Source organism: Paroedura picta, chromosome 10 (genome assembly GCF_049243985.1).
Source record: "Paroedura picta isolate Pp20150507F chromosome 10, Ppicta_v3.0, whole genome shotgun sequence".
In the NCBI taxonomy this organism is placed as follows: domain Eukaryota; kingdom Metazoa; phylum Chordata; class Lepidosauria; order Squamata; family Gekkonidae; genus Paroedura; species Paroedura picta.
Genome location: NC_135378.1, coordinates 21913626 through 21985714, shown reverse-complemented (window position 1 = coordinate 21985714; position 72089 = coordinate 21913626).

Here is a 72089-nt window from a genome sequence, read left to right as displayed (position 1 = left end):
GTTTCTCAGTGGAACAGGCTTCCTCAGAAGGTCATGTGTTCTCCAGCTTTGGATTTTTAAACAGAGGCTGGATAAACATCTGATGGAGAGGCTGATCTGTGAAAGTTGGGGGGGGGGCAGATTACAGTGGATGAGTGATAGGATTGTGAGTGTCCTGCATAGTGCAGGGGGTTGGACTAGATGACCCAGGATGATTCTACTATTCTGGTAAAACAAACTCTTCTTCATCTTATTAAACTTCATAACCAATCTGGGCTTCATGAATTGGTGGGGGGGGGGATGTTCTGAAGTGAGTTCTCTATGTCTTTACATCATGGGAAATTTCTTACAATCTTTTTTCCCCCTGAACTGTGGAAAAGAAACTTTTTGTTCATTGAATGAACTACACGGCAGTATTTCTTTTCCTCCTGTACAGCACATTCTATTATATTCCTGCCTTTTGTACATTTTTTTTTCCTGGAGAGACTGTGCAGCCGCTTAGTAAATGGACTGTAAATATATATATTTATTTCCCTTCTCTTGGACTAGTTGTTTTAATGTTTTGCTTGTCAAAATTCTGTAAAAAGGGAAAGAAGGGGGGAAGAACCCTGAGGGGAAACTATGAAGAGCATCCAAAGGACATGGATGGATAGGAAAAGAAAATTGCATTTCAGAGCAAACACACAGAGTGAGAAAATTGGGAACAAAAAAAAGCTGTCGGATGGCAGCTAGGAGAAAAAATGTGAAATAGCTAAGGAGGGATGTTTCAACAAACAGCATTGCACAGGTAGAGAATAAGAGACAGGGCAGTGAAGCAGGGCTCCCCCTCCAAAATCTCAACATTCATGAGGCCAGGTCTCCAAACCCTATGACCCCCCTTTCCACAAACAAATGCAGGAGACTCACTAGCCATGCCTTGTGGTCTGCATGCATTTAACCACTCAGCTATTTTGCAGTCCCATAAAGACAACAAAGCCAGAAGGTTTATTGACCTCCGTTGTGGGCCATGCTCAGTTTGTGGGTCACAAGCTGGGCAGAACTGCAGTTCGTGCCCTTAAACAAACCAGCTGGTGCCCCCTCCCGCCTGCCCCACCCTGAAATAATGCTGGTTGCACTGGTGCTCTCAAAATAAAGTGAATCACTGCCCGAAAGAGTCTCAAAGTGGCTTACAATCGCCTCCCTTCCTCTCCGCACAACAGAAATCCTGTGAGGCAGGTGTGGCTGTGAGAGCTCTGACAGGACTGTTTCATCGGAACAGCACTAACAGGACAGTGACGAGCCCAAAGTCACCCAACTGGCTGCATGTGGAGGAACAGGGAATCAAACCGGGCTCGTCAGATTAGAAGCCACTGCTCTTAACCACCCCACCACGCTGGCTGAACCAGTTCTTTGGTCTGTGTCAGTCTTCTGCTCATAAGGCATCTTGGTTCACCGTCTCAGAAGTGCTCTGAATGCCATCAGCCTCCTCTGAACCTTCACCTCAGCAACGGTCGTCTCAAACATTCAATTGCTGCGAATCACGGTGGGAGGGAATTGTAGTTCTGCTGGTGGAAGCCACAATCCCTCATGGCCCCTGTCCTAAAACTGGCCTGGAACAAGTTGAGAGGTCTTTGATCCTTTCCCCACCTCCTGACCTGCTATTTCTGCCCACCTGGAACACTGGAGCAGGCAATTAAACAGAGTTGAATGGCCCTTTGGTGTTCGGAGCTTTCAGCAGAAGGACCCTGACGTGACTTCTGCCTATTTCCACACTGGGTACCTAATTGTTTTGGACACAAATTCAAATTGGTTTTTGTATGTATACATTTTCTTTCTTAAAAAAAAAAATCTCCTTGCAGCAAGATTATTAATATTCACTGGAGACTTGCACAAATACTTTGCATACTGCCAGCAGGGGTTTCAGAACCCGAGGAATGTTTCATTTTGCTCAGCATCGCCTGAAGGTTGAAAACCACCGCTCGAGGCAAAAGGCATGATGGATGTTTGCCCATTATCTTCTCCCGTGTTGCTCTGCGCAAAAGGCAGACTGCAACCATCGTCCGCTATTAAAAGAATATAAAGAGGATAAGACCCTGAAACTATATCTGGAGTTTAATGCTTGTGAATGAGCATGCCAATCTCAAATTGGATGTCAAGCAAAGGGGACACGGAGATGGTGGAGTTTCTGAGGGCCGTTTTCTCCATTTGGAAGTACGGTGAGATTCCTGAGACGGGCATGGAATTTAATTAGATGATGTGGTTATAAAAATTGAGGCACATAATAATCTTAGAAGAATAGAATCATAGAGTTGGAAGGGGCCATACAGGCCATCTAGTCCAACCCCCTGCTCAACGCAGGATTAGCCCTAAGCATCCTAAAGCATCCAAGAAAAGTGTGTATCCAACCTTTGCTTGAAGACTTCCAGTGAGGGGGAGCTCACCACCTCCTTAGGCAGCCTATTCCACTGCTGAACTACTCTGACTGTGAAAAACTTTTTCCTGATATCTAGCCTATATCGTTGTACTTGAAGTTTAAACCCATTACTGCGTGTCCTCTCCTCTGCAGCCAGCAGAAACAGCATCCTGCCCTCCTCCAAGTGACAACCTTTCAAATACTTAAAGAGGGCTATCATGTCCCCTCTCAACCTCCTTTTCTCCAGGCTGAACATTCCCAAGTCCCTCAACCTATCTTCATAGGGCTTGGTCCCTTGGCCCCAGATCATCTTCGTCGCTCTCCTCTGTACCCTTTCAATTTTATCTACGTCCTTCTTGAAGTGAGGCCTCCAGAACTGCACACAGTACTCCAGGTGTGGTCTGACCAGTGCCGTATACAATGGGACTATGACATCTTGAGATTTTGATGTGATGGCTCTGTTGATACAGCCCAAAATGGCATTTGCCTTTTTTACCGCTGCATCACACTGCCTGCTCATGTTTAGTTTACAATCCACAAGTACCCCAAGGTCTCGTTCACACACAGTGCTACCTAGAAGCGTATCCCCCATCCAGTAGGCATGCTTTTCAGTTTTCTGACCCAGATGCAGAACTTTACACTTATCTTTATTAAATTGCATCTTGTTCTCATTTGCCCATTTTTCCATTGTGTTCAGATCTCGTTGTACTCTGTCTCTATCTTCCGGAGTATTTGCCAGTCCTCCCAATTTGGTGTCATCTGCAAACTTGATGAGTAGTCCCTCCACCCCCTCATCTAGATCATTAATAAATATGTTAAAAAGTACCGGGCCAAGCACCGAGCCCTGAGGTACCCCGCTACTCACCTCTCTCCAGTCTGATGAAACACCATTGACAACAACTCTTTGAGTGCGGTTCTCTAACCAATTCCCTATCCACCTAACTATCTGAAAATCCAGATTGCAGTCCTTCAACTTATCCATCTTATATATGTTATATTGTCCTGACCTGGATGGCTCAGTCTAGCTTGATTTGATCAGATCTTGGATGCTAAGCAAGATCATCCATGGTTAGTACTTGGATGGGAACCTACCAAGGAAGTGCAGGGTTGATAGGAGAGACAGGGAATGCCAAACCACTTCTGTTCAAATCTCGCCTTGAAAGCCCTAGTGCAGGGGTAGTCAACCTGTGGTCCTCCAGATGTCCATGGACTACAATTCCCATGAGCCCCTGACAATGTTTGATGGGAATTGTAGTCCATGAACATCTGGAGGACCACAGGTTGACTACCCCTGCCCTAGTGGGTCATCAAAAATCAACTGGGACTTGGCACTTCCTCTATTATCATATTATCCTAGAATTGGAAGGAGACTTGTAGCCCACCTAGTAGAACTCTTTGCTTAACCTAGGCAGCCCAGTGTTAAAACATTCCTGTTGAAAGGTGCTCCCGGACTCAAACTTTGTTCTCTCGCTTCATACCAACAGGGCTCCACCCACTTGAATTGAACTTCTTTGCACAGTGAGTGATTAAACTGTGGATTTCACTGCCAGAGGATGTAGCAATTGCCCCTGGCATAGACAGCTTTAAAAGCGGTTTAGCCAGGGATGAGAGGGAGGATTCAGAGAGGAGAGGTCTCTTGATGGCTACCAGCCATGGTGACATCATCATCATCATCATCATCATCATCATCATCATCATCATCATCAAGGTAACCTCCACATTCAGAGGCAGGTAACACCTGAATCCCAGTGCCAGGAGAAAAGGCCTCTGGGCTTTTTTGTTGACCTTCCAGAGAAACTGTCCAGCCGCTATGTGAGGCAGGATGCTTAGCTACCTGGCCCACCCCAAAATATGTGTTTATGTTCTTATACAGCATACTGAAGCAGTCTAAGCCTTTGTGATGTTCAGCATTCATTTCCTTCTTGGTGAGAGATTTTTACTTACATGCAGATTGAGCCATGCAATTGCTGATCCTCTAAGCCTTCCTACCCTTTGGACCTTCCAGACCTCCTTGGCTTGCAAGGGCAGAAGTAACTCATTTCTTTTTCTCCCACACATACATTTTTAAAAAAATACAAGCAGCTCTGGGAAGTGCTGATGTTAGAAGTGTTGAATAATGGCTGTGACCTGAGATCTAAATGTCTGCAATGTGTTTTGGGCTTCAGCTCTATGTGGTGTATCAGAGAGAGAGAGAGAGAGAGAGAGAGAGAGAGAGAGAGAGAGAGAGGGAGAGAGGGAGAGAGGGAGAGAGGGAGAGAGATCTGCTGCTTCTGCTCTGGTAACAGGCAAATTATAGGAGGAGGGAAGAATAGGGAAGGGAAGCAAAAAGGACTGATGACAAAGGGGGTCATAGTTGTGGGAAGGTGCCCCCCCCAGGAACTTCTGTCATTCTCTCTAATGTGATGCCAAGTTCAAGAACAGACTCATCTTTGAATAGGCTTTGCGTGAGGGCTCTGTTGTTGAGATGAGAGAGTTTTTATGCAGTCATTAAAATGATTTTCAACCCTCTCTGTGCCCCCTTAGGGTCCCAAACATGGAAAATATGAAAAATATTTTTAAAATCTCTCTCTCTCTCTCTCTCTCTCTCTCTCTTTCTCTCTCTCTCTCTCTCTCACACACACCATACCCCAATTGAAACCAAACTAGGGTGACCAGCTCTGGGCTATGAAATAACCCCCCATTTTGGGACAGGGTTTTAGAAAGGGAGAGATGTCAGCATGTTACAATATCATTGTATCTACTTTCAAAGTAGATTTTTTTCCAGAGGAGCTAATCTCTGTAGTTCAGAGAGCAGTTGTAAAACCCAGAAGACCTCCAGAACCTAACTGTAGGTTGGGAACCCTAAACAAGACACATACAGACACAAAATGATAGAAGGGTTAGTGAGAGTCAGTGAAGGAACACTAATTAAAACAAAAAAAAGTCTTCATCTATTGACAGTGATTGAAGGGAAGAGATGGATCTTTCTAGGGATGGAGTTCCATCATCTTGGGGCCATGATGGAGAAGGTATTTTCTCACTTTACACTCTTTCGGGCCTCAGATGGTGGGAGCACATGAAGGAAGTCCCCAGAAGATGATCACAATATTTAGTCCATAACATTCACATTCTGTGCTTTCCCAATTTGAATTTCTTTTTCTGTGTCACTAATTGGAATTCAAAGCCCTTCACCGAGGATTAAATGGCAATAGACTACAGGGACAACTTTTTATCTCCACCCTGTTGTCCCTGCATGTTCACAAACACCGTCGCCATCCCAGGCATAGTGGCAGAAGTTTTGTTTTTTTTCCCCCTCTAGGATGGTATATCAGCTAAGGGGGCTCTCCGCAGGTTCTAAGCCCTGGCATTTACCTAACCCAAAGGAAGCATCCTTAAGGAGAATGTTTACAAGAATGGACTCCAAAAAGATGCAGAGTATAAAAGAAGATGCAGGTGGTGCTCGATAGAGAGCTGCATTGTCAGGGGGGGAAAAAAAGAGGAAAATACCCAGTGAGTTCCCACATTGTTTAAGCAGTCACTCAAACCCATCTTAACATTCTTTGAAAGGTCGACACATATTTCAAATAAACCTTGGAGAAATCATGAAAAAGTCTCTCAACAGCACCATGCAAAATTCAAAAGACATCTTTTATTGTCTGACCACCTGACATTGCTTGGGATATAATCAGAATTTAACAACATTTTAAAAAGTGCCTTCAAGAAAGACAAAACAGAATGCGCACAGTGGGATTTGCGCTGGAAAACCAGGAATGTTTGAAAACCAACCGTTCTGATTTCTAAATCAAGAACTGGGTCTGAATACGAAAGGGAAAGGGGAATGCAAATCCATTGGAGCGTCTGACAGAGAAGGGCATTGAATTCGGAGACAAACAAATAAATAAAAACTGGCATCCGAATCATCAAGGAAGAAGAACACCCAAGGTAAAACAGAAGTAAGAGAAATACTACCATTCTGAGGACTCCACTGGGGCGAGAAATGTGGTTTTCACTTTGAATAAATACAATGAAATCAAAACATTGGCTGAGTGTAGGAACAACTAGTCTATTACATCCTAAGGGCCTTTATTAACTCAAATGTGTCTCCTAAAGGTATATGAGGAATGGCCAACATATATATATATAACTTGTCTTCCAGGTTTCTCTTTCCTTTGCTCTGTCAATAAACATACATTTTTGTTGTTTGTTCTGATGTTAATTTAATTAGCAGTTATGGATTTAAGAGTCTTATTTACATATACAAAAATATTGCAAGAATATTATTTTTTAAAAAAATTGTCTCAGAGCTAATTGAAAACTGACATACATCTAATTATTTTTATTAACATGCATTATTTCCTCAAGTGGATTATCTTTAGGGGCTTTAAATTTTATCTCCCCAGTTAGTTTGACGGTTTCTATTTATTCATCAAAGAGCGTAAAAGTCTTTTTTATTAGCAGCATTTTACAAATTTTCTCCTAATGGATTTCTGGAAGAAAGGTCACTTTGCACTTTCAAGATGACCTTTAATTTCATACCATAAAGATTTCATTCTTGCTTGTTACATTTAGTTTATCTTCTGAAGGTGGGGGGGAGAGAGAGAGAGAGGGAAGAGCTAAAAAATGTCAGCCTTCTGCTGGCAAATCCAACTCCTAACTAAACCTCCAGGGATTAGAGGAAATGAAATGATAAATGATATCCTCAAACTACAAATTACTACTCAAACCCCCAAAGGTAGGATTTTTTATTTTAATAGGAAGGCTTTAAAACCTTTTCCCCTTCTCCCTCGAAGTCAGACTGATTAAAATTTAGAGGGTGTTAGAAGTTGGACACTGTGGTCTCCTCCCAGTTGTAAGTACAATAATGTACCTGCTGGGATTATCATGAGTAATAATGCACCCAAGTGGGAGAGTGGCTAGGGAACAGGACTCTGAACAGAGATGCCCAAGGTCAGCTATAAACCAAGGACAGCCAGCACAGATCCCTTTCCCATGGGCTGATACTACAGTTTGGCTGTGGAGCATTTGCTTGGCATGAACTGATGGTAGGGTTGCCAACTGCAGCCTAGAAAATTCCTGGGGATTTAGGGGTAAAGTTTGTGGATGGGGGAATTTGGACAGGTGTTTTACCTGCAATCTGTATATAGATTATAAAGTCCACCCTCTAAGAAGAAACAAATCTCTGCTCACTGGAGATCTCCAGACTCAACCGGAAGGCTCCCAGAAACAAGGGTGGGGTTCAATAAATCTTGTAAATTTCTGAAGAAATCATTTTGACTGTTAGATTATAGCCTTGTATTTCAACTGGATAATCATCATCATCATCATCATCTATATCATCCTCCCAAAATGGCTCAGGGTAGTGGTGTATATAATATGATTAAGAATTAACAATGGATTTAAACAAATATAAATAAATAAACATCAAACATCAAACATCGTGCAAAACACGATGACAACATAATTAACAATTCACAGCATTTAAGTAATAGCAGCCTTCAGATTACTCACTACCATTAAGTCTCGGTTAAGAAGCAACCAATTTAATCCATGTAAAGTCTACTCTTCCTCTTCTCAGTCTCTTTTCTGTTAGCCAAGAGTCTTTGAGCTTTGTCCGAATGCACTGGGCACATGCAATTATTATACAACTGAGGAAGTCCAAAAACAAAACCAGTGATTGCCTAGGATACAAGCCTTGGTTGCGTTTAATTATGACGATTCAAGATATTGAAGAGAAGAAACTTTTCTTGTTCAGCTTAAGGTTGACCTCCAATTGAAACATAATGCAATATTATGACAGTTGAGCAAATTCTTCAGAAACTTACAAGCACATATGCACATATCCTTGCATGGGTATTGCAACCGGGGGTGGGTGAGGGGGAGGCTTGCAAACTTAGCTGAAGATCCCTGTTTAGTCTTCACACCACTGGTTTCAAGTAGGTGACGTCAGAATTTAAGAGAGCTGCTATCAGTCAACATAGGCAATACTGACTTTATGGGGATTTGGTTTCATTTATAGCTCACTTTTCTCAACAAAGTTTGAATCCCATGGCACCTTTAAAACCAACATATTCAAGGTGTGGTGTTGTAACAAGGGGACAGGAAGGTTTGGGAAGACACTGCCTACTTCTGAGCTCCAGAGTCTGGAATTCTGCAGTTTCACAGAACCACTCTCCACCCCTTCCTTCTTATCTTCAAACTTCTCCTGTGTGGATGTATCTAAAAGTCCCAGCTGACTACAAGTGGAGAAGGAATGTGGAATCAGACTGGGCCCTTCAGATTGGTGACTGCCGCTCTTAACTACAACACCACAGCCGCACAGTTCACAGGATTCTCGGGGCTCTCTCAGACTCATGACCAGCTCTGCCCCAGCCCCAGTCAAAGCCACAAAACCAATTTCCAGGTAATGTTACATTGTTAGTAATGCATCTGACTCAGCAGAGGAGTAACAAATGCAAAAGTTCCATTGGAAAAAACAAACCCTATTTCAATAGAGCCATTGCAAGCCTTTCCATAAGAGGGATTAGAGCTCCCTTGTGTAGGCTCCTAATGAATCTTTTCAGTGCCTTTTATTATATAACTTCTAAGTTAATCACCAGCATGGTTTGAATATTCCATTGATTCAAAAGCCAATTGGCAGAGCAGTGGCCCCCAAAGCCCTGTAGGATACTAAGGATTACAGGTTCTTCTAGGTAAGATGGCCAGCTCCTGGCTGGGAAATTTCTGGGTTTGTTGGGGGGGGGGGACTGTGGGAGGCTGGGTTGGGGCAGGGAAGGGAAGGGGCCTCAGTGGTGTATAATGCTATAGGTTCTTCCCTCCAGAGTCTGGGGATCAGTTGTAATACTGGAGATCTCCTAGCCTAGCCTGGAGGCTTGGAAATCTCCTTCTAAACCCCACACTCCATGTCCTGTGGTGGGCTCTTAGGTTAGACTTATAACCCTTTATGAACCAACAGTCTTCATACTTCATGGGGTTGGACCTACCTTGAGCCCAGTGGTTTTAATAAAGGACATCCAAAGCTGTAAGTATGTAACAGAAGGGCATGTGACATTATAGTCACATGACAGAAAGAGCATGAACCAGAGTTTTAATCTCCCTGATGGGGATTGGGCTGTTGCCTGAGTTTAAATATGCAAAGAGGGGTAAAGCATTAGGTGACTGAAATAATAACATAGTTTTATTAAGAAGAGGAACAAACTTTGCATGGGAGAAAAAAGAAAAAGATAAGAGTTTTAACTGTCTGACTGTTCTGCATTCAGTCTGTCTGTTCTCTAGGCAAGCAGGGAAGAAGCATGCTCAAAGGAGAAGGAATCCTTTAGTTGAGCCAATCAGGACGCTTCAGGAGATCACTGGGGGAAAAATTTCCTCCAAAGCTACCTGCTTTCATATGCTTTGAATAATGCAGTACAGATCTTTCCTATTCCAACAGAGACTGTTTACGCACTGGAGGTTTCGTACTGGGCTGCAGGCTGGAGTTTAGTCATGGCAGGTTGCCTCACCTCTTCCTGCACCCACATGGGGGAGCATTTGGCCTGGTGTGCCTCATCCACCCCGATTTGTGCTCCTGCATGGGAGCTGGGGCACTGCAGTTCCCAGTGCATAAATGGTCAAGAGTGCACACTGCATGAGTACATGGAGCAGTGCAGGTACAACTGTTAGGTTCTCCCCACCCCACTGCTGAAGCTTGGAATCTCCTGGTTTGAAATCAACATTTGGCCTGCTCATAAAGTATATATGATGATGGGATGATATGTCTGTAATAATTCTCTTACTGAGCTGACTGTAAACCCGAATGGAGAGTCTCTCTTCTCCTTAACAGGATGGTTTCTAAGGCAGTTGAAACAGTAGGGATGGACAGATGAACAGAGCCCTGCCCCCAAATCCTGGAAATACTATTAGGCAACTGAAGAAAATGAGCTGTTTTTGTACCCCATTTTTTACTACCCAAAGGAGTCTCAAAACAGCTTACAATTACCCCCCCTTCCTCTTCCTAGAACAGACACCTTGTGGGGTAGCTAAGGCTACGAGAGCTCTGAGAAAACTGTGACTTGCCCAAGGTCCCTTATCTGACTGCATGTGAAGGAGTGGGGATTGTGACAACATTCTTTCTTCCTTTAGTAGCATTTAATAATTTCCTGTTCATCTAAACACATTAGCGTTTGTGTAAATCCATTAATTTTGTGCAAGAAAAAAGGTCCCCTCCCTTTTTCTTAATCTAACTCATGGCATATGGAATGGGAACAAACAACAGTCTAGAAGGACTGGCTATAGAAGAAGAAGAAGAAGAAGAAGAAGAAGAAGAAGAAGAAGAAGAAGAAGAAGAAGAAGAAGAAGAAGAAGAAGAAGAAGAAGAGTTTTTCTCTTCCTGAAGGAGTCTCAAAGCAGCTTACAGTTGCCTTCCCTTTTCTCTTCCCATAACAGACACCCTGAGAGTTCAGGTATTTCTTAATACTTTTGTGATTTTAGAGCTTGTAGATTTTATTGTGGGATCACTTTATTGTATACACGGAATGCTTGCTGCTCACCACCCCAAGATGGGGAATTGAGAGGGACGGTATAGAAATAAATGGAATTAATGAATTGATTACTTCTGATTTGCATTATTGTCTTGTTTTTTTTTAATCTTGTATTATCTCAGTGTTTGTTGTATACATTAACTGTGGTTTTTACATTGATCTCTAATTTTCTCATCATTTTTAATTCTGCCTTATACTGTCCTCGTTACATTGTTTTTAATGTATGTAAACCACCTTGAATCTCAATGAGAAAGGCTGACTATAAATGAAGTCAGTAGACCCTGCAATTAGTCCTGGGGCTCTTTGATTCCTACTGTTAGTCACTGATGGTTTGCAAAAAGGGTACCATGAGCTTTAGAAGCACAAGAACCATTTTCAGCACGCTATAAAACACATTATTGCCATTAGTAACATTCACTGGCTTTATGGACTAAACCAAAACATGTACAGCAAATAACACATCCATCTGAAATTTCTGTTCAGGACCACGGATAGGTCTTCTTCCTTCTGCTTACCCACTTCCCAGCCTCCCACTTTTTCACTTTGCGTACATTTCCCAGGAAGCAAAGATCACCAACAGTAGATTACAGCAATGCTATTTTTAAAATAAAATAAAAAAATGAAAGGACATTTGAAAAAAAAATAGTTTCTCCCTTATTAAGCTACATTCAGAGATATCTGCTGCTGTACTAAAATGTGGGATTTACGTTTTTTTCCCAAAAAACCATGAACAAAAAGCACTTAGTGGGCTCTTCTCTGTTTTCAGCAAAATATTTTGCGCATTTGCAGATGCAAACTTGGCGACCTGATGCATTTGGATGAACGAGAGTGAAACACAGATGCCTTTGCATTCATATCTTTTGATTATCCTGACCCCGACACAAATAGACATATGCACACAGACTACCTTGTTAACCAGTAATTCCCGTTTCCTAGTTGTCAAAACACTTTCCCTTTTAATGCAATTATCTGCTATTCATCCAAGACAAGATGCAGAATCCGGAATGTTTCTGAAAGCTCCCCTTATTATTATTTTTTGCTACACTCAGCTCCTCTGCCGCGCGAAACGCCACGTACAATAGTCCAAATTGGCAACAAGTGCTATTCAGATGTTCTTAAGGACAACGGAAGAAGTGATTGGAAAAGGCAGGAAGTGACAATTGCATCTCAGAGAAACTCAAATGTTACATTCCTATGAGCATCTAAAGGGGAAACGTGGCAACAAACTCTGAACTGCCGTTTGATTACTCTCGACGACGGAAAGTAATTTTGCGCTGATTGACTATTTAAAATGAATTGGTGTCTGCAGAGTCGACATGGACCACGTCGTGTCATACCGCGGTATGAAGTTGGAACGCTTTTTAAACTCTCCTGACTAGAAGACGGCACTCAACGCTTCAATCACATGGAGAGTTCTTTCCAGCAGGCTTTTTGAATCGATTCTGCAGCCCTTTGGTACCTTTCTCATGGCTTTCCACACCAGGCTTTTGATGCATCTCTGCTTCTTAGAAATGCTACCATTTTCAAAGGTACTTTGAAGAAACACAGGGAAAAGGTGTGTGTGGAGGGGAGAATGGGAGATCTGACTTAAGTGATGGGGAAAACCAGATATAACTAAGTAGCCAAGCCTTGTGTATATGTGTTTGTGTGGTGTGGATTAGACATAAATTGTCTAATCAATCCCTCCCCCCCGCAATTTTTGAACCACCTATGATGCAATGGGTCTCTTTGATGTGATTCATCTGTTGGCTGACTGCTCAGATTGTTCCCTAAGAAGAACATAAGAACCAGCAGAAACATTTTTTTTTACAGTTTTATTAGCCTGGAACCCTCTTTCAATCTTTGTTCAAAATGCCAACATGTTGGTGTTTCCAATGTTCCAAAACCTCAATACCAGCACACCCTGAGCTGGTTTCAAGGTTATGGTCATATAGAATTATTATGATTATGATTATGATTATTGTTGTTGTTTTTGTTGTTGTTGTTGTTGTTGTTGCCGTTGCCGCTGTTGTTGTCGTTTTGATTTGATAAATATTCAGGAATGCCCTTTTTTTCCAGCTCCATTATATGCCATGGCCGGGTTTCTCAACCAGGATTTCTACCAGTATTGCCATAAAAAAGAGCGGCCGCGGTTCGGAGCGGGCCGCAGTTGACACGGCAGATGGGAGGGGCAAGGAAGACGCGACGACGCCAGGCAGGAGAGCGTCGTCGCGCTGAGGGCGTCAGCGCGGCAGAAAGGGGGCCGGGCGCCTTAAAAGGAGCTCTGTGGCTGGGGAACGCCCTTTCTGCCGCGACTGAGCTGGAGGACAGCCCGCCCACCCGCCCTGTAAATTGGAGGTGGTTTATTTGTCACAGCTGCGGAAAAGGGGGCACGAGGTGGAGTATATGGAACAGGGACCAGTTTGCGCACTGGGACCTGTGGTGGGGGGTCTCCTTATGAGATCGGCCAATAACGAGTGCGGCCTTTCCCGGCTGGGAAGGTCAGGCGCTCGGAGCCAGGAGGCAGGGATGGTTGCATGTGGCGGACGCCCAGCAGCCAGAACTTGCCTTCTCCCCAGGGAGGGCTACAAGGGGCAAGGGATTCTTCCTCCCGGCTGGGAGGAAGGGTGACCCAGGGCGCCCCTTGAGCCTAAGTCAGCAGTCGGACGACTGCACGGGGGTTACTCCACACCTCGTGCTAGGCCAACCCCTGGTTATTGTTAATAAAGCTGTGGCCTGTTCATGCCAATCACGGCTCGCGTCTTTATTGGCCCGGTACATCTTGCCAGTCAACAGGAAACTGACCACTTCCATTGACCTGAGGCTGGTGTTCTCACATGCTTGCCACACTTCAGAAAGGGGATTGAGCCTGGATGCCTACTCCTGCTCAAGCTGCCTTTTTTCTCTCCCCCTCAGTCCTCCTTGCGTGTGGCAGTGAGGTGCGGCCAGCTGACATCACTTCTGGCCCAGTTCTGGGGCTGTTTGCAGCCTAAAAAGATATCCCCGGGACTCCTCCATGGTCAAAAGGTTGAAAAAGGCTGCTCTAACTACTATATCACTTGGTCTCTATATAGGTCACCACGGTGTTCCATTGCTGCAATGCCCACAGCCACCAAATACCAAAGGAGAAGATAACTGGCCAGCACAGCTTGTGACTTGCAGAGATACTTCCACACTAGTCTCTTTTAATTATTTCTTTTCCCAACAGGGAAGGTGTCTGCCATTAATTGGAAACATGGGCAGTTGTATTTCTCCAATGTTTTTTGTCAACTACAGCTGAACTCAAAAGGACTGATTAGCTGTTTTAGCAAAGAATTCTCATATGGCATAGAATCATAGAAGCATAGAAGCATAGAATCATAGAGTTGGAATGGACCTCCTGGATCATCTAGTCCAACCCCCTGCACTATGCAGGACACTCCCAGCCCTATTTCTCATCCACTGTAATCTGTCACCTCCTTGAGCCTTCACAGAATCAGCCCCTCCATCAGATGGCTATCTAGCCTCTGTTTCAAAATTTCCAAAGATGGAGAACCCACCACCTCCCGAGGAAGCCTGTTCCTTATTTATGGCTTAATTTGGATACTATGACACAGTTTACTGATTTGCCACTAATTTACCTTTTATATATATATATATATATATATATATATATGTATGTATGTATGTATGTATGTATGTATGTATGTATGTATGTATGTATGTATGTATGTATGTATGTATGCATGCATGCATGCATGTATGTATGTATGTATGTATTTTCATGATCCTTGTTCCATTTTGTCTGAGGAAGTGTGCATGCACACGAAAGCTCACGCCTTGAATAAATCTTTGTTGCCCTTAAAGATGCTACTGGACTCAATTTTTTGCTGAGCCACCAAAGGAGTAAGGCTTGCTGCAAAAAAAAAAGAAAGAAAGAAAAAGAAAAAAGAAAAAAAGGGGAAAAAAGAAAAGAAAATCACACTTGGGAGCAGTGACAAGCATGGGGAAGGAACATAAACAATAAAACAGCAAGAAAGTAGCATGTTTTTGTACTGGTATAATAATTTCCTTCAAATGAGTGCATGTTGATTACATGCAGACAAACAATGAATGGGGCTTCAGTGATTACTCCTTGTGGCCAGGATAGACTCCAAGCTGGACACTAATTGAGATGTCCAGGGATGCAAATTTGACTCCTTCTGCATGCAAAGTGTTTATCGCACCACAATGCTATGGATTGTCCCCTGGCTGATAATTCCACAGGCTCAAACTAGCCAGCTTTCTAGGCCTTAATACAGTCTTTCTCAGCCAGGGTTTTGAGAACCCCTGGGGTTTCTTGATGAACCTGGAAGGGTTTCCTAAATGGGTGGGAGCTAATTGATTTTTTTTAAGGTAAACATTTATTGGGTGATATAACCATATATGGACATGTCAACCTGCCCACTGTCCCAAAATGGCCAATGATGGGCCTTGAGGGTGTAAGAAGGGGAGGAGCCATGAGTGGCTGTGTACACAGCTGTGTTTCTGGACCATATTCTGCACCATCGTGCCACTTCTGGCGTTTCTTGAAGCCTGAAGAATGTTTCGGGGGTTTCTCAGTGATACTAAAGTTAAGAAAGGCTGCCTGAATCCCTTGAGCTCCAGTGCCCTGGTGCTACAGAGACGCTTTAGGAGATTTGGGGAAATGGGGAGTACATTTGTGCCAAGTACACATTCATTTTCTCCCAGTTATGCTGCTATTCAATGGATGTTAGCTGTTTAAAGCATATTTGTGGCTTTGTGTGATGTGGGAGGGGGGAGAAGTTGTGAGGGGGGGGAAAGTCAAAAGTATCATTTGGGGCTTCTAAAACTGGTGAGGGAGCATGCATCCAGAAGCTTTTTGGAGACCAGAGGGACCCGCTGAATGCCAGGAAATGACTCCCGGTTAATTATTAACGACAAAGTAGGCTGACAAATGAAATTAATTTTAAATATTTTATGGGTTCATGGACGACCGTAACCTTGCGGTCACATTCCCTCGGATTGTATAAGAAAGGGCGGCTTGCTCCAGCTTGTACTCATTCTGAACCACATTTTAAAAAAAAATCTCAACAAACCCTTCTGAGTAATAATAAATCTTCCACCGGTCAATCTATTTTATTTTCCAGGGCCCGCCAGATTCTATAGTCACTTGTATTATGCTAATCATTTGGATGTTTGCCAAAGAGCTCTGCTTTTTGTCTAGCAAGAATGCCAATGAAATAATTCTGAGCTCCCGATGACTTGTTCCACCAGAGAGGGTACAGGGGCTGTACCTTGGACTGTGATCGAAAGTGTGAGGGTTTAATTGATGAGTCACCATTTTGATATCAGTGACATTTCCCCCCCAATTCCATTTCAAACAGGATGTTGGTGATGAACAAGAACAATATTGTTGCTTCAGTCCTGGATCCATTCCCATCTGGCTACCAACCTGGCCATAGGGTGGAGGTGGTGCTAGTTGCTCTGATGGATGCCCTCTGATGACTGATGAACCAAGGCAGGTAGGCACTGCTCAAGATGCTAGATCTCATGGCAGTGTTCGACATACTTCATCACAAGATTATAGCTCAACACCTTGTCAGGGCAGGGATGTAGGAGAACAACAACAGCAATAATTTTGAAATTATAATTTGCAATTTCCCAGAATCTGGGGGCATGGGACAACCATCATATAAACAATAAAGTAACCCATTCTCATCAAAGAATGATCATTGCTATTAAAATATCAGTCCTAAATTGACTGATATTCCAGTTTAAAATCAAATTGTTCCAGAAGCCACCTTCTTCTCTCTAGTGAGAGAGAGTATATAAAGTTTGGTGATCACAGTTTAGTCAAGGGTTTCTGAAGGGTACCCTTAAAATTACATATCCCAAAGTCTACAGCTGGTTGCAACTTGTTCAGCTTTCATTCTGTGATGGATATTTTGAGGGAATTTGCTGAATTTGTGATATAGCCAAGTATCATAAAGCACAGACATTCTGAACCAGGTAAATTGTCAATGCTCAGTCGACTTCCCCAACAAGTAGACCCTTAGTTGAGAAAATCTCTTTATTGAAAGGGTTAGCAAACAGATACATGATGTTCTTTGCTGAAACTAAAGTTAGCACAAGTCTGCCCAGCTATATGGATGCCCCAGAGACCGACCCCACCCTGGTACCCTTTGGCACCAAAAGCCTAGGTCATTTAATTCATTGTTTCCATGCCACAAGCCCACCAAAGCAAAAGTGATCAAACTGCCCCTGACCTACCCAAGAGCATAGTCTCTGCCATCTAAGATAAAGAGATAGCCAAGAGGCACCAATGAGCCCCTTGGGAAATTTACTGCAAACCTCTCCGGGGTTAGAAAGTTAAAATAACAATGTTCACAAGAGACTTCCCGGATACACAAGACATTTCCCAACTGCTTCTGTCGCTAGGTCAAGCACAGGCTGCTAATAAATGGTATAGACAGGATAAATGCAACACAGATACAAATATATTCAACACAGATCATGAAAATATCATGGCAAGAGTATGTGACAACAGGCAGATTGTAAGTGGGTTGGCAAAAGAGATTGTGTTGGTGCTTGGCTCTTGTGGCCCTTTCTTACATGCTCAGGGAAATGCTGCTCAGCACTTTGGGATCAGGAGGCAAATTTCTTCCAGGCCACATTGTCCAGGGATTCTGGCTTGGGGTGGGAAGACATCATCTAGGCATAGAATTGGGCTCAATGTTGTAAGCAGGTAGTTTTAAATTTCCTACATTCTTCATGGGTTGGACTAGATGAACCTAGAGGTACCTTCCAACTCTATAATTCTGTGATATAAACATGGAATCAGTAAGTGATGGCAATATTTCATAATCCACTAGAATAAAACTGGGGTTGCTATGAAGTTAGTAGCTGGTAGGAGTCTCATCAGTTTGGTAGGGCCCTTGCTGGTGATGTAGTGACAACACTAGCAAAAAAACAATACAAAACAAGGAGTGACACAAGTCACCCATATATAAGTTGGTTCTGTCCTAACATCCAAAAACCACATTTCGACCTATACAGGTCTTCCTCAGAGGTCAACATGAAGTAAACACAATTGTTTTAGAAAAACACACACAGATACACATAAAATATGTTTTTATATCATTTTGCAACCACCAGGGTTGTAAACTAACTTCTATATTCAAGTGGAGGTCCCTTGCATATCCACTGGATGTCAAATATTCATATACAGATAAGAGTATTTCAAGGGGCTGTCTTCAATTACCTTCCCTAGTTTTGAACAACACCTCCTGTGTATTCTTCAGGTGCAGGAGACTTCTCACTGAAGCAGGTGACCAAACAGCCCTGAATAAAGCCCTTTTTAAAATCAAAATCCTGGTGCACGGCCAGGAGCTGAAGTAAAGGAACTAGAAATTTCAAATATAGATTTCTTGAGCAAAAATAATTCCTTCCCCTCCCCCAGTTGTAGCTGTTCTGCCATTGCTGCAGGTCTACACCCAGCCTGTTGATTAGCCTATGCCCACCAAACACAAAACCTGAATGGAACATTTAACAAATTAGTTTTAGTTATTCTAAATACTTCATTAATCATAGCCTCTTAACATGCTGGAGCGAAGCTGTAAAACGCACATAAACTTTGCACAACCTTTGCAAGCCGTGTCTTGTCCAAATGGCACCTCCCTTCCCTTCCCCGGTTTCCCCTGAAGAATTTAAAGTGGCAGATAGCGTCTTTGCTCAATATAACGTTTTGTGGGATATCATTTATTTTCTGTTTATAAGGGTGATGGGGAGGGATGGGTGTTTTTAACCGAAGTTTGCAAAATCAGATATTTGGCTTAATGGACATGCCAGTTGCAATGAAAGGACTAGACAGCTTGGTGCCAGCTTGGTGTAGTGGTTAGGAGTGTGGACTTGTAATCTGGCAAGTCAGGTTCGATTCTGCGCTCCCCCACATGCAGCCAGCTGGGTGACCTTGGGCTTGCCACGGCACTGATAAAACTGTTCTGACCGAGCAGTAATATCAGTGCTCTCTCAGCCTCACCCACCCCACAGGGTGTCTGTTGTGGGGAGAGGAATGGGAAGGCGACTGTAAGCCGCTTTGAGCCTCCTTTGGGTAGGGAAAAGCGGCATATAAGAACCAACTCTTCTTCTTCTTCTAGACAGTTTACACTCATTTGCATTTCAGTGAAATAATAAAAAAGGATAGTTCTGTTGACAGTTTTCCAGTAGTTTCAGATTTTTCCCCATTTTCACCTAACATTTATAAAGACATGTTTATTGTATCAATGTGTTAGGGAAACTGCTGGGAGAGAATTCTTCAGTTTGCATGCAAATAATTCTGTAAAACACTATGCACAAGGAATCTCTCTTTCATGGGATGCATTAAAAGAGTCGGAGATGTAGGACAGCCAAGGGAATCTTCCAGGGGAGTTAACTGTTCTCTCATGGAAGTTCTGCATTTGCTGGGAGCAGGCCTAAGAATATCTGCTCAGACGTAAGTCCCATTTTAATCCTTCAGACTTATTCTCAGGGAACCCTAATGAGGGCAGCATCAGGATAGGAAACAGGTAAGGATGCAAAATTCCGTGTTTTCAGTTCTTATGTCTCCTCCAGACAGAAACGTTAAAAGCCATCAGCATCATCCTGGAAAATTGAATCTGTCTGTTATTGTGTTGGTTGAATATCTGGCTCAGCATTCACAGATGTCAGAAAGAGGAGGAACCAATGACTCACAAAGGCTGTGACAGACTCACTTTATCATAGTTGAGTTGATAATCTGTATTAATTTAAAATTTGCATGAGCCTCTTTAGAAACCTATATTTTGGCTTTAAACAATAAATTAGATAGCTAGGTAGGTAGGTAGAAGACAGGTACGATGAGAACAAAGTGTATCTGTTTTTGTATATAGAAACTGGAGATTGTGCTATTTTTGTATAGGTTTTGGTATGTCTACTGGTATTTAGCATTGCTATTGTGTTTGCTAAAGTCCAGGATCAGTTATTGTATTACGGTTATACCTGTAAACCTGACTGTATGTGTATCCATGATGGTCAATGCTCAATACTTTAGTCAGAAGAGCATCTTTAAACAGCCCCGTGGCGCAGAGCGCCACGGACTGAATAAAGGAGTAAGGGCACTGTGGGAGGAGTTAGGGTGGGCCCTGTCCGGGATAAAAACTCGGAGGGGCCAATCAGGAGCCGCGAAGCTCCCCATTGCCTGCTTCACCCCCACAGCCACAGGTCAGCGGTCGGCTGCACTGCCTTCTCCCGGCTGCCGGAGCGGCCTCGCGTCATCGTAGACGCCGCGAGGCTGCTCCGCGGGCCAAGAGAAGGCTTCGGAGAGCCTTGGGGGGCGGGTGGGCCTGGCCGCCTTCTCTCGGCTGCTCCGCCGGCCGAGAGAAGGCTTGGGAGAGCTTCGGGGGTGGGTGGGCCTGGGCGGGTGGGCCTGCGTCAAGCTGCCGGGCAGGGAGCCCCTGGCAGCCACGCAAAGCGCGGCTGCCGGGGGCTCCCTGCCCGGCGGCTTGACGCAGAGAGAGGCGCAAAGCGCCTCTCGCCGCGTCAAGGCGCCGCTCAAACCGCTGCCTTCGCAATCAAGCCGCCGCCGCTCAAGCCGCCGCCTCCGCCGCCGCTCAAGCCACCGCTTCCGCCGCCGCTCAAGCCGCCGCCTCCGCCATCAAGCCGCCGCCGCCTCCGACGCCGCTCAAGCCTCTCTGCAGGAAATGGCCGCCAGCAAGAAGACGCTGCAACGAGTAAGCAATCTTTTACTCTGCCCCAGCCTCCTAGCGTCCATTGTATTTAGGATACAATGGGCTTTTTTACTAGTAAATAGATAAATGGAATGGATATTTTGTGGGGTAATATTTCGGACAGATACCCCTTTTTATTTTTTTCCCCCAGCGGCCAAGATGGCTCAGCCCGAAAAATCCTGAAAAAATATTCCTGATTTTCAAGGACCACTGGATAGCTGGATTTAAGGCATTTAAAGAGATCTCTGACACATTAACAGCTTTGGAGTCCATTAACTACAAGCTATGTAAGAGAACCAGCTTGTTGTAGTGGTTAGGAGAATGGATTTCTAATCCAGCGAGCCGGATTTGATTCCATGTTTCTCCCACACATGCAGCCAGCTAGATGACCTTGGGCTTGCCACATCACTGATAAAGTTCTTCTGATCAAGCAGTAATATCAGGGTTCTCTCAGCCCCACCAACCCCACAGTTGTGGGGAGAGGAAAGGGATTGTAAGATGCTTTGAGACTCTTTCAGGTAGAGAAAAGTGGCATATAAGAACCAACTCTTCTTCTTCTAATTTCAACCTCTGGGACAAAAGAAAATAACTCTGCTCCATCTTCTATGTGCCAGCCCTTCGGCCCATTATGCATGGCCACCGAAACGGCAATTTTGGGTCACATGGAAAACGTGGAGGGGGAAGAAGCTAAGCAACCTGCTTGTGCACAGGACGGGAAGCAACGGCAGCAAAACCCAGAGTAACTGATTATGCACGCGGTGACCCTGGCGCCACTTCTGATTGCTCGCCGGTCACCCGGAAGCTGCGCTTTCTTCCGCGTTTCGCTAACACGGCTTTTTCAGCAGCATGCACTGAATCTGCGGCTGGTTGCAGCCGGCTCCGTGCGTTATCGGTGATTTTAGTTGCCACCATTCCACCCCGAATGCGCACTATCCCCCCACCGTGCATAATGGGCCTTCAAGTATTTGAAGATGGCTATCATGTCACCTCTTAGTGAAGCCTTGGTTAAATCCATCCCTGTTTTAAGATAGATGAACAGTAGCCAAAAAAAAAAAATCCTCCTATTTCTAGCTTTGAGCTAACAAGATGTATAACTTCTACATTATCAGAATCCTGGTTTTGTATTCTTTCTGGTTTTTAAGAAAAGAAAGAAAAAAAGAAAGAATCTTAACTTGACATTTAGACAAAACATGTTGCTTGGGAATATCACTTTCTGACAACTGACCAAAATATAACTCCAGTCGTCATCAAGATTGTGTTCTGCAAAGGCTACAAGACTCGCTTCCTGACATTTCCAAAGTTCATGCGATCCCAAACAATGACGAAAAGTTATCGCTGGAGCATATGGCCAATCATGATTTTGCTGGTTTCAGGAGGTAGCCCACATATTGCATGAAGAAGTTCTGCCCTGATTTAACACTCTTTGCCTTTTTCTCACTTGCTAATGCACTAGAAATGGAATGTCTTGGCCACAATTGAAAGAAAGAGGAGGTATTTAAACTACGTAGCTGAAACTCGCTTTGTTCAGATTTTGAAGCTTCAAAAGTATAGGCCCAGTAAGTTGTATCACATCATATGTTCAGAGACCAGGGTTGCGTCTGCATGGGGCTTTTTATCCTCTCCCAGCCCGAATAAACACCTCCCCTCTGCACTGTATTCGATTTCCATTTTGATTTTCGGCACTTTAAATTTTCCCTCTGCAACATGCATAATTGATCTGTGGTGACCCTACCTTTCCCCTGTGATATCCAGGAGCGGATATCAGTCACTATATTTGAAAAACCACCATTGAAAACCCCCAGTATAGTGTAGATTTGCATTTTTCTGGATTAACTTCCTGCAATGCAGATGTAGAGAAGCAGTCTGTCTCTGATGGGGTGGGTATCAGTTCAAAGACTTCCTGGTCCCCAATTGCAAGGCTTCCCTCCCAAGACTTGTTTTTGGCCTGTTTTAAAGTAACTGCGCTCCAGAAATCCACACTTATCTCAGAAGATATTTGCCTTGTTCTCTGAGAGGCTATTGCTGGCTCCCTCCCTCTCCAACCCCCTTCATGAAAAGAAAGAAGCAAGCAGCTCCTCCCCCGGCTTGCTCCGGCTAATAAAACATTCTTTAATGTCTCCCCCCCACACTCATTCAGGAAAATAAAAATAATGCACTCTAAAACCAATTATGAAGTATAGTAGGGTGGTCAAGGGAAATCTGTTAGGTGTAGCCCCAACAAATACTGGTATAGTGTTTCTTTTTGAAGCTCCACCTTCTAAGATACATAATATCCAGGAACACCACTCTCAGCTGTTATTTTACTCTGCACAGAGAGTGCATCTCATGTGTGTCAGGAAAAAAGCTATACTTCATAATTGGTTTTAGATAAGAGTGCATTATTTAATATTATGGACCACTGAGGAAGACCCAGTCGGGTCGAAATGCTTTTGGTCTGTTCACGTACAGTTAGATCTGTATAGTTTTCACTTTGTTTTTAAACTAATATTGGTACACCTTAATAAATGTTAAATAATGTTACAATTTTATATTGATTTATAACTCCAGAGCAACATACACAACATCACATATGGCCTGACTGGAATTTCATGCTGACATGCTATGGGGACATTACAAATCTCCCGGGTTGTAACAGAAATTCATCAGATGGCTTGAGATCATTGCTATCAATGTCCCATAGTTCAGGGGTAGTCAACCTGTGGTCCTCCAGATGTTCATGGACTACAATTCCCATGAGCTCCTGCCAGCAAATGCTGGCAGGGGCTCATGGGAATTGTAGTCCATGAATATCTGGAGGACCACAGGTTGACTACCCCTGCCATAGTTCACAGTGCCACAAGCACAAATCAGGGGCAAGACACATGTACAGAGTAGGGTTGCCAGCTCTGAGTAGGGAAAGGCCTAGAGATTTTGGGGGTGGAGCCTGGGGAGAGTGGAATTTGGGAAAGGCAGAGTCCTCAATGGCGTATTCATGTCAGAGAGTCCACCTTCCAAAGCAGCCATTTTCTCCAGGGGGACTTGATCTCTGTTGTTCAGAAATCAACTGGAATAGCCGGAGATCCTGGAAGTGCCTCCTGGAGGTTGGCCACCCTACCACAAAGCCATTGATACTATAGACGGATGTTTGTGTTTATATGCATATATTTGTGCACAGTATTTTAACTTACTTAAAAAAAAAATCTTCTACATAATTGTTTTCTGTTACCCCATGCAAGTAAAAGGTTAAATACTGAAAATCTAGCACAAGTTCAGATGAAACTTCCAAAGAATTACAAGAAAATCACAAGATTTTCAGAAAGGCCATACAGTTTTGATAGGATAGATTTGCTAGGCTTTAAGTAACCACAGGCACCTGTTTAATGTCCCCCCCCTCCACACACACACACACAATGAACTTAAACAAATATATATCCCTCTGGAATTAAAGATCAGGGATTCTGAGGGGCATTTCACACATTTGTAGGCAGATGCTGAATTTTGCTGAATTTTGCCAGCAACTCAGACCAAAGCTTGGAAATCTTTCCAAATAAGACCAATGCATTTGGACAGGAGAAGCTAAATTTCTCTGGAGAGTTGTGCACATTCTTAACAGAAGGTAGTATAGTAAAGCATTCCTCACTACGAATGTCCAGGGATAAGCAAACCACTGAGATTGTACAATTGGGGTGTAATATTATTCCCCCTTAATAATTGTGAATCTGGCCAACAGCTGTCCTTTATCCAAACCAGTTTTGAACAACTTAAATACTTTCTCTTCCTAATAGAAATCCATTCTGGAAATGAAAAAAAAAATCATGCCACTTGGATCATATACGGAATGTTTCCTCCAGTTAAAATCTTTTGCATCACTTCACCCTTATGCTGATCAAGTCAAATTTTGCCCCCGGTTTACAAATCCACCCTTTCGGCAGATTTTTCTTGATTGCACTTCTCAAAAGAGCCTTGCCTTAAAAGCTGAGTTATTATGCTGACTGTCCTTCCCTTCCTCAAATGTTACATGTTTATTTCATGCTCTCGGCAATGACTCATGGCGTTTCTCTACCCACTTCCCTTGGCTTCCAGGTCACTGCTTTTGTGCAGCAATCCTAAAAGCCACTTAGTGCTATTAACTTTGGGACAGTGTTTATTGCTTTACCAGTTGAGGTGCCATCTTAGAAAAGTGGGTACTGAAATGCTTCAGGAAATCTTTTCGAGAGGAATGGTGGAAATGGCCTCTGTGATGAGGGACAAGTTATGAAAATGGAAAGAGAAGAAGAAGAAGAAGAAGAAGAAGAAGAAGAAATTGATGATGATGATGATGTTGATCTGGGTTTTTGTATCTCAGTTTTTACTACCCAAAGGAGTCTCAAAGGCCCATTATACACGGAATGGAAGGTCCGCATTCGGAGTGGAATGGCGGCAGCTAAAATCACCAATTATGCATGCTTCAGGCAGCAACCAGGCGCAGAGTCAACATATGCCTCTGAAAAAGCCACGTTAGCGAGATGCAGAAGCAAGTGGAGCTTCCCGGGACCAGGGTGCAACCAGAAGCGGCTCCGGAGTAGCCACGTGCATAATTGGATACTCTGGGTTTTGCCGCCGTTGTGTTTTGTCCCGTGCGTAAGCAGCCTACCCTTCCTCTCCCCAGCTGGGACCCACTAGGAGCTAATGAGAAATTCCTAGAGATTTGGGAATTGAGCTTGGGAAGAACACAGACTTTGGTGTAGTACAATTCATATGGGCCACACATCAAAGCATTCATTTTCTCCAGGGGAACTCCATGGAATCTCTGTAATAGTAAAAGAAAGAGTTGTTTTTTATAACTTGATTTTTACTATGTGAAGAAGTCTCAAAGCAGTTTACGATCATTTTCCCTTCCTCTCCCCATAATAGACACCCTGTGAAGTAGGTGGGACTGAGAGAGCTCTGAGGGAATTGTTATTGGACCAGGGTCACCCAGCTGGCTGCACGTGGAGGAATGAGGAATCAAACCTGGTTCTGTGGTTAGAGGCTGCTGCTCTTAACCACTACACCAAACAAGAGAGAAAATAGGTAAGATGACTGACTGACTGACTGGCACACACACACTGAAAGAATGAAACTAGACATAAGAGTGAGAGAGGCATCTCTCACAATGGGAGAATTCCTGGAGGGACTAAAAGAGACAGTGGAATGGCCACTACTGAAAGAAGAAAAAAAAAAAAGATCCACAAGAGCCCAACAACTATTGACCCATCTCACACTTAGCATTTGGGGGGGGAAATGGTGGAAAGAGCTGTTGCGGATCAAATTTCGGCATTCCCAGAAGAATCTTCAGTCCTAGACCCATCTCAGTCAGGTTTCCAGCCTGGCCGTGGGGTAGAGACAGCACTAGTCACCCTCATGGATGACCTCCATCACCAGCTGGACCAAGGTGGGTCAGTGCTGCTAGATCTCTCAGCTGTATTCCACACAGTTGGCCTTGAGCTTCTTGCCACGTTCCTAATGCTGGAATATGAGGGACAGACCTACAATGTACCTTGTTTTAATGTGAACCATTTATACAAAATGTCTTTTTGGGCTCCAGGGACCATGGTAAATATTTCAGAAATCCACCGAGACAGAAATAAAGTGCAAAAAATAAGAATCCCCAATAGAGGGTGGATGCTGTATTGTCTGGCGTATCCCCATGTTATGAAGATAATTGAAAAAGGCAAGACTGAAATGGGAGTTGCCGGAAACCCATCTCATCTAGCCACTGTACCATTTTGCCAACAGTGTGTAGACTTGAAGATATTTGTCTGGTTACTATATTGTTCTGTTTAGAATGTATTAGTTTGTTGGCCATTATGCTTCTTGTTAACTATGCATAAGGCTTGGATGTGTCTGGCTATAATACTGTCTGTTTACAATGCTCTAGTTTGAATAACAGAGGTTTTTAAGAATAGCATTGTGTTAAAACAATGTGTTTTTTAAATAATATATCAGATGGTTTTCTATTAAATAATGTAAACTTAGTCCTTGTGTTGATATTTGAAAATCTTCTACTGGAATAGGATACCGTATGACTGTATTTCTCACAGGGTTCTCTCTCCTTAGCCCCCATCTAAGTGGAAGAGGCCCACAGTCATATCTTATGAAGACAACTGAAGCAGAGATCACATCTCATGAACACAATTGAAGCAGAGATCCTATCTCTAGCTTTCAGATACTTTGCTGATGACATCAGGGACCACAACAGATTCACTGGGTAATTATAAACTCTTTTTCTGCCTGGATTCACTTATTGACTTTGTTTGGCTAACTGTAAAAGTCTTGGAACCTGTGAACTATGAAGACAAATATTTGAAGCTGCTAGTGTTTTATTAAAAGTGCAGAAACTTTCTGTAGTAACAGCTTCTGTGGACAACGGTCCTCCAGAGCGTTGTCCCTCTGGGAAATTTCCCTGTGATTCAAAAGACTAATGCACCAACTGAAAGGGGCTGTAGATTTGTAGATGAACCTCTGCTGGTCTCAAGCTCAAACCCTGGCATCTCCAGTTTCAAAAAGATGGGGCAGTATATGGTATGAAAGACCTCTGCCCTAGACCCTGGGGAGCTGACCCTAGTCTGAATAGATCTTACTAACCTTGATGGATTAGTAAGATTCAATCTAAGGCAGTTTCATGTGGGTTGACTTCTGTGGGAGATGAGGAAGTTTCCCTCTGCAGACAGAAGTTGTCCCATCCATGGAAATGCTCCAGTGGAGAAGGGTTTTGGCTCTGCAATAGAACATCTGTTTGACATATAGAAGGTTCCAGTTTCAACTGCTGGAGTTGCCAGCCAAAGGACTAGGCAGGAGGTGATGGGAAAGACCTCTGCCCAAGATCCTGGAGACTAAATAGACAATACTGATTCTGATGGACTGAGGGGCTGATTCAGGATAAGGCATCTTCCTGTGCTCATGGGCCAGTACATCAACAATACCAAGGCCATTTTGTATACAGCCACATACATAAAACCTGTTCAGAAGAAATGCATTCAAAGCAGAAGACAAGAAAGGAGAAGCAAATGAAAAGCCCCCGCATATCTTTTTGTTTGCCTTGCATCATCTCTGCTCGGGTAATGGTTTTCTGGTTCCAAAGACTGGGTAGATTGTGAAAACCTTCCCCCCCTGTTGTTGCTCCAGGCTACACTTAGAAAGAATCCACCAGCTCTAAGCTGAGTCTTTTGATTAGCATGTTCCAGTGCACACAAAAGAGAGAGAGAATATGGTTTCCTAGTTTATATAATCTTCTCTCTCTCTCTCTCTCTCTCTCTCTCTCTCTCTCTCTGGAAACACCATCGTTGAACAAGATCATGGTAAGATTGAATACATATTTGTGCTTTTGGTTTTTAAGGCGAAGCACAGTGCTGTATAAAAACGAACAACTGTAGTCCCCTGGTGAAATCTGGTCCCTGGCTGTAACCCCAAAGCCAATGAGATATACAGAAGGAATAAGCATTGCGAGGAAAGGACTTGGTGACCCACACTTGGAAAATGGGCTTTGATGATCTGTGTCCATCCTTTCCCCTTCCAAAGTGCTGTCCAACAAAACTAATTCATGTTGCCCTCTGGAGTGGGTTCTAGCTAGAGTTGAGAAAAATACTTAGGTTCTCACCCTGGTGGTTTTATGGCTTATATTGGTGCCCAGTAAAGTATGGACAACCAGCTTGCATCTTCTCTATCCACTCAAGAAATGTTTTGTGGGATCTGACTCCTTTGCAGAACTCTTGCTTCATCCACCCTGTGCTCCCTTATGGAGTGATTTGTATCCCAGACCATGAAAACCCACATCTGGAATACCCAGCTATGGTGAAAATGCTGGAAGAAGTCCCCAATCTAATCAAAACACCTTCCCTTCATCTTTTATTTCTGTCTTTCAAAAGACACCCATTCCTTACCACTTTGTAGAGATTCGTCAGACACCTGGCTCCCAGCCCAGGTAGTTCTACAGAATGTTTTAAATTTTGCAGTTTTATTCCATCCCAACCCCCAACCTGGACAGCCCAGGCTATCCCAATCTCATCAGATCTCAGAAGCTAAGCAGTCCTGGACAGTATTTGAGTAGGAGACCATTTGGTGCAATAATCACTCACTATTCAAGGGTCAGTCACAACACATTTATGAATGACCTGATGAACAAATGCACCAAAGACCTGTATAAAGAGTCAGTGAGTTGTTGTGGCTAAAGAGTGGCAGACTCTAATCTGGAGAAATGGGTTTGATTCCCCACTCCTCCACATGCAGCCAGCTCGGTGATCTTGGGGCAGTCACAGTTCTCCTAGGGCTGTTCTTGCAGAACAGTTCTAACAGGGCTTTTCTTGCAGAACAGTTCTGTTAGAGCTCTCTCAGCCCCACTTACCTCACAGGGTGTCGATTGTACAGAGAGGAAGGAAAGGCAATTGATTATAAATCTCTCTGAGACTCTTGTGGGAAGTGAAAAGTGGGGAATGAAAAGCAACTTTTCTTCCCACTACAGGCAACTTGTGAGGTAGTTGAGTATGAGAGAGTTGTGAGAGAACTGTGACTGGGCCATGGCCACCCAGCAAGCTTCAGGTGGATGAGTGGGGAAGGAAACCCACTTCTCCAGATTAGAAAAAGAGTTGACTTCCTACCTTGCTTTCCTCTCCCCCAAGGAGTCTCAAAGAGACTTGCAATTGCCTTCCCTTCCTCTCCCCATGACTTGCAATTGCCTTCCCTTCCTCTCCCAGTGACAGGCACCTTGCAAGGTAGGTGGGGCCGAAAGAGTTCTGAGAGAACTGTGACAGGCCCATGGTCACCCAGCAGGCTTCATGTGGAGGGACAGTGTGGAATCAAATCCAGTTTTCCAAAACAAAGTCCAGCACTCTTATTGATCCTACCATGTTGACTCAACAACAATCTGGGCTCCCAAATATCCAAGTGGTTGATTATGACAGCCCAATGTCAATGCAGAGGACCGATGCAACTCCTGAACAGACCCTATACAGGGAACGAAAGTCAACCACAATGTGGCAGATGCTGGATCGCCTCATGGAATGATTTAACACTTAGCCGTGGCAGGCGAGCCATAGACATTGTTGATATTAAACTATAAAGATGAACAGTCGCTCTGAACCTCCTTGAAAGCTCAGAATTGTTCTTCACTCTTGACCTTTATTTAAAAAGAGAAAGAAATCTAGCTATGGCAGCGCTTCATCACAGCTTCTCACGCGGTGGTGTCTCGCACTGTCTCATTACTTTAACCTTGGCTGAAACATATTAGAAGTTAGATTATTAAGATCTGACTAATCGTTTGGCCACATCTGTGCTTTTCAAATTACTCGGAGGGGTACTGGAGAACACGGTGCATAACAATGACCGTCGTCTCCCTGGCAAGGCAAGAGGATTTCAGAACAGCTCCGGTCCTAATTAGGAAAGCATACTGCTCTTAAGGAGCTCTAGATGACTATGCTGTGCACAGAGCAGACGGGCAGAAGAAAGAACAAGTAGGGCCATTAAGAACGGTCTTAAATGTGGAGAAGATCTTTCCCTACATTTAGGCCACAATCCAGCAACAATTAAGGAGAAGAAGAAGAAGAAGAAGAAGAAGAAGAAGAAGAAGAAGAAGAAGAAGAAGAAGAAGAAGAAGAAGAAGAAGAAGAAGAAGAAGAAGAAGAAGAAGAAGAAGAGTTGGTTCTTATATGCTGCTTTTTTCTACCCGAAGGAGTCTACACGAAGAAGAGGAGGAAGAGGAGGAATTAGTTTTGTATTCTGGTTTTTCCCTACATGAAGGAGTCTCAAAGTGGCCTACAATCTTCTTCCCATTCCTCTCCCCAAAACAGACACCCTGTGAGGTAGGTGATGCTGAGAGAGCCCTGAAATTACCGCTTGGTAAGTGCAGTTTTCTCAGTGCTGTGGTGAGCCCACGGTCGCCCAGCTGGCTGCATGTGGGCACGCACAGATTCAAACCCAGCTCACCAGATTAGAAGTCCACACTCCTAACCACTACACCAAGTAAACACATGCATGTTCACTTAAAATCAATGAGCCTTAAGAAAGTGTCACAAACCAAGGCTACTGATTCGAAGGAGACAAGACAAATGAGATATTCTTCATAGAGAAGTGTTCAGAATTTATGGAAACTTCATGACAGAAAGTCTATGGCAGAGAATGACATATGGAGACATATGGACATGCCCTTGCCCCCACCAGTGCATCACTTCCCTGCCATTTGCTGTTCCCATGGCAGAAGGACTTTTATCTTCAAAGAGTCAGAACTAAGCAAGTGCTACATTTTTACACCTAGTGGCCAAAAGGCAGGCATAATTATATTTGCTGGAGCCATAAGATGCAAAACAAGAGATAGCATCTCTACTTCCTGGGAACAGACTCTGTGTGTGTGTGTGTTTGTGTGTACTTGCTGAGAGCCAAGCAAGAGGAAAGGAGGGAAGGAAAAAATAGAAAGCAAGAGTTGAATCCAGTGTTGCCAACGAGTGTAGTTTACTCTTTACCTGAATGTAGTGAGGGACATCAGACAGGCTTCCATGCAATTAGCACCATGAGAAGGTCAACATGAAGCCTGGTTTGACATGTGATCAGAAACCTTTTTTCAGATATTTGATTTTGGCACTCTATCAGCCACACACCATGGGAGCATGAGTCCTCCCCTCCCAAAGAGCCAGCTTGGTGTAGTGGTTAAAAGTGTGTCAGCCTCCAATCTGGAGAACCAGGTTTGATTCCCCCCTCTTCCTCCATCTGAAGCCACCTTGGGACTGTCAGCCTTACCTTCCTCTCAGAGGGTCTTTTGTGAGGAGAGGAAGGATAGGTGATTGTAAGCCATTTTGAGACCTCTTCTCCTTTTTCTTTCTGCCTGATGATACTCTTGGCATGCATTGATGGCCATGTACCTCTGGCTTAAACTCTCCTCCTCAGGCCCCACTCCCCCTCCAAACACCTCCAGGAGTTTTCCAACCAAGAATTGACAACCTGGGTAACAAGGAACCTTCATTTATACCTTTAGATATTTAGTAAATGAGAAATAAATTAATTCTTAGGAAGCACATTGGAGTCTGCTATTGTGTTATGCTGGAATAGTATAAATGATCAAAAATATGTATTCATATATTTAGGGTAATTCTACACTGTCTCTCATCAGTCCAACTCCAAACAGCTTAAAATTAGAATAATTAAATACAAATACAAATATACACGCACACATACAGACACATGGACATTAAAACAGGCTGGAAGCTAAAGGACAGTAAGGTTGTCTTTGGCAAGCCTCAAAGGGAAGGGTGGTGAGGGGCCACCACTGAAAATTCCCCTTCTCAAATTATCACCTCTTTTACCTATGATGGCATGGGCACAGAGACCAGGGCTGGGGGAGGGGGGGCAGATGTTAGCTGCCAGGATAAAGAGGTGATGGTTCTTCAGGTCCCTATTCTGGGTTCATAAAGGAATTTTCTTGAGCAGGGATCCCCTATTGGGGCTCACTGGAGCCATGGGGCTCCATGGGAGCTCCCTGAGGGCTCCCTGGACTTTCCCTAGATCCTGCCTTAATGGATTCATCCATATGTCCAGCCTGAATCCAGGGTTCCTCAAAGCCTAAAAAATCTTATAGGGGCTCCTCCAGGGTCAAAAGATTGGAAAAGGCTGCTTTAGAGAAGCAAAAGTTCATTGCACTGGTTCTCTGTGGTGGTGGTGGTGGTGGTGGTGAGGGTCCCAATCTGCTTTCTGTGGAAGAATTGCCCTCCAAACTCATCCCAGAATCCACTACATTTCCCCCTCCCCTGAGGAAGTGTGCAAAAAAGTCAAGATATTTAAACCCTAAGGCAGCGGTCCGCAAGCTTTTGGCTTCTGCGGACCGCTGCTCCACGTTGGGGGGAGAGGGCGGCCCGGGGGCCCGCGCACGAGCAGCAGCCCCAGCGCAAACACGCATGCGCGGACTGCCGCACATGCATGTTTGCGCCTAGGGAACATATTTCTTTGCCGTTTAATAATCTGTCGGTCGTCATGCTGAGCACTCAGAATCAGGTCAGATTTATACATATCAAAATAAAGGAAAACAAATAAAAGCAGCTCTAGTCAATAAAACTCTCACCATTAAAAAGAAAATTTTAAAAAATGTTACATTATTACAGCCTTGTTCACTCGGATGTGCAATTTTGGAATACATGTCTCTTCAGGAAATGCAGAAGTGATGACCTTCACATATCCCTCTCACACATTTACTGAATTAAGAAGAAACAATAAGAAAGAGGGGTGTCTGAATTATTGATGAATAAGTTGCCTGGGTACCAAGTTCAGCAGTTGATGGTCAGAGCTTCTCTGTCACCCACATCTGTGCCTCAGAATAACAGGCCTCAGCACACCCTGTTGTGATGATTCAGTGTGAAAATCAAGAGATATTGACACCACAATAAAAACCTGTATAAAAAGGCAGCACAGCGTAGTAGCTCAAGAGCAGCAGACTCTAATCTGAAGAACTGGGTCTGATCGTCCACATCTCCACATGCAGCCAGCTGGGTGACCTTGGGCCAGCCCCAGTCCTGTTAGAGCTGTTCTTACAAATCAGTTCTGTTTGAGTTCTCCCAGCTCCACCTGTGGTGTCTGTAGTGGGTAGAGGAAGGTAATGGTGTTTGTAAGCCGCTCTGGGACTCCTTCGGGGAGAGAACAGTGAGGTTTAAAAGAGATCTTCCAAATATCACAGTAATTTGAAAGGACTTTATTTTTATATGTATCAGTTTTTAAAAGATGGTTACATGAAAAGTAAAGGACACACTTAGGCTTATTATGCATGGCTGCTCAAACGGCGATTTCGGGTCACATGGAAAACGCGGAGGGGGAAGACGTGAAGCAAAGCGGTTATGCACGGGACGGAACGCAAGGCCGGAAAAACCCATAGTAACCGATTATGCACGTGGCGACCCTGGCGCCGCTTCTGGTTGCGCCTTGTTTGCCTGGAAGCTCCTCTTTCTTCCGTGTTTCACTGTGACCGTTTATGCACTGGGAACTTCCCTGCCCCAGCTCCTGTGCAGAAACACAAATTGGGGGCAGATGAGGTACACCAGGGCAAATGCTCCTCCATGTGGGTGCAGGAAGAGGTGGGGCAACCTGCCACAATTAAAACTCCAGCCTGCAGCCTGGCATGAAACCTCCAGTGCGTAAACGGTTTAATGCAGCTTTTTTGGCGGCATGCCCCGAGTCTGCGGCTGGTTGCAGCCGGCACTGTGCGTTATCGGTGATTTTAGGCGATGCCATTCCACCCCGAATGTGGACCTACCCCTCCATGCATAATGGGCCATAGACAGGAAGCTGCCTGATATTGAATCAGACCAACCCAGGAACAATCAGAATGCTGCCACTGGTGTGTCCATGTCAAGGGCAATTGGGTTAAATGTACACCATTTTCTAATCACCATTTTTGGGGATTTAGAGGGTGGGGTGGCCCTGCCTCTTCCTGCTCCCACACAGTGTATCTCATCTGCCCTTGATTTGTGCTCCTTCATGGGGCAGCAAAATTCCCAGTGCGGAAACAGTGAGAGCTACTGAGATCAGCAGTTTTTCAGTGGGGAAACGAGGCACCATGAAACCAATGGCTTCTTTAAATCAAGCTTTTATTAAAGATTTTAGAACATAACATAAAAGACAGATATTAGAGAGAAAGAAAAAAAAAGAAAAGACACATAATAAAAGAAGGCTTCTGATTTTATCTATAATGAATAATTGCTTATCAGTTGTACTGTGATTATCTAAAAGGAACGAAGCCCCTCTTTTTCCTATAAGCTCATATTTTCCCCCTTCATTCTCAACAAGAAAACCACTAGCCATCATTTCATGTTTTAGTTCATATCACACAAAAAGTATATAATAGGTTTTCAGTTAGCGACACATACAGATGCTGTCTTTTCTTGAGTTAACCAAATAAGTTTGGTCATCTCTGCTAGTTCCATCATCTTTATCAACCATTCGTTAATTGTGGGTAATATCAAACTTTCCCATTTTTGAACATATAACACTGTCATTGCTATAGTTGCATATAAAAACTAAGTTCTATGTCTTTTTTTCCAAGTTATTTATCAATTCATCCCAAAAGAAAAGTCTCTGGTTTTATTTGTATATTATTCTATAAAATCTGTATTGAGAACTGGATTTGATTCGCCACTTCCCCTCATGCAGCCAGCTGGGTGACCCTGGGCTAGTCACAGTTATCTTAGAGCTGTTCTTGTAGATAAGTTTTCTCAGTGGTTTCTCAGCCCCACTTACCACACAGGGTGTTTGTTGTAGAGAGAGGAAGGGAAAGATGTAAGTTACTTTCCAGTAGTGAAAAATTGGATATTAAAAATAGCTCTTCTGCTTATGGCCAGAATTTTTAGCCATCCTGTATGTCCACCAAACATGATAAAGTGTCCCAATTGCTTCTGATAATTGCTTCCAAACTCCACTCTGGCATGAAGACTGCTGGGTGACCTTTATCCAGTCACGCATTCTCCACCTAACCTAGCTGGTAGTTTATTGATGTAAGGATAAAATGAGGGTGGGGGGAGGAATGATGTGAACTACCTTGGGTCCATTCCAGGGAGAAAAGTAGAATACAAGTATCTAAACATATATGATGGACATCAGTTCAGATTCTCAGTACAAAAAAATAATATCACTCATCTGCTCCATGAGTCAAACACAAAAAGATACCTCAAGGATAGATGAAGACGTCTTCTGAAACAAAAGGGTAGGTTTTGTACAAACAGAATTCTAGAAAGGCAGTGAATGACAGAATTTCCACCAATGTGCTACGAAGATGCAAAGGAGGTCCATGAATTGATTGAATATAATTAAATCAATAAATGGACCTTCATTTTAAATGTAATTTATTTTAAACATCAGCCCTTAAGGGGATCCTTAATAGTTTTATTAAATATGGTTAAGAAGCCATTAATAAACCTATATATCTTTTCTAATTGCCCTTGATGCTAATGGGTGCTGTATGAGCACACCAAGAGGAAAATAGGGAGGGGAGAAAAGGGGAAATTACCAACATCTTTCTAATGTAAAAAAATGGAACTTTTTGACTCCAAGCACAATTCATTTTCTTTGTGTTGCATACCACAAAATTTAATGGTAATTAAGTACATTTCTTCCATAGATTGTGCCCCTGGGTTGTGATTCAGAAGACAGAAATGTGACCCCCTATCTGTATTGGAAGGGCAAAGAACAGTGTTTCTAAGGAGAGTGCAGCTGGGTTCTGGCATTCTTTTGGAGATGATACACATTAAAAAGAAACACCAAAATACACACAGGTAGATGAAAACTCAGATAAATGAACCGATGCAGGCAAATCCTTCCTCTAGATCCCAGACCTCATTCTGCTTTGCTGCAGAAATTGATGCTATCATTAGAAATAAGTTAATTGCATTTAAATATTAATTAAAATGTATTGGTTAATTAAAAACATCTCTGTGCCGCCTCTTTATGCAATTCCATAGCAAAGATCTTAAACATGTTAGCATTTCTCCATTATTCTGTCCAGAACTTAGGGCTCTCTTTAAAATGGGACAATCTGACACTGCACTAAAGGAACATTAGAAGTAGAATTAGGGTGCTGCAGTAGCTAATTGGGCTGGGGAGACCCAAGTTCATATCCCTGCTCACCCATTAATCTCACTGAATGATCTCATTTGGGTGACAGGCACTCTGTCTTATGAGGGGCCAGATAAAATGAACTGATTTCTACCATTCCCTGAAATTTTATAGACATATTACATTACATAATATTGTGTATGTGTGTGTGTGTGTGTGTGTGTTAAATTATTGGGCATAAAGGAGGCTGCATCTGGTTGAGAACCCAGCACAAATTGAAGGGGGCAGATGGGTCATTTGCCTGCTTTTGGCAGACAAGTCTCTGCCAAATCCATTCCTATTTCCTGTTGGCTTGCAATAGACTGATGAGGGGAGAAAATCTAGGGAAGAGGTGGCGTCCAACTATGTCATAATGTCATTTCTGGCTGCATAACAAGAAGCAACATCCCTGCATCACGGGACACTTTAGCATTCCCCTGAAGCTCTATGGTTTTGCCATAGAGTTTTCAGGAAATGCTAGAGCGTCCTGTGCAAGTGATATGCACCTATCTCACAGGGTGTCTGTTGTGGGGAGAGGAAAGATTGTAAGCCACTTTGAGACTCCTTTATGTAGGGAAAAGCCAGAATACAAAACTAATTCCTCCTCTTCCTCCTCTTCCTCTTCGTCCGCATCCTCATTTACGTGACAAGTAAAATTAAAAAGAAAAGTAGAATATACAGTATGGATAAGATATACAGATAAACATGTTTAGTCAACTCAATACATTAAACAGATTTTAAATTCATAAAATTAATTTTAAATTAGCCAATTGCCTAGTTCTCTCTACTGGCTAGAAAAGAGATGGGGGAGGGCATATGCACCCTAGCTGGGTATAAGCTGGGATATTTTTGTTTTTTGACAGGGAGGTCAGCCCATTTCTGCTGCTGTTTTTAGGCCTCAACCATAGGCCTGGTTGAACAATGGCATCCTGCAAAATCCCACAGGGCTCTGATCTCACTCACCCTCTTCTTCAATGGCTATTCTTCTCTCCATCCCACACTCTTTGCCTCTAAGAAACACCACCTGCTTTGTCCAACATTTCCATGTCTGTATTTCCTTGTTCCTGGTGTGACGACTGAGAGTTAAGAAATGGGTCCGGCTTGCCTGAAAACACTAGTGCCAGTTTGTTTCCTTTTCTTCGCCCTCCCCAGACGAACGTCTTCCTTCCTAAGCATGAGGGGCAGCATTTCCACGGAAGAAGTCGGATAAGATCACCCTCTCCTTCCAGTTTGAAAGGGCCATGCCGCCTGCTTTGAATCACGTTCACAGCTCATTCTCAGCCTGCGGAGGGGGAAGTCGAGGGGGCTATATATTAATCTTCAAGGCTTCAATAGCATCTGAGCTTTGCCCCATTTCTTTAACAGAGGCTGCTGCCCTTTGCTGATGCCAGCAAAAGGAATGGATTTATTGGATGTCGGAGACCACAAAATATTCAGCACAATATGAGAGCCCTCCAAGAGGTTTTATATGGTGCTGTCTATGTAAATATTACCTGGTGTCACATGAATCATGGACTTTTCAACTCTCCCTCCCCATACCAATATGGTTTCTGCTGGAAAATTGCTGCAATGTTTGGGAAGTAAGGGGAAATCAGTGAATAACAAAGCCTAATTTCAGAGGGTAGCCATGGTGATATCCAATAGAACAGTTGGATTTGAGTCAATAGAACCATAGACTTGGAATGGGCCATACAGGCCATCTAGTCCAACCCCCTGCTTGACACAGGATCACCCTCAAGCATCCATGATGAGTATCTGTCCAGTTGCAGCCTGAAGGTTGCCAGTAAAGGAGAGCTCACTGCCTCCCAAGGCAGCAAAATCCACTGTTGAGCTACTCTGACTGATATTTTTCCCTGATATTAAACTGATACCATTACACAAATAGTTTAAAACCATTACTGTGGGCCCTATCCTCTGCTGCCAACAGGAACCACTCCTTGCACTCCTCTATGTGACAACCTTTCAAAGACTTAAAGAGAGAAATCGTGTCCCCTCTCCACCTTCTCTTCTCCAGGCTGAACTTTCCCTAGTCTTCTATCCTTTCCTCCTCAGGATTGGTCCCCAGTCCTCACATCATCCCCGTTGCTCTCCTCTGCACCCTCTCCATTTTGCAAGCATCTCTTTTGAAGTGAGGCCTCCAGAACTGCACATAGGACTCCAGGTGAAATCTGACCAATGAAGTCTAACTAGTCCAGTCCAGTAGCACCTTAAGAAGCAACAATATTTTCAGGGTAGAAACTATCAAGAGTCAGTATTCCTATCTGACAAAGGGAGCTTTGCCTCTCAAAAGCTTATGCCCTGAAAATTGAGTTCATCTCTAAGATGCAACTGACTCAGATCCAGCAATACCAAATTTGGTTCTCTTGAAGGCATTGATAATTCTGTGCCCTTCCCAGATCCTGGAAATGCCCAGAACATGGGAATTTCACCTGGCTTTGACCAGGCCCAGGGCCTTTTTGGCCTTGGCCTTTGGTGGAATGACCCTACGGAAAAGCTGAGGGCCCTGACAGAGCTGATGCTGTTCTGCAGGACTTGCAAGATGGAGCTCTTCCAGGAGGCTTTTGGTTGAGATGATGCAGAGGAAGATCTGCCCCTGCTCCAATTCTACATCATTCCCCACAATGTATAGCAGTTGGCTGCAGGCTTAGAGAAGGATGGAGAGCTGGGAGAGTGGGGGAGAGTGGGAAGAGGTGTTTACTGGTTGTTTTATGGATGTATTTTATCCAATGTTCTGAACCAGCATGAGCTAGCTGGCCTGGAGCAGTGGCCTAGAAACAACTGGACAAATACAAATTTGTGTGTCACATGGAAATTACAAATTTATCACAGGACACAACAAAGTAAAACAGCTAAAGGATTGTCTGAGTCAGAAAAGACTACCTGCTACCTCTCTTCATGATTCACTGATCTGGTCTCGCTTCTCTCCAACCCACTGAGTATGAAGGTAATTCTGTTGCAGACCTTCATTGGTCTCCAAGAGAAAGAGAAGACCAGCTCCAGAGGAGCATGCCTGTCTTTTCTCTGCCTCAGTCACTGTTCTAGGCTCTAAATATCTGGGGAGGGGCTATGGCTCAGTGGTCGAGCCTCTCCCTTGCATGCAGTAGGTCTACATTGCTTACAGTAGATACCAGGTTCAGACCCTGGCATCTCCATTTCAAAAAAGGAACAAGCAATAAGTGTGATGGGAAAGACCTCTGCCTGTGACACGAGAGTTGGCTTCAAGGAGTCCTGGAACCAGGCCGGTAATGATGTCAACTGGCTGTGCCTACCTGCCACACTTGAGGAGGGCTGAGAGAGAGAGCAAAGGAGGCAGTTTAAGGCAGGAGTATGTGTCCAGGCTTGGACCTCTTTCCCAGGCATAGGAACTACATAAGAACACTACCCTCAGGTCAAAGGAAGTGGCTGGTTCCCTGCTTTCATGTTAATGCCAGAAATAGATTATGGCCAAGTCCATTAAGACAGGTTATAAGGGCAATGATGGGAAGCCCCTGGAGGGCTCTCACAGAGCCCTGGGGTACTGGGGTGTCCAGGTTGGGATTCACTGGACGTTGGTCCATAATGGACGTTAGATGAGCAAGGGTCTGATTCAGTACAAGGAAGCTTCATGTGTTCATCGTTTCAGTCCTGGAGTGTGATTTTCTAGCCTCTCCTTCCCACTGTAGCCTTAAATGCCCTCCAGCCCAAAGTGGGAAAGGGTTATTTTGGGATGTGGAGGGGGGCAAGAAAACTGGCCTCAGTGGAGAGAAATCTTCTCCCTCCATGAATATATGCTGCTGAATCTAAACAACTGTATCTTGGAGTATTAAACCCTTGTGAAAATGCTCAAGAGCCTTTGCATCGTTAGAGCTATTTCCTCCCCCCCCCGCAAGAAAACCATATTTCCCATTGTCAACAAGGAGTCCAAGCATCATACAACCACCTTCCGCCACCTACGTGCTCTTCCGCAGAGCTAAACCTTGAACAAAGACATCTGAGAGTTCTCACGGACAAGCCTCTACCCTTAGTGTGTCATTCTTAGGGACGTACAAGCTTGTTTAGCTATAAAGCAAGAGAGGGAGATGTGCCTCGAAGAATACCTTTCTTCACGGCAGTAATAACAGCCGTAATAATGGTGCCTTTGTTACGAGCACTAGTGGTGGGAAGCTATAAAGCCAAATTGGTGTAATCATTGAATCACAGACTCAATTCGTTGTTTGGCATGCAGTCCAAATCCTTTGTATCTCATTCAAAACATGTATTCAAAAGCGACAGAATAAATGTCACCGTGACAATGGATGCACATGAGATGATTGTTGGGGCGAGGAAGGAAGAGGAGGTACGGAGAAGAGCGTTTGTGTTGGACTACTGCCAAATGTCATGCATGCCAGGAGCATACAGTGTTAAGCATTCTGAGGAAATGCATAGAAAGGACCAGGGGTGCTCAGACCGGTTCTCTGCTTGCACTTGGATCAATGTTGTTGCTCTCTGTATCTTTCCTGCAGAAGGGGATGTTCTTGGAGGGTTCCTAATGGGTGAGGTCGATTGGATGGTTAGGTATACCCCAGTGGCATTATTAGAAGCACTGGGACACACCTCTCTACATATGTTCTGTGCCTCACCCTAGGACATATTCCTGATTACATCTCCATATCTTATAAGAAAACTAATTTTTCCTACTACATTGCTCGTTGCATCTGACCACCTACTTTACAGTAACCAAGGCCTACTGTCAGAAGCTAGCCCATGGAGGCTGGTGATGATTCAGCGGAAGAAGAGGAGCCATGGCCTAGCATCAGCCAGGAATCCTTGAGCAGAAGGGAACCTCTGAACCAACAAAAGCAAAAGCAGAGGGAAGACCTTAGTTGCTGAAGGAGAAGTGCCAAGCTGGCTGCACATTATCATCAGAGGCTGGATGACATATATGATTCCCCACAGGATGAGAACTGAAAGACCTGAAAACCCTGTATGAGTCTTTGCAGGAGCTCTCCTTATACCCTGGCCATGCTTATGTAAGTCTGAGGCACAAGAGTGCTCAGACTGGTTGCAACAAGTGGAATTCTTGCCTTGTCCACTGTGCACCTAGGTTTCTGCCCAGCCTGATCTCTTGACCATGGCTGAATCTGTACTGACTGCAACCCTGACTCCTTGCTACCTATCTCAACCATCTCTGACCATTCAGCATTGCTACCTGCCTTTGGACTTCTGGGCTGTGTACTGACCTACCTCTGACTGGCTTCTTGGAGACTCATAACAGACTGCATGTGTTGATTTATGCAGCTGGCTAAGACTTGTGCTGCTGGATTTCTGACATCTACAGCTGAAAATGTTGCCAGCTCCAAGGTTGGCACTGCTGAGTCCTGGTAATGTCTCCCAGCCCCAGCAGAAGACAGCCTGGATTTCCAGCCAGGCAGGGACAGGCCATCACACCTACCAAAGTCACCCTTAAGTTGGTCAGCCATACCATTTTGGACTGTTGGACTTGTTTTAATTGAATAAGAGCCCACTGCTATGCTATATCACAAACCACTTTTGAAATGACTTGGTTTCAAAAGCAGCTTGTCATGTGGGAAAGGAGGCTTCTGGCCATGAAACAGAAATCCAGGGTGCTTTCTGCTTGTCATTGCAAGTGGCAGAATTTATCTGCTTCCTTGTCTCTCTTCCCCTTCTCTGTTCCCGTGAACTTAATGTCAAGATGAAGTCCTTTCATCAGAGAAACGTGCAGAAACAATGAATCCTGTATAACTTCCAATGGAACTCTCCATGGTGCTGAAAGAAGGACATACACTTTACACGGGAGAGGAGCAGTTGTTAGATCCAAGTACAGTAGGAACTTGGAGACCAACAGGAGTTTGAGAGGGAAGAACCTGCAGGGCTGCTGAAAGACCTTTCTGAGTGTTTGATCTGCCTTCAGTTTTCTATAAAACTGGGTGGGCCCATGGATCAAAGAGTCTGCATTCTGACAAGCCACCAACAATATTATGAAAAAACCCTAGATAGTTTGATGGGAGAGGGTGGCGTCTTTATTTATATATATATTTGTTGTTGTCATTATGGTGAGCCACTTGGGATCCTTCCATGAGGACAACCAGGATATAAATATTGAAACAAATATACTAGGTTGATAATAATAAACATTGTGAGCCCCATTGAGTTACTGCAAACCAAAAAGTAGATTAATAATTAGTTAATAATTATTTTAAGTAGACAGTTTTTGTGTATTGGTTCACAGAGCCTGGACATTGTAAATGATATTGGAGAATGATTTTAAATATTCATTGAAAGTCTAATCACAAACACTGGGACACTGATCTTCTTTTAGACTTGTATTCAACTTTTAAGCCTTAAATATGATGCTAGTAGTCCATCCTATCTGTATGTTCATATCTGTATCACCTGTTGATGACCATGATCAATTTATTATTATTACTAATACAAAGATTTAAAAATTCTAAAGTTTTTTCTTTTTTAATACTAATAAACATTTGGTCTTCAAAAAGTGGACTGTGGTGTTATTTAAGGGAGGTTTTACTTTTCCTGGCAAGACTACATCATGGAGTGAGAAAATGAAAAAGAAGGCAAAGAGAAACTCATGATACATCATATATATCAGTCCAGAAATACACCCATACACAAATGTCAGCTAGTGAGTAATAATCTTATAGACATAAAGTTGTTTTTATATGCCTTTAAATCATCCATGGGGATATCTTTGTAGATTTGCTTGGATTTGTAATAAAGGATACCTGTACAATTTGTGACTTTACAGTCCTCGAGTCTGCCTCTTGACCTGTCTTGCAAGATCCATGTCCAACCTTTCTAATACACAAAGTTTTTTGCCCTGTAGAAATAAAACGTTGTTTAACTAGTTCTTATTTATCAAGCCATTATTTGACTGCTCCTTGGCATACTACTGAGTCCCTGAGAGGTTGACTCCCAATGGCCATCCTGGAGAGGGGGAGAGGGGTCCGGATTTTACCTGAAGTGGATTTTACCTCTACTGCACCAGCTTAACTACAGATAATCCTGGGTTTTTCACCTGTTTGCCTTGGTCCACAACAACATAATGGCCATCAAGCACTTTAAAGCTTTTTTGGGTTATGGCTAGATGAGTTGCTGTCTATGTAACAGTGATTTAAGAATGCTGCCTTTAAAAGCTTGTAGGAACTGTACATGCTATAACCTTGATGACACAGGCTAGCCAGGCCAATTGCATCAGATCTCTGAAGCTAAGGAGGCTCAGTCCTGGGATGGGAGACCATCAAGGAAGTTGGTGCCAATGGCAAGTCACCTCTGTTTGTCTCTTGTCTTGAAATTCTATGACATCATATAAATTAGCTGCAAAATGATATTTTACACTTCCCTGGACATAATTACATGACATTGCCTTCTACTGAGTCCCATTGGTCCATCAAAGTCAATTTTGTTTACTCAGACTGGTAACTTCTCTACAAGGTCTCATGGAGATTACTCTCATAGTACTTTCTACCTGCTCCTTTTAAACTAAGTGTGTTAGGAAATTAGCCCGAGGTTTCTGCATGTGCAACAAATGTTTTACCACTGGTCATACCCTCACACATCTACTTTTTGTACACAAATCTTACAAAATGGAGAGGGTGCAGAGAAGAGTAATGTGGGTGATCCAGTATCTGGGGAACAAGGCCAGTGAAGAAAGGCTGAGGGACTTTGGAATGTTCAGCCTGGAGAAGAGGATGCTGAGAGAGGACATAAATGTTCTCTTGAAATATCTGAAAGGTTGTCACTTGGAGGAGAGCAGGGAGTGGTTCCTATTGGCATCAGAGGATAAGACACACATTAATGAGTTTAAGCTATGTATAGAATCATGCCAAGTAGATATTGGAGGGGGGGATGTTCACAGTCAGAGTAGCTCAGCAGTGGAATTGGCTGCCTAAGGAGGTGGTAAGCTCCCTCTCAGTGGTGGTCTTTATGCAGCAGCTGGACATACATTTTTCATGGATATTTAGGCTGATTCTATGCTTAAAAGGGGTTGGACTAGTTGGCCTATATGTTCCCATTCAGCACTATGATTCAAGCAGCGGCTGGACAGATCTTTATCATGGATGCTTCAGACTGATCCTGCCTTCAGCAGGGAATTGAACCCTGTCTAGCTCCTTCCAACTGTATAATTCTATGATTCTAAAGTTTTTGAAAAGGCCATGTATATTGATGCACACAGTGTGTGTGTCTGCTTTTTTTTTCCGGTACAGAAATGCCCATACAAAAACTGATGTCTCAGCTTTCTGATTCCACGCAACGGTAATAAAATAAAAACCTCTTCGGCACTCATCATATTGTAGCCATTTGTTCTGACTAGAGTAATGCTCTGCGGGTTGGAAAAAGACACACCATGGAGAGTCCCTAATGCTAGGTATGTGCTTCTGCCTGCCTGCCCAGGCCCTGATGATAGGAACGGTGCTTACACAACAGAAAGGCATGATGAATTGCTCCCTTGTCGGACACATTTCAGTATTACTCTTATATTTTATTTATTATGAGGCCTGCACCAATATCTCTCCCCCTGTTTTCTTTCTTGTCTCATATCTGAAAGGGCACCATCACAGCTGGACTAAATACTGCCGGTGGGGTTAGTTTCCATTTAGCTCCATTTCTTCCTGCTTTGGCATGATACTTTTTTCTTTCTTTCTTTAGCAGATAACAGTTGTGATTAAAGAGAAATGTTGACATTTCTTTTTTTTTTAAGGAAACAATTGCAGTTTTCACCAACCAAAAAATAGATGGAAGGATATAATTTTCCAGCTCATTACACGGCAGGGCCGTTAAGACACTTTTCTCACCTGCAAATGCTAATGAAAAGGCATTTTGTACAATAATGCCTCATTTAAGAACACACACTGACACCTTGAACACAAAGCCCTTATGCTAATATGCAATAAACAATGTTGAAATTCCCACCACCACCAACACCTTCCTGGAAGTCATGAGAAATTCAGTTTAGATCCAAGGTATTTTCAAATCCTTTTCCCAACCCTTGATTTCCTCATGTAAACAAATCCAGACAAAAAAGAAAATGCCTATTAATAACAGAGACTCACATTATCTAAAATTATTTCTCTTTTTGGCCTACTCCAATGCCTCCCCGTTCATCCTGCTTACTTCCATCAGAAATCGTTTGATATTTTAATTTTGGGCGATTGCACAGTTTAGAAGAAGGGCATGATGGATAGCCTCTCTCTAAGAAAGCCAGTGAGACTGGATGGAATGTTGAGGGTGGGCCCTGGAAGAGAGAATTAAGAATTAGTAGCAGGGGAGTTGGCAGCAGACAGGGAGGGAGGGAAGGAGTGTTTAAATGGAGCAGGGCCCTGTGCATATTACAGCTGATAATGACAGTCCAGCTGTAATGTACACATGGAGTCCAATCCCTTTTAAAACTCCCTCCCATGCTTCTGCCATGTGCTGAACTTTCAAAAGACTCCTGGAAGGCAGGGCTCATTGAGGCTTTTGAAAGTTCACCCTGTCATCAGAAGTATGTGTTCTCAATTACGTTACAGAGATTTATACTTTATTTACCAATGGAGGTGGATTATATTGCATAGAACATTATAATCAAATAACATTAGAGTTCTAATAAGTAATGCAATAGCACTAAATTTGCAACATCTATCCTATATCTATCTACCTATGTCTACCTATCCCTACCTATCTACCTATCTAGTTTGTATATCCACCCTCACCTTGACAGGCTTGGGGCAGTTTGCAACAGAAACTAAAAGCAGTCAATTAAACATCAATAAAACCAATAAAATACTTGATAAAAGCAATAAGTTGCCCACCTCCCTTTCTCTCCCAACTGCCTCCATTCACCATCAGAGTTGTTTGTTTGTCAGGGGTGTTGTCATTCATGCAAAAGTGCAAAAACAGTATCGGGCATGCTATGTCAAGCAATGTAGAGAGTGGGACAAGAACAATAAAAAATGTGTCAGCATGACAGAACAAATAGGCCATACATGGCATACACTGTGGCACAGGCTACTGTCCTTTTCCATTTTAGCTTTATAGAAACAACTTCAATTATAGTTTTTATATAAATGACCACCCAATCAACTGGGTGTAAGATTCTTTTCTAAGGAAACTGACAAAGATTCTTTTCTAAGGAAACTGACAAAGGGTCAAGCAACAGCTGCATAACCCCCAAGGTTCCCTTTCTCATCAAATGTCCATCTACAGAACAAACACCACAACCCTCCCCGGTGATTAACATCCCTGTGGGGCTGGATATGTTAGCCAAAGAAGATTTGCTCTCATTTACCTCTGGGACTAAGTATCTTTTTATTAGTCTTTTGTTCTGTCAAAAATAATTTCCCCAGAAACATGAGTTGTACAGAGCGATTGTGGAATACTGTCCTGTTCTCTCAGGCTTTTCCTTCACTTTCTTCCAAGACTGCTGCGGCACCATTTTTTATCCCTTCGTTCATTATTTTGTTTCTCTCTGCTTTAGTTCAACATGATTTTAGTCCTCCCCTTGCTTTTTGAATCGGGACTCTTCAGCCTGACTAACAGATAATTCTGTTCTAACCAATTGCATACAGAATTCACCCTTGGAAGCTTTATGACAAGATCCACATTGGATCTTGGAATATGCAAAATCGGTAGTTTGCAGATCTGTAGTATGCAAAATCCATTGGAATATGCAAAATCTGTAGTTTCAAAAGGATATGAAGAATATCCTGCAGGGGGCATTGGAGGAGATGTGTAGTTCACAGAATCATAGAGTTGGAAGGGACCTCCAGAGTGATCTAGGTCAACCCCCTAAAGGAAATTCACAACTACCTGACCATGCACAATGACCCCAGTTCTATGTCCAGATGATATTCAAGCATCCCAGTTCTTCACCCCTCTGCAAATTTAAACTCTGCCAACCCTTTTTTTCCCATAACCCCTTATTTTTATATATATATATAGAGGGAAAATTGTCACTTGAAAGATTTAGCAGATTTCATATCAGCCTGTAGTGCTGATTGAAGGGCTGTGACAAATGATTGATGGGTACTGCTACTTTTTGCACCACTGTGGTAAAGGGCCTGCTCTGAGCTGTGTGCTTTGGTGCAGGATCCTATAAGAAGAAGAAGAAGAAGAGCTGGTTCTTATATGCCGCTTTTTCCTACCCGAAGGAGTCTCAAAGCGGCTTACAGTCACCTTCCCATTCCTCTCCCCACAACAGACACCCTGTGGGGTGGGTGAGGCTGAGAGAGCGCTGATATCACTGCTTGGTGAGAACAGTTTTATCAGTGCCGTGGCGAGCCCAAGGTCACCCAGCTGGCTGCATGTGGGGGAGCGCAGAATCGAACCCGGCATGCCAGATTAGAAGTCCGCACTCCTAACCACTACACCAAACTGGCTCTACACCATGCTGCCTCTAGCACTCCATTCCTAATGCCCAGCATTCACTCCATAATCTCTTCCAAGGTTCAGAGCTTAAGGGCTGAATAATGCACTTTCCATCCTCTTTCTATGCACTTTTGCGATCATTTGTATGGGGACTTTGCTGTTCCACACCATAAAATCCAGTGTCAAAGTGCATTGGAAGTGGATAAAAAGTACCTTTTTCCACATGGGAGAAAACACCCTGTGATTCCGTCAAACAATTAATACAGGGTTTTATCAACCATGGTTGTTACAAGACAGCTCGAAAGGAGCTGTGCTTTGTGAAAAGAACCCCAACTCTGTTTCTGTTCTCTGAATCCTTAAGAAGCCATGTTCTTTTACCTGTAAATTAAAAAAAAAAATGATTTGGATGTCATATATAGTTTGTTTTCAAATTAAGAGGGTGTAGGGCAGGGGTAGTCAAACTGCGGCCCTCCAGATGTCCATGGACTACAATTCCCAGAAACCCCTGCCAGTGAACTGAGAGCCAGTTTGGTGTAGTGGTTAGGAGTGCGGACTTCTAATCTGGCATACCACGTTCGATTCTGCGCTCCCCCACATACAACCAGCTGGGTGAACTTGGGCTCGCCACGGCACTGATAAAACTGTTCTGACCAGGCAGTGATATCAGCGCTCTCTCAGCCTCACCCACCCCACAGGGTGTCTGTTGTGGGGAGAGGAATGGGAAGGCAACTGTAAGCCGCTTTGAGCCTCCTTCGGGTAGGGAAAAGCGGCATATAAGAACCAACTCTTCTTCTTCTTCTACCCCTAGGCCTAGTCTGCACACAATAGATAATGCACTTTCAATGCACTTTAGAAGTAGATTTTCCTGTTCTGCACAGGAAAATCCAGCTGCCAAAGCACATTGAAAGTGCTTTATCCTGTGTATGCAGACTAGGCCCTGGTATAGGGAAACAGACTGAATCATAGAATCATAGAATCATAGAGTTGGAAGGGGCCATAGAGGCCATCTAGTCCAACCCCCTGCTCAATGCAAGATCAGCCCAAAGCATCCTAAAGCATCCAAGAAAAGACTGCAGTGCAGGCACCCGTTACATGCTGGAACATTCCACATTCCTGTTTTTTCCCCCCAGCTTCTATCTCACAATCGCAGGTCATTGGTAGTTTTTGCTCTGGATATTTTAAATTTGGTAAAGCGGCTCTGAGAAGCTGTGTGATTATGGAACAGCGAAAGCTCAGGAGGCTCGTTCTTCCTCCAAGTAATTTCCATTTCCCTTCCTAACCTGTAAATAAGGAAGGGGGGGGAAATGCAGTAATAATAATGAAATCATCCCATCCATGGGGATTTTGAGAGAGAGGGAAACGACAGAGACCTTGAGGGGAAAACCTGCCATGTTCTAACATATGGGGCATAATCTTTGCCGCATTAGGCAAGAAGGCCGGAGATAAATGCTTCTCGCCCCTTTTAATAAATGTAAATAAAACAGATTTAATACTTTAATCTTTAATCCTTTTTTATCTTGGACATGTATCACACTACCAGGCTGGGAGAGAGGAAATGGCATTTTTTCCCCCTCTTTTTTCTTTTACCACAATTTCGGCCTGGATTGCCCAGGCTAACTTGCTCTTCTCAGATCTCGAATGCTAACCAGGATCGGTTCTGGTGAGTATTTGGATGGGAGACCTCCTAGCAATAGCGATAATGATAATTTAATTTTCATATCAGCTTTAAAGGACCAGTACGGAATAAGTTGCATATCGAATACAGTTTCATCAAGCATCAGTTTGAATCTAGGTTTCAAAATGCTATTTTAAAATGATATTAAAAACCACCTCCTCTTTACAGTTAAAATTTTTCTGAGAGGAGGGGGTTAGTTAATCGGATTAGTTGGTGGATAGTTGGTAGATGAACTCATGAGGTAGAACGTTCCACTAGGCCGGGCCAGGACCAAAAAAACCCTGGCCCTGGGGGAAGCCAGTTTTGTTACTTTGGGGCTGGCGACCCTGAGTAGGATTTGATTGCTCCATTTCAACATTCTTTGTGGGTTGTAGCAGAAGGGTCCTGATGTGGAAATTGGTAACAGCAGTCCACTTCTGAATACCTCAACTGTACAGAAAGGAGAGAGTTCTAGCAGTCTAATTGTTCTTGTTCATTCTGTCTCATTGGTTACTAGCCATAATGAGTGAGGGGAATCCCAGAGCCAGGAGGCAATGCCAAAGAAAGGCCACAGACTCTCGGCACAGTTGCTGGCCCTCCAGAGGAACTGGCAGGCCATTGTGTGAGACAGAATGTTGGACTAGATAGACCAGTGGTCCAATCCAGCAGGGCTTTGGTAGCCCAATAAGGGCTTTGTTGTTGTTATGTGCGAAGTCGTGTCCGACCCATCGCGACCCCATGGACAATGATCCTCCAGGCCTTCCTGTCCTCTACCATTCCCCGGAGTCCATTTAAGTTTGCACCTACTGCTTCAGTGACTCCATCCAGCCACCTCATTCTCTGTCGTCCCCTTCTTCTTTTGCCCTCGCTCCCAGCATTAGGCTCTTCTCCAGGGAGTCCTTCCTTCTCATGAGGTGGCCAAAGTATTTGAGTTTCATCTTCAGGATCTGGCCTTCTAAAGAGCAGTCAGGGTTGATCTCCTCTAGGACTGACCGGTTTGTTCGCCTTGCAGTCCAAGGGACTCGCAAGAGTCTTCTCCAGCACCAGAGTTCAAAAGCCTCAATTCTTTGACACTCGGCCTTCCTTATGGTCCAACTCTCGCAGCCATACATTGCAACTGGGAAGACCATAGCCTTGACTAAACGCACTTTTGTTGGCAGGGTGATGTCTCTGCTTTTTAGGATGCTGTCTAGATTTGCCATAGCTTTCCTCCCCAGGAGCAAGCGTCTTTTAATTTCTTTGCTGCAGTCCCCATCTGCAGTGATCTTGGAGCCCAGGAAAATAAAATCTGTCACTATCTCCATTTCTTCCCCATCTATTTGCCAGGAATTGAGAGGGCCGGATGCCATGATCTTTGTTTTCTTGATGTTGAGTTTCAAGCCAACTTTTGCATTCTCCTCCTTCACCCGCATCAACAGGCTCTTTAGTTCCTCTTCACTTTCTGCCATTAGAGTGGTATCATCTGCATATCTGAGGTTGTTGATATTTCTCCCTGCAATCTTGATCCCAATTTGTGACTCCTCTAATCCCGCATTTCTCATGATGTGCTCTGCATACAAGTTAAATAGGCAAGGCGACAGTATACAGCCTTGCCGAACTCCTTTCTCAATTTTGAACCAGTCAGTGATTCCATGTTCAGTTCTCACTGTTGCTTCTTGACCTACATATAAATTTCTCAAGAGACAAATAAGATGCTCTGGTATTCCCATCTCTTTAAGAACTTGCCACAATTTGTTGTGCTCCACACAATCAAAGGCTTTAGCATAGTCAATGAAGCAGAAGTAGACGTTCTTCTGGTACTCCCTAGCTTTCTCCATGATCCAGCGTATGTTGGCAATTTGATCTCTAGTTCCTCTGCCTCTTCGAAATCCTGCCTGTACTTCTGGAAGTTCTCGTTCCACATATTGCTGGAGCCTAGCTTGTAGGATTTTGAGCATAACTTTGCTAGCATGAGAAATTAGTGCAATGGTGCGGTAGTTTGAACATTCTTTGGCATTGCCCTTCTTTGGGATTGGAATGTAAACTGACCTTTTCCAATCCTGTGGCCATTGTTGAGTTTTCCAAATTTGCTGGCATATTGAGTGTAGCACTTTTACTGCATCGTCCTTTAAGATTTTGAATAGTTCAACTGGAATGCTGTCACCACCACTAGCTTTATTGTTGCTCAGACTTCCTAAGGCCCATTTGACTTCACATTCCAGGATGTCTGGCTCCAGGTCAGTAACTACCCCACTGTGGTCATCAGGGATGTTAAGCTCGCTCTTGTATAGTTGTTCTGTATAATTTTGCCACCTTTGTTTAATCTCTTCTGCTTCTGTGAGGTCCCTACCATTTTGGTCCCTTATCATACCCAACTTTGCATGAAACGTTCTCTTCATATCTCCAATTTTCTTGAAAAGATCTCTGGTCCTCCCCATTCTATTGTTTTCTTCTATTTGTTTGCACTGTTCATTTAAGAAGGCATTCTTATCTCTTCTAGCTTTTCTCTGGAATTCTGCATTCAGTTGGGTGTATCTTTCTCTTTCTCCCTTGCCTTTCACTTCCCTTCTCTCCTTAGCTATTTGTAAAGCTTCCTCAGACAGCCATTTTGATTTCTTGCATTTCTTTTTCCTTGGGATGGTTTTAGTTGCTACCTCTTGTACAATGTTGCGAACCTCCGTCCATAGTTCTTCAGGCACTCTGTCTATCAGATCTAATTCCTTAAATCTATTTGTCACCTCTACTGTGTATTCGTCGGGGATATGATTTAGTTCATACCTGAGTGGCCTAGTGCTTTTCCCTACTTTCTTCAATTTAAGCCTAAATTTTGCAACAAGAAGCTCATGATCTGAACCACAATCAGCTCCTGGTCTTGTTTTCATTGACTGGATAGAACTTTTCCATCTTTGGCTGCAGAGCACATAGTCAATCTGATTTCTGTGTTGACCGTCTGGTGATGTCCATGTGTAGAGTCGTCTCTTGGGTTCTTGGAAAAGTGTGTTTGCTATGACCATTGTATTCTCTTGACAAAATTCTACCAGCCTGTGCCCTGCTTCATTTTGTACTCCAAGGCCAAACCTGCCTGTTATCCCGGTTATCTTTTGGCTTCCTACTTTAGCATTCCAATCCCCCTTGATGATAAGCACATCATTTTTTGGCGTTGCTTCTAGAAGGTGTTGTAGGGCTTCATAGAACTGATCAACTTCATCCTCTTCAGCAGCAGTGGTTGGGGCATAGACCTGGATCACTGTGATGTTGAATGATTTGCCTTGGATTCGAACTGAGATCATTCTATCATTTTGGGGATTGTATCCCAAGACTGCTTTTCCTACTCTCTTATTGATTATGAAGGCTACTCCATTTCTTCTGCGAGATTCTTGTCCACAGTAGTATACCTGATGGTCATCTGAATTAAATTCACCCATTCCTGTCCATTTTAGTTCACTGATTCCTAAAATGTCGATGTTCAGTCTTGTCATTTCTTGTTTGACGACGTCCAGCTTACCTTGATTCATGGATCTGACGTTCCAGGTTCCTATGGAATAAAAATCTTTATAGCATCGGACTGTCTTTTCGCCACCAGTTACTTCCACAACTGAGCGTCCTTTCGGCTTTGGCCCAGTCGCTTCATTCATTCTGGCGCTACTCGTACTAGCCGTCTGCTCATCCCCAGTAGCACATTGGACACCTTCCGACCTGAGGGGCTCATCTTCCGGCGTCATATCGTTATGCCTATTGGAACTGTCCATAGAGTTTTCATGGCAAAGATACTGGAGTGGTTTGCCATTTCCTTCTCCAGTGGATCACCTTTTGTCAGAGCTCTCAGCTATGACCTGTCTGTCTTGGGTGGCCCTGCACGGTATAGCTCATAGCTTCACTGAACTACGCAAGCCCCCTTGCCACAACAAGGCAGCGATCCTTGAAGGGGGAATAAGGGCTTATGTTCTTATTAAAGGCTCAGCCTCTCTGCCCTGTTGTTGATCCACCAGAGGAACTGTTTGGCCACTGTGTGAGACAGGATGTTGGGCTAGATGGACTATAGGTCTGATCTACCAGGGCTCTTCTTATTCTCTTTAATTTGAGCTGGACCTTGCTCCAGTTTAGAAACTCAGGATTGGGCCCTGGAACTGAAATTTTCCCTGCTGCAATTGTCGGTGGTGGTAAACCTGAAAGCATTCCGCCCTTTTCAGATTGCATATTGCAAATCTCACATGACTTACTCATGAGTACACATTCCCAGGGCAGAGGATTTTCCTGGCCTCCATGGGTCCCAGAGGACTGACAGAGGCACATTTCTGGGCCTCCTGCACCCCCCCTCCAAGTCCATAAGGAACACAGTGGCTGCCCCGGTAGGTGGCTTGCTCCCCCCTCTATGTCTTCTGAGTTGAAGGAGGCCAGGAAGCGAGGGAAACTTACTGGCAGTGGGGCATACTCTGCGGCCAGGTCCTCTTCCACCCAGCAAACTTCTGAAACAGGGAGGAAGTTGGAGGTGGATTGCTGACTGCTTATTAAGCCCTTCCTAGCTGAGGGCTGCCTCCTGATTGGTCTAAATTACCAGGGTGGGCCATTCCTGGCCAAGGGCCAATCAGGTAGTGAGTGAGTAGTCACTCTGGACATTATTAATGTTTACTGATTAATTAACTCCCACTCATTTGGGAAACTCTTCCAGGGGCATCAAGAAACCCCAGGGTTTAAAAAAAAACCCTGGTTGAGGTGGCCTGATATCCTATGCAAAGTACCTTCCTCTTACTGAAGTTTCCAGCATGTTTAATTAACTGACTAGTTTATAGAGTCAGACCAGAATTTTATTGTGCTTCCCAGCTTAGCATATGCGTTCTGCATTGGATCTCTACCAGGGAATGACTAGAGAGGTGGTATTTGCTGTACGGTGGGGCATCTGATAGTGCTCTGTCCTTGGGCATATATAGCAGGCACCAAATGTTCATGATTGGGGTAAAGGTTAGCTCCTGGACCTAAGAAACCCACCAGGAGGTGGACAGCACCAGCCTTGTGTATGATTGTGTAAACGTATGGGATCAGATGATCATGTGCTGCAATGTATAGTGGAAACACTATGTATGGGGCCACTAGTAATGTTCTGTATTCTTGGTGTTTGAGGGGCAACACTGGGAGGGATTTTTGCCACTGCTTGTGTAGTGGTTAAGAGCAGCAACCTCCCATCTGGAGAACCAGGTTTGAATCCTCATACCTCTGCCACATGCAGCCAGCTGGGTGACTTTGTGCAAGTCACAATTCACCCAGAGCTGTCTCAGGCTCAGCTACCTCACATGGTTTCTGTTGTACAGTGAAGAAGGGAAGGCATTTGTAAGCTGCTCTGAAACTCCTTAAGAGCCAGTTTGGTGTAGTGGTTAGGAGTGCGAACTTCTAATCTGGCAAGCCAGGTTCGATTCTGCACTCCCCTACATGCAACCAGCTGGGTGACCTTGGGCTTGTGATGGCACTGATAAAACTGTTCTGACCGGGCAATGATATCAGCGCTCTCTCAGCCTCACCCACCCCACAGGGTGTCTGTTGTGGGGAGAGGAAAGGGAAGGCGACTGTAAGCCGCTTTGAGCATCCTTCGGGTAGGGAAAAGCGGCATATAAGAACCAACTCTTCTTCTTCTTCTTAAGGGTGAAACTCCTCAAGAGAGAAGCAGGTTATGGAAACAAACTCCATTTTTTCTGCTTCCATGATATTAAGGTATGGTTGCAGAGAATGTATCTGTACCATGAAAATTTCCCATTATGTGTTCTGTTCATCTTAAGAAAACAAAAGCCTCACTGGGTTTATTTCTTATTGTCAGTACGCTACTAAAGGCACAAGAGCTGGCCAAGAAAAGAAAAGGGAGAGGGGGGGAGGGGAAATGGCAATATTATTGTACCCAGTAACTGTGACAGTCCCTATGTGACTGCTTGTTAGGTCGGAAGCTGGAAGCCCTCTCAAACAGTAATAAAAATATATATTAGCACAATAAATCTGAATGCATACATTCTATGCTACTACACTATTAGTTGGCTGTTGCAATGTAAGATGTGCAAAGAGATGTGTGCAGCCATTTTCCTTCTTGCCATCCCTATAATACAGCCTTTCTCAACTTTTTTACCCTTGAGGAACCCCTGAAACATTCTTCAGACTTTGAAAAACTCCAGAAGTGGTGTGATTGTACAAAATATGGTTGGAAGCATAGCTGTGTACATGCCCACCCAGGGTCCCTCCCCTACCCACTCTCAGTGGCCATTCTGGGAGAGGTGGGTGGGCCAAAATGACCATATATGGTCATATCATCTAATAAATGTTTAACGTTTTATATAGATAGATGTAGATGTTGATGTAGATGTAGATGTAATATGTGTGTGTGTAACATTTAATTAACTCCCACCTATTTGGGAAACCATTCCAGGACTGTCAAGAAACCCCAGGGTTTCATGGAACCCTGGCTGAGAAAGTCTGCTGTTATGTGTAGAGTTTGCATTGCCCATCAGGCAAATGAGCAGGCCCAAGCAAATGGCCCTTGAATAATCTCTTGAGTGGTGAGTATAAATTTGAGAAGAGACTGGGGGCAGGATATCCCCACCCTTCAGATCTTGTTGCTTGCAGACACTTTAACGATTGGTAGGAAAGAAAAAAAAATTAAAATCACCAGACATGACATCACAGCTCTCTAGGAATCTATGGTTTTCTCTGAAAGTGACACAATGGCCTTGCCAGATGGTGCCTCCCATTCCACATTCTATCCCTGGATGCCGACCAGTTGTGAGCCATTAACTGACACCCCTAAAGAAGATTGGTCGTGATATATCCAATAGCCATATCAAACCCTGCACTATGAGGCACCCCTGGAGGGAATAGCATGGAGGTGTGGATAGCTGATATCACTTCCTGGTACTTCAAAGTCTGAAAAATATTTCAGCGGTACCTCCATGCTCAAAAGGTTGAAAGGGCTTGTGTAGGCAATGAGGTCTTGTGATTAGATGGCCAACATGTTGACTACTTGTTAGTGCTTGAGAGAGTGACAATACCAGAGAATCCATTCTACATATTTTTGGCTGCTAAGGAATCTTATGAAATTTAGGAGGTGAGGAAACCCTGTGTGGATGTGTCAGATAATGAAGGGGATGCATATGAGGAACTGGCCAGACTTGTTACAGCAAAATAGACTACTTTTCATACTGGACCCAACTCTCTTCTCTGAGTGCACATTAAAGGTAAAGGTATCCCCTGTGCAAGCACCAAGTCATGTCTGACCCTTGGGGTGATGCCTTTCAGCATTTTCATGGCAGACTCAATACAGGGTGGCCTTGCCAGTGCCTTCCCCAGTCATTACCGTTTTACCCCCAGCAAGCTGGGTACTCATTTACCGACCTTGGAAGGATGGAAGGCTGAACCATCCTTGAGCCAGCTGCCGGGATCGAACTCCCAACCCCATGGGCATTGCTTCAGACAGCATTTGTGCTGCTTATCACTCTACGCCACAAGTGACTGCACATTACAGTGGGATAAATATTAATGGTTGACATTAACAAGGACTGTAACTGAAGAATACCTGAAGTGTTTTGGAGGAACTTGAGGGTTTTAGTAACAATTTGGAAAGTACCCAAAGCAATCTGTGGGTGGCCAGGGAACAATTTATTGGGGAAGGGAAGGCTCTTTAGAAAAGATTTTGTGGCTTAACTAAAATGGACTCTCCCAAGAATGAACTGGTATTAGAACTGATAAAAACAGACAGTTTGCAAATATATATTGATTGTATTAATCAATTAATTAATGCAGCCTTTTCACCAAATTAGGCTTTACAAGGCAGTGAACATTAAACATTAAAAGTATTTAAAATACAGAATATTTGCAATCTTTTAATAAGAAACATATAAACACACCTAACAAAGCCCCAGGGAGAAGGCCAGGAAGTTATGGAGGGATGCTAAATAGAAAATGAAAATCCCCCCTTCCTTCATGAAATACAACATTAAAGGGAGACAAACTTCCCTGAGAAGGAAATAATTCTGGTGCCCTTATTGGGCTACCACCCAACTAGCCTCAGAAGGTGGAGGCACCCAAAGAAGTTATTCTGAAGATGACTAGAGTAGATGGGTAGGTTCATATAGAAGAAAGTAATGTTTCAGGTATAGAATTATAGACTTGGAAGGGACCTCCAGGGTCATTTAGTCCAACCCCCTGCAAAATACAGGAAATTTACAACTACCGGCCCACCCACAGTAAACCCAATTCCATGTCCAGATGATGCCCATCCTCTCAAAAGAAACTAGAATCTCTGTTCAGTCTGGTCTGGAGGAAATTCACCCTCTGACTCCAAAGTGGCACCAGCATTTTCTAATTAACTTTCTCCAAGATTTAGCAAAAATCATAATTTTGGACATATCTGCAACTGATTATAAGGCTATTTTGTTGACAATAGTTGGAGGTATCCTTTGAGGCCAATTAGTATTCTGGACAGACTTACAGTATCATCGACATACATTAACAGGGGAATTGAGTCGTTATTCCACTTGGGCAGATGGCTATAGATCTTATCGAGAGCAATTGTTAAATCATTGACTTGCCGGTTGAGAAGCCGGGACAAAACCCTGCCTCATGCCTTTTTAAACTGGGATAATAGTTGTTGGATCGCCATTACAACTATGTTTTATCTGGATGATTGTTCTGGTGTGCAGTTGGCAGACTATAGCTCAATTCCCAACCTCAGCTATTTTACTGGGGGAAAGTCAAAATATGTATTCCATATCCTTTATTGTCCATATCTGTGGGCTTTTAGGTACACCAACCATCCTCTCCTTTATGGCTCCTGTCTTCCATATTTATAGCTTAAAGCCTAAGGTCATCCCTTCCACCATGGAGACCAAGCGGATGTTCACACCTGGGTCATGAAAGATATTTTCATTCGTGTGGTGGAGGCTTTGCATTTCCAAATCATCCTTTCCATGGTACAACAATCCCCCTTGCCACAGTACATTATCAGTTGCTATTATATGCTATGGCAGGCTGGCCTCAAGCCATACAAGGCTTTCAAAGGCAACACTGCCACCTTGATCGGGCCTGGAAACAAACTTGGAGCCAATATAGATGGAACCAGGCTGGAGTGATATGGTCAGTATGACCCACTCCAGTTAATATTCTGGCTGCAGCATTCTGTACATGAAGATACAAAAGGCATCTTGATGGGCTAGGAAGATTAATTCCCGGTGCAAGCCTAAACAGAGTTGCACCACTCTAAGCCCAGTGACTTCAATGAATTTAGGACAGTACAGTGAGCCTCTTTCCACCAAATTTGTCAAGATGACATCATTTTGTTCAAGAACTGATTAACCTTCTTTCATTGCTCTCTTGGCAGGGCCTGCACTGCCATGAATAAGATAATTCAGAGAGTTCTGTATTTTCACTGCTATATTTTCTTGACCTTTCATTGACCCTTCTTGACCCTGGTGAGAGGGAATTAGCACATTGTCACTGGTCCTTAATGGAGCCTTGAGCCTTGAAAATGTCCATGCATAATGTTATCCTTTTCCTCGTAATTAATTCCTGTGCAACACTGCCGACGATATTCCTTTACCAGATGAGTCAGAGTTAGCTTAACTTAATCATCACTAACACTTGCGCTGACACTTAGCAGAACATTCTAAAATTATTAGAAAAGATTATGCTTATTCAGCCTCTGTGTTCAATCGGCTATGAAGATGGTGTCAGGAGGGAATGAAAATGACTTAATTAGGGGTGGGAGGGAAATGCCACAAAAACCACTTGAACATAAACCACTTTTATGAATGACTTTTTAAATCCCTGCAAATAATGAGATTTATATGTATTTTGGGGGGTGAAAGCATATTGATCGCGGGATTAAATCATAATGCACTTGTCATTGCCCGTCCTTTTTGCAAATGTTTTAGATATTTTGTAATGGAGATGTATGCAAGACCTGATCACTAATGGAGTAAATCTTAATATAGGTTACTTAAAAGGGGAAAAAAAAGAAAAAGAAAAAAGGAGGACCTTCTTGTAACCATATATGTTTTTTTTTTTTTTAAGGAGTAAGGTATCATTTATTTTCATTTATTTTCTTGCCTAGGGTGGTGGTGAAGGCAGGAAGTGCCATCAAGTCACATCTATTGCACTCCATAGGTGAGATGCATTCAACAGAGGCTTCCTCTGCATTGTGGCCCTGATCTTTCTGGAAAGTCTCCCAGCACCCAGGGTTTAGCTTAGCTTCTGAGATCTGATGAGATCAGGCTAGATCAGCATTTCTGATTTCCAACCTGAATGCACAGGTGCAGAAAGGAAGCCATTTTGGTCCAGGAAAATAGAATAAGGAGAAAGTTGAAGCTCTTCTTCCTTCTAGAGTTGGCTCTAGAATACTTGGGAAGTTAATTCCCTGATGTCACATATGTCTGTAAAGTAGACTAAGCCAACTCAGGGGAAGTAGAATGTCTAATTGACCCTATCCATCTGTTCATCATAATTTCCCATATATAACATATTTTTCTCTCATTTCAAGAAGCTCATTTTATTCTCACAATAATCTAGTGGGATAAGTAAGCCTGAAAGAGAAGAATGAGGTCAAGGCCATGGCAGAGTTGAGATTTCAACCTGGGTCTCTCAGATTCAAGCCTGACCCTGTATCCATAACATCACACATACTCTTCAACAGAATCTCCCAAATATATACAGAGAGTTTTCTATCACAATGTATCATTTATTTATTTAACTAGATTTTATACTGCCCTTTCCATACGTCCCAGTGCATTGTTATATCCCGAGTTGGGATGTGCATCACTTTGGGTTGATTTGGCCTAAATTGTGTTGGGTAAACCCAAATTACCCGAATCACTGGCTCAGTATAGTGATTCGGGTTCAGGCAAATTTACCTGAATCTATTTGGCTACATTATAACCTATGGAGCCATTAAAGTCTATGGGAAATTTAGCCTATCTAATCAGTGGCCTGATGTATGTTTGGTGGGGGGAATAGTTACTGAAGCCTCTCTTCTAAAGAATCATCAAGGTTCAAAAAGATTGGACTAGGGGGTCCCTTTATATGGGACCCCTCTTCCGTTGGTAGGGGAAAATAGTAAGGCAGTACAAGCCCAGCAAAATGTCCCAGAGAATCTCTGCTTTGAAAGTGAATGGGGGAGGAGATTCTTCCATGACCAACCCAGCAGCTGGACCAGTGCAATACTGCCCAGTAGAACCAGTGCCACTATGGCAATGCCGACCCAAAGGGAGCAAGTTCACATCAGCAAATATGGAAAGTAGAAATTGAGCTGGCGGGGCACTGAGTTACAGTGCTGGACACTAGTGCATTGATTGAAGAGGTTCTGCTGACCCTGGAGAAATGCCCGCTCAACACTGATTCATTCCTTAAGAAATTGAAATGAATTGCACATTGCTAATCCTGGGCTCCAAGATCACTGCAGATGGGGACTGAAGCAAAGAAATTAAAAGACGCTTGCTCCTGGGGAGGAAAGCTATGGCAAATATAGACAGCATCCTAAAAAGCAGAGGCATCACACTGCCAACAAAAGTGCATCTAGTCAAGGCTACGGTATTCCCAGATGCAATGTATGGCTGTGAAAGTTGGACCATAAGGAAGGCCGAGCATCAAAGAATTAAGGCTTTTGAACTCTGGTGCTGGAGAAGACTCTTGTGAGTCCCTTGGACTGCAAGGCGAACAAACCGGTCAGTCCTAGAGGTGATCAGCTCTGCTTGCTCCTTAGAAGGCCAGATCCTGAAGATGAAACTCAAATACTTTGGCCACCTCATGAGAAGGAAGGACTCCCTGGAGAAGAGCCTAATGCTGGGAGCGATCGAGGGCAAAAGAAGAAGGGGACGACAGAGAATGAGGTGGCTGGATGGAGTCACTGAAGCAGTCGGTGCAAACTTAAATGGACTCTGGGGAATGGTAGAGGACAGGAAGGCCTGGATGATCATTGTCCATGGGGTCGCAATGGGTCAGACACGACTTCGCACCGAACAACAACAATCCTGACGATATTACTTTCTTTGTCATTTGATGAAAAAATGAATTGCAATTGAATTGATTTGAATGCAGCTGACAATGGGAGTCTAGGTAATGCTCATTGGCAAGTAGAAATAAAGAGGGGGGGGGGATGATTATCAACCAGCAAGTCAATTTGCAAACTGGGAGACATAAAATACCATGTTAAACTAAGGAGCAAATAGGGAGCAGGACAGGCTGTGAATGAGGCAGGGGTTTGCTGGCAATGCATCCTTAGTGCAGAACCGGAATCAAAACAATCCCAGCCTCGTTATGGCATGATATTTTTTCTCATTTGTTCCAAATGACAGTAGCAATTAGATGGGCACTTTGTTGAGGAGCAGTGCAATCTGAACACAGGAGGCCATGTAGACTGCAACATCTGCTTAAAACAATCTTCACATTTAATCAGTGAAGTGAGTGTATGTACGCAAAGCACCATGAAGTCACTTCCAACTTATGGTGACCCTATGAAGTAATCCTGAAAATGAAACTCAAATAGTTTGGCCGCCTCATGAGAAGGAAGGACTCCCTGGAGAAGAGCCTAATGCTGGGAGTGATTGAGGGCAAAAGAAGAAGGGGAGAACAGAGAATAAGGTGGCTGCATGGAGCATAAGGGTGCTGTTTGATCCAGATGCATGCTCAGATTTCATTGATGGGTTGCATGCTCAGATTTCATTTAGTGCCTTTGGCTGGTTCACTAGGTGAGCTCTGTTTTCAAAAAGTATGAACTCATTACAGTAGCCTATGGTCTTCTCATCTATAGGATTGGTTTATGTGATGTCCTCTTTCTGGAGCTGCCCTTGAAAATGGTCCTGAAAGCAGGGTTGGCTACTGGCCAGAGGAAGAATGTCCTGTCCCTTTCAGGGAGGCTTAATATATGGAAATAGGCAGTGGAAGTATTTTGTGGTGTGGAGGTCAGTAACCTCACTTTACATTTGCTTTTCACCAGATTAATATTACAGAGAGGGCTAAAGAGACTACTTCAAAAGTTGGCAGGTATATCTATAAGTGTTCCATGTTCCAGAATGGAGAGGCAAGATGGCTCGCTGGGGTAGACTACAGGCATTATATCACTTGGTGTAGTGGTTAGGAGCATGAACTTCTAAACTGGCGAGTCGGGTTGGATTCCACGTTCTCCCACATGCAGCCAGCTGGGTGACCTTGGGTTCGCCACAGTACTGATAAAGCTGTTCTGACTGAGCAGTAATATCAGGGCTCTCCCAGCCTCACCCACCTCACAGGGTGTCTGTTGTGAGGAGAGGAAAGGGAAGGCGATTGGAAGCCACTTTGAGACTCCTTTGGGTAGTGAAAAGCAGCATATAAGAACCAACTGTTCTTCTTCTGCTGCTGCTGACAGATGTTCACTGGCTACCTATTTGCTTCATCTTCCTTTACATTAGCTAGTGTTGACAAGCAAGGAACTATGCAATTAGAGTCTGTGCACTTGAATGGACATCTATAAAGTTTGGATCCTGAACAGATGTTGCAGTGGTCATCTCTGGACATTCCATTTTGCACAGGAAAATCCAGATGCAAAAGCACGTTGAAAGTGCATTACCTTACATGTGTGGAATGGCAGGTCTCAGCTTTTTGTCTCACCGCTTTTAGGGATTACACACCCAGAAATGTTACCTAGTCTTCTGAGACATCACTCCAGAGAAATCTGAGTCGCTTGACATGGCTATGGAAAATTATAGAAAACTATTAATCTTATCCTCCCCCCCAAAAAAAAAATCTGTTCTATCATATGCATGTGCTTATTATCTAAAAAGATGATTGTTCTTGTCTAAAGATGAGATGATCAACACAAGGGCAGATGATCCAATCAGCAGGTACGGGCCGGTCTCTGTTCTTAACCCATTTGTAAAAAGCAATCAATCTAACTTTTCTGTAACTGTTTCAATTCACTGTACAAGAAAGCAATATCTTTGAGTAAACAAAGCTCATTGACAGTTGAAAAATGCTTGAACGCTTGGTTAACCCAAGTTCAGCAAGAAATGTTTAGTGATGTAACAGCTTTGACTACATCAGAAAGGGTCTTTTAAGACAAGCAAGAAGCAGAGGTGGTTTGCTGTTGCCCCCCTATGCAGATTCTTCCTTGGTGATGTCTCTTCCAAGATCGGACAATATTGAGTTATACCATGCCACCTCCACTCTCACGAGATGATAGAGAGATAAGAGACAGAGAGATGGATAGATATATAGATGTGTGCATATTGACCACATACCCAGCACAAAGTTTTGATTTTCATCTGGAAATTATGATATTCAGTTTTGTATCCCCTATGACTTCCAATGCTAGGTTGGGAAATTTCTAGGGATTTTTGCAGTAGACCTTGAGGAACATGGATTTTGGACTGTGGAGGTATCTCACCAGGATATAATGTCATCCAGTCTGTTCTCCAAAGCAATCATTTTGCCCAGGAGAACTGATCTCTGTCATCTAGAAGGTGGCAAGGTTGGTAGCCATGTATCCCCAACCTGTGGATGACACCAGCCATATCATCACTTTAATGAAAGAAGGGACCTAAAACAAAAATAAAGGTGTACATATATAATATAGTATTAATAGGTTTCCAGATAAAACCAGGAACAATCCAGTCTGATGTAGTGGTTGCAGAGATGGGCTAAGAGTTGCAAGACCCAGGTTCAAATCTCCACTTTGCCACAAAAACTCTTTGGGTGACCTTGGCTCCTTACCACCTCCCAACCCCTCCCTCTCCCCTCCCTCCCCCCTTTCCAACCTACCAGACAGATGGCGGGGAAGATAAAATAAAGGAGGGGAGAACTGTGCTCCAAGCCACCTTAGGACCTTACTGGGGGAGAAAAATCAGGGTATAAATATATAGTGCACGCTATGACTGTACTAACAACAGCGCTTTATTCTCCTTCTGCTCTGAACTTGGATAGTTTCAAATGTAAATTATTCGTTTTAAAATGTTTTAACCACTGTAAATTATAAATCATTGTGAGCTGCCCTGAATCTAGGAAGGGCAGTACATGAATGTGATCATTAATTATTTTATTTAATGAGTTTATTTTCCCAAAGCTAAGGAATCATTGTACACAATTGAAATGATGCAGTCTAAAACTTTATTTTTTTTAAAAATAGACAGGTAAAAAAAAATATGAGCAAGAGAAATGAGGAATGGCAGTATTAACCAAAACAACACATGGCCAAAATAAATGTGGCTTAAGGGGAATAGGATCTTTTAGTTCGAAAGCAAGGAGTTCAACAGATTTTCTTTTTAGGAAACTGTTCGGAGAAAGAGGAAGTGCGCAGACAGCAAATTCAATGAAACAGAAGATCAAAAGCAGGCTGACAGGCTACTTAACATGCTTAAGTCTGTGACAGATGAAGCCAAATCCTACTATGGTGGGTGGATTTTTTTTCCGTGTGTCAGCCGCTCGATAGGAGACTGCATTCACACCCCGTGACTTGGTATGATCATCTTCATGGATCTAGCTTTCTGATGCAAACATGAGGGATGCTGTGAATACCATATATGGTTCCCAAAATCCAAGCTGCAGATTGACCCTTTGGGGAGAACTGTTGGGAACAGAGAGCCTGAGCATGTCATGGTCAACAAAGAACAGGAGAGGGGTGATGCTCCTTTTGAAGGCCACATTGATCCTTTCCCAGCTCCACAGTGATTTTTCTCTGCAGTGCAAGATGCATGAGACTTCAAATTAGAGCAGGGAGAGGAAGTATTGCCTGACTGTTTGTCCTTTCTGTCTCCTCTACTCTTACATGCTGCCTGAGCAAGGATGCTTTTGTTTCAGATATTTTTATTTGTCCAGGATTTTGAAGAATTTTCTATGTTGCATAGGTCAGGGCCATCATGATGCAACCAACTTAAGGCAAACCCGACCAGAGGTGTTCAAGGCAAATGTGAAGGACAGTTAGTTTGCTGTTGCCTTCCTCTGGAGAACCTTCCTTGGGGGGTCTCCCATCCAAGTATTGACCTTGCTTCGCTTTCAAGATCTGATGAGTTCAGGCTATAATATGCCACTTGCTTTGCTTTCTGATTATTTTACCACCTATTGTTACCACTTTCTTTGAACTGGCCTGTCCACCAAACCTCTGTAGCTGGTGAATGACCAAAAGCTCTGTTTCTGTTACTCATTTGGTCTTTGGTCTTTGTCTTGATATCTCCAGACCTTCCCAAAACATCTGGCTATATGGAAACAAATCTGGTTTGAAAACTCATTTCCTTGTCTTTTAATGTTTTGTTGTTTGCTTATCTAATCCTGTCATAGATCATTTATTTAAACACTAATAACAGGGACATCCCTTATTGACCTCCAGAAAATGGACATTTGACAGAAATATCTAGTGGTTGAACTTTTCTTTATTTTATTTTCATGGGAGGGGGCAGGTTTAGTGTCCACTTGAAAATTCACCTTATTTCTGAATCACTGGTATAATCATGAAATGGTTCTTCTGATCTTAGCCTCTTCATTTTAGCCTCATACAGGTACTAGCAGAGTGTATTTCAGGTCACAAATGTTTATACACCATAGATTCACTAGTCTTTCAGATGCCCAAAGAGCAGGGTCTCATGGTAGTTGTAGTCCATGGACATCTGGAGAGCTGCAGTTTGGCAGACTCTGCTTTAGTCAAATAAATCTACTGACAAGGATTCTCACCCCTTATGTAGAACACATCCACATAAGGGGTGAGAATTCTTGTCCCCTGCCCTCTCCCATGTTACCTATCACCTCCCCCCTCCCAGACACACATACCCAGACTCCCTCATCCTCCTACCGTCTGTGGGCAACTCTGCCACAGCTGGGCCATCCCCCTCAGCCTCTGACACCACTATTGGCCGCCTCCATCTTCTGGCGCTCTCAGGGGGCAGGAATTATGGACGTCATGTCTGAGAGTGTTTCCATTTAACCGAACACGACAGAAGATGTGTTCCACATCAACAAGCTGGGGGGGGCTCTCCCCATCATCCTTCTCGTCATCATAATCTTTATAATGATCCTTATTTCAGTTATTGCAACCAATCTATTTTCCCACTATACTATTTTCATCATTTCTATATATCTGCATAACACATCTCATCAGATATTTACTATAACTGATAATTATAGCAGAATGCATTAAAATCGGGAAAAAATCTATTAGATACCTTATTTTTAAAAAAGATAGCAAATTAAAAACCAAAGGTATTATTCCGTTTTCATTTCGTTTTTCACTTATATATTAATATTCACATTTTACTGTCATTCTTCTTTAACAGTTACTATGTCTACTATGTACTTATATTCTATTTAAATTTTAAATGGCTTCTCATTTGGAATTTATCTTCTGCTTTGGTAATAGACTTTTCATTTCTGCTCAAAAAGCAATCTGTTTTTCTAATATGATGCTCATTTCAGCTCTTCATTATGTTTTGTTCAAGAGACCTGCTACATGAATTGTATCCGAAGGATTTACATCAAGTACTGGTGGCAATTAAGTCCTGGTTGTCTGAATATCCTGTAGATATTTCGTGTTTGGCATTTGTCATCCGGTGATATTTAATCGTTGATGTAGATATCCATTATTTGAATCAATCGCTGCCCATCAATTATTTGACTGTCTCTGGCAGCTGCAAAATAACTCCCTTCAATAGGAAACATCGTCATTTTAAATTAGAGTCAAGCCAAAATATGACCCATTTAGGATGATGATGATGTCTGATTCCCAAAAAAACAAAAAAGGGGGGCATTTAGTACAAATCTACTCCAAATTTTTTGGGGGAGGGGAGCATTTAAAACACCATCAAATTAGCATGTTCATCAATCCCAATATTTTTGAGTTGGGTCAATCTGTTAAAGTTAAAAATGTCTTGCAATGATGTATTTGGAAACAGGTGACAATGCTGTATAGCAAGAAAAAGAGCTGGTTTTTCTGTACCTCACTTTTCACTGTCTGAAGGAGTCTCAAAATGGCTTACAATCACCTACCTTTCCTTTCCCCATCACAGACACCCTGTGAGGCAGGTGGGACTGAAAGAGCTCTGAGAGAATTGTGAATGGTTCAAGGTCACGCACTTGACTGCATGTGGAGAAGTGTGGGATCAAACCCAGTTCTCCAATTTAGAGGCCACTGCTCTTAACCATGATCCCAAGCTGGCACCAAGAGTCTCCAATTCAGTCCAAGACAAGAGCCTGAAGGGGCTGTGGTTTATATGACACATATCACAGTAGATATGGGAGATGCTGGTTATAATTTTTATGGTGGCAGAATGGACCTAGAATGCTTCATAAATAGTGTAACAAAAAAACATCAGGCCTCTTGTGAAAGCCCTCGTAATGACATTGCTAGGTTTGCCATTTGGGCCCATATCCATTACTTGACCTAGAAGTCAAAGTCATACCCCTATTTGGGACCAGCCAAAGACAATTTTCTCCCCCTTATACAGTGTCTCCCTTAACAAGAAATGTCTATTCCACTAGTACAACTGGAATATTCATCTGATCTTCACCTCTCTTCCTTTTGTTTCCTGCCTGTTAGCTCTATAGCAGGACTGTTAAGAGAAACTCTCTTAATCCCTCTTTACCCTATTGGTCCCTGAAGTCCATTTCTGTTCCTCTTTTTAGGAATTTCAAATCAGTTTTTTTCTTATTCTGATCAAAGAGAAAGTCTAACAGACAAGGGGAAGGAAGAGAGATTCTGATAAAAACCAGGAATTCACTATTCCCCAAAGACACAAGACCCTGCAGTTTGTAATTTTTTTTTTAAACCCTGCAATAGTTACAAAAGGGTGCATTGATTTCTCTACAAATAAATTGGGGTTGGGGAATATCTGAAGATTTGGGGAGAGGAGCCTGGGGAGGATGGAATTTGGGGTTTTCTCCTACCATTGGTATCCAGATCTTGACTGCCTCAGAATGCGGTCACTGTGACTAGTAGTCACTGAAGGACCTATCTTCTGGGAATCCAATCCCCTTTTCAAAGTGTCCATGTTTGTGGCCAGCACTTACAGTGTTTGAACATGTGAATTCATTGCAGGGCCATTTCCACTTGGACACGTTTCTTTAGTGCACATATATTAGACTACACATCTGTCTACCAATGAATCCAGCTGGACATATTATCCTCCAAATGTTAGGAACTCTATATGGCAGGAAACAATGTCATAGAAACCGTCTTCCAAAGTAGCCACAGGAACTGGTCTTGGTCATCTGAAGAGGAATGGTAACAGAAGGGGTTCTCCAGTTGTCAACTGGAGACTGGCAACCCTAGTTGTCTGGTCACAACCCATTTATGGGGACTCCAGTGATAAACTTACAAGGCAAGTGAGAAGCAGGGGTCATTTGTCATTGCCTGCTTCTGCTGAAACTTCTATGGTAGTCTTCCATCTAAGTATGCCCATCAATTATTCATTTTCCATACCTTTAGATTAACCTGTACCAGACCAATCCACATCATGATACAAACAGTATTAATACACTATTATATATGAGCAAAACATGAGTGTTTCATTTCATTTCATTTCCATGCATTGTCATTGTGAACCATTTTTGCTGCCGGCACTGACAATTTCCTTGTTCCCTTGATTCATTTTTTGAAGCAATCTGCACACAATTTATATGCACAATGTCCATTGCACATGTATAATATACACATAATGCTGAGTCATTAAACATAAAGAATGATGAACAAGGAGAGAATTTGATGAGAAAAAATGCAATATGTGGAACCAGAAAAAGCAGAGAGACTGGAAGGTTTCATTTGGCCAAGGGAGAAGAAAGTCAAAATGGTGATTTTTCAAATGGAACCAGCAAGCTCTAGATAGTGGACAGCATCTGTACTATTAGCACTCTATATGAATTGAGTAGGACATAAACGGAGATATTGTTCTGTTCTGATGATGTGAAAGTGGTGGCGATTCTAAGCATAGATGGCTTCAAGAGGAGATTGAATAAATATTTCAGAGCAGAGATGCATCAGTGGCTAATAGCCAAACCATATAGTTGAAACACTATGTCTCGGGCAGTGATGCTCTGCATCCTTGGGGCTTGGGAGGCAAGTGTGGGAAGGCGTCTGGAGTTCTGGCCTCACTGGTGGACCTCCTAGTGTCACCTGAGTTTTGGCCACTGTGTGACACAGCGTGTTGGACTAGATGGGCCAGTGGCCTGATCTAATATGAATTCCATATGTTCTTATGATTAATTCATGAAGGATGCTGATGGATTTAGAAAAATGCTATCAGACCAGCCTCTCCTTCATTGGAGGTTTCCAAGGGAGGACTTTAGATTGGTGTTTCCAACACGGTGCCCGTGGACCAATCAAAAGTATTTTCTAGTTCCCACATGAGTTTCTCAAATACCCCCTCAAAAAACTTCTTTTACAAAGCAAAGAGTTAATTCTAGTTCTCTTCCATCTCATTGGAGCAGTGGGGGCTTCAGAAGAACTCAAGAGGCATCACCTTTGAGTCTTTATGCAGCAGCCCATTCAGAAATAGCTAACCCTCATCATAGGATGATGCTTGCTTGGAGCTTTCCAAAAAAAGTTAACTGTTCCTCATGGCAATCATTTTGCGGTAATGCTCAGTACTTTCTTCAAATTCCAAAATTCCCTACAGATCCAAAAGCATAAATGAATGGCAGGCATTGGCAAATCACCTCTGAATGTCTTCTGTCATGAAAACACTATGGGGTCTCTATATGTTTGTTGTGTCTTCATGTTCCTTTCTACCACCACCTGGTTTAGCAGTGTTCTTTTTGACTGAGCATCATTTGGGGGTAATTATTTACCTGTGAGTTTTTAAATCTGCAATTCAAGTCTTGATGGATGCTTACATCTGCAGTTCTGAGTTCTGTTTTCAGTCTGCACATTAAACACACACATACACACACACACCTCTTAACTGGCTTGCCACTTGTGTCCTTGCCAGCCGGTGTAACATTACCTTGCCAACTTGCGCCTGAGGAGATAAGGCATGCAATAAATGTTTTAAATAAATATAATCTATCGGGGGAAATGCTGCCCAAAGAACCGCCTGGACTAGGAGAACTGCTTGTGTGACTGAATGGCAAAATCATTACACTGCTGCTAACTCATTTTGCTGTCCTGGTGAATCAACATGTACGTCCTTTTGCTAAAGGACTAAATAGCATTGATCTTTAGCAGTCTGATTTAAGGGGAATTCACCTCAAGAGCAGTTTGGCGCAGAATAATTCCCAGGCTCTCCCCCCATCGAGAAATGACTATGCCACCGAGACCATTTTTTCATACAGATGGTCTGTAGCAAAGAAACAATTCAGGCGCCACTTTATTATTCATAAAGGGATGTCAGGAACAATGACTGCGGCAGTCATCTCCGGACTCCATTTTATCGAAACACATATTTATGAAATCCAAATTTTTCTCTCTGGGCAGGCGTCAGGGCGGTACGCACTCCAGAATCAACTCTCTGAAAAGACACTCGCATTATACTCTTGGCCCTCGAGAGGGCTGTTTAATCAAAATAGCTCCGCTTAAGTGCACAACAAAAGGCTAGCAGCAGGAAAAGGGAGGGGGGAAATCAAGGAGAAATCGGGGACTTGGAATTTCTAGTAAGGGAATTATTTAAAAGCACCTTATCTCCCCCCCCCCACCTCCCCGCCGCCCTTTGGAGAATGAGAACTAACTTGGAAATGAATTTGTGATGAGGATGGACCACGTTGGGGATAAGAGGCCTTTACTGAACTGGGGAAATATTAGCTGTGTGTGTATGTGTGTAAGTAAATCATATTGGGTATAAGGAACTTCTATTTTTTTAAAAGAATCTTGTGTTCTTTAGTCATTCAGAGAGCAGAATGAGTTAGCAGAGGGATTATGCCTTTGTATATGGATCATTTCTTCTTCAAGTGGTAAGTCATTTCAGGGCCACCTTGGTGTAAGGGTTATGTTGAAATTTATATATATAAATATATAAATATATATATTACAATACTATTTTTGCATTCTATGAAAATTTTTGTTGCTCCATATAGACCAAATTTTAAATCAAGAACCCCCCTGGTCAATGGTGTCCCGCTTTACCAGTGTCAAAATCCGGTCACCCTAACTTATGTGCATGCAGATCCCATGATCCTATTATGTCACATTTAAGTCTCTGTCTGGTCTTTGCCGACAAAGTCTTTGGAACTCACATAGGCAATGGCAATGAATCAAATGTAGTGCATAGTGTATAGATTGCCTGATGCTTTTATTCTTCCTATGAACTTCTGGGAGACACAAAGACAATTACAGAGTATTAGGAGAATCATTAAAACAGACTTAGAAAAACTGTTCCATCAGAATTATGAGTTCAAGGTCCACAGGCAAGTCAGGGTATCAGGACAGAAGGATCTCTCCCTGGAAAACAAACACAAGATTGAAAGCATGACTATATTTACCACAAGACTAAGAGGACAGAACGGAGGTAGCACAATGTTGCTTCCATGAATTGGCTCTCCCTTTTATCAGCCTATTTTGCTGACTCATGGCTGAACCCCAGGTGTTCTGATTAATTGAACCCTTGGTCCTGCATCAACCAGGCATCAGAAGTGAAGGTCCATTGATGATGTGCTAACAACTAAGCACTTCTTCTCTTCTCTTGAGCTACCAAATCTCTGCTTTCATCTTCAACACTCTGTCAGCTCAGGAGACACCAGAGGTGAGAGACAAATTGATTTATGTCCCTTTGTCACTTGCCAGAATGAGCAGTCTCAATCCCCTGAGGTTTCCTTTGGTGGGTCTGGCTCTTAATCCAGCTGCTCAGACAGGCATCCCACTAGTTCAGCTCCTGCTTTCACCAGCTCTTCATCCTCAGAGGAAGACACAGCTGGCTGACTCAAGACACATCTGTTGTACTCCACTATGTTGTTTTAATTGTGTGATCTGCCTGGAGTTTCTGTGAGAAATGCAGACTATAAATGAAGTAAGTCTATAAATACAGGATCCACAACCCCTGGTTTTATAAAGGACCGCAGGGGCAGGGGATGAGGCAGAAAGATAA